This window comes from Benincasa hispida, chromosome 2, assembly GCF_027475165.1.
Source record: "Benincasa hispida cultivar pf3 chromosome 2, pf3_genome.v1.1, whole genome shotgun sequence".
Lineage (NCBI taxonomy): Eukaryota > Viridiplantae > Streptophyta > Magnoliopsida > Cucurbitales > Cucurbitaceae > Benincasa > Benincasa hispida.
In genome coordinates, this window is record NC_143479.1 from 31,962,247 (window position 1) to 32,034,335 (window position 72,089).

Sequence of the window (72,089 nt, forward strand, 5' to 3'; positions counted from 1 at the left end):
AGCATGTATTATTGGCTTCATGAAATATAGTTTACTAATGCATGACTCAACATCACTTTACTAATGCATGTAGTATCTCATCGCATAGCCCACCAGCCAGCGCACGCCTTGGCGCTTCTTGCACCATCATCTTGCCTAATGCCATCGCATGGACTTGCTTGCCCATACCATGCATCTTTTCTCCTTTTCTCTTAATAATCAAATCATCCTCCACCTAATTTATGAATATTTTATCTCCCGACGTTATATCAATTGAACATAAAATTTTTGTACTTATGAGAACTGCATTATTGGAAAGAAAAAAAAATTACAACTCATTTGAAGAATGTTGTTTCCATATTAACTTTAATAGGAAACAGTTCTTGTTTCGTAAATGTAAATGTCAATATACACAGAAGCGAGAAGGATTAAATACAATGAAGAATTTTAGCTCACAATGGAAATACTTGCATATACAAAGACCATGATTTTAGGAGAAAAGAGTATAAATATCTATATAAACAAGGGTGGAAAATGATTAAATACAATGACGAATTTATCACATATTGTAAATACTTGTATACAAACACATGTGTAACGATTTGTCTACATTTGTCTGTGTACACACCTAGGTAATCTATAGCTTCATATCTTAGTAACACTATAGCTTAAATAATATTTTACATTGTATTCTTTTTATATTCTTTGCCTTTTTTTTTGAAGAAACACATTGTAATCTCTTCTATATATATATTTACATTGTATTAAAGACTTGACGTACATCAAATAAATGCTACCACAAAATAGGCCACTAAAGTTTAAATACGTGTAGTTTAATCCCATAATTTGAGTGGATATGTTTGACGTCAAAATATGGAAAAGGTAAATACACACTTAGTCTTCTCGTGGCAACGAGAATTTGTAATTCAAGGAAGAACCTGACTTGCAGGATGGAAAGATTTGCATACGTAGGTGTGGTGCTTGCCACATAGGCTTTGATGTTTAAATCATAAAGTGTATCTACGTAGCAAGTTGAGAATTTGAGTATTAGAATGGACTTATTTCTCCCTCTAACTATCAAGATGTATTAATATGTGTAGTTGACCTGTGACATTTCCATAAGATTTCAGAGTTGCATTTGGATTATCCTTTACTTACTAGGTTGGGGCATGCGAAGGGTGTGCCCCATTTGGTATTTGACTAAGGTCGACCTCAGCTAATCAAGGTTGAATACCATCTTTTTTGGCTATATTTTTAAGCCTAAGATAATCCCTTGGGTTGGGAATGCATGAGACATGCCCTCTTATAAGTGTTTTGTGAGGCTCAACCTCGACCTTGGTTGAGGCCGAGCATGCCGGCTACCTACTCCTTCTCTAGGTCCATTTTGGTCTTAAGCTACCACTTTCGGCCCAATTATGATATCTTCCTGATTTTGTTATCTCTATTTTTTTTTGTTAAATGTTGATTATGCCATTTAATCCAAAATAGCCCATAACATAGTATATTTTAAAAAATGTCTCAAATAAATTTATTTTTTATTCATGGGTTTTCATCATTTTTTCCTAGTTTTGTACTTACTAAAATACCCTTATTACAATTAGTTATTAATTTCTATTATTAAATGGGAAACTTTGATTTTTTTTTTTATGTATTTTATTTTGAATTTGGCAGGTTTGAGAAATGATTTTCCTTTAACAAACTTTCAGTTTGTAAAATTCAAACTCATTATACCTTATCAGATGTTAATTTTATGCGAAGAAATTGTTCTCAACGGCTTTATTCTTTGTTAAAAATAGTTTTTCTCAAACACATTGTAACCGTACATTTTAGGGGTATTCAAAAAATTTGATGCCAAAAAACCGATCAACTCAATCCAACCCGTGCGATTTTGGGTTGGGTTGAGTTCAAATAAATGAAAATTTTATGGATTGGGTTGATTCACCTAATATAACTCAAACCCATGAACCAACTGGAACCAACTGGAACCAACCCGAATTTATTATTAATTTTAAAATATATATTTTTTTTACTTATAACACAATTATTTATACATATATTGATTTTAATTTTATTTAATTTCAATATTTTTTAATAATTTATTTTTCAACAACTCTCGAAAGTAATTTTTTTTATACCTTAGAAAGAAAATTTGCACTATATAAATTGAAGTTGAGTAGTTAATCTGAATTCAATATATGAAAATAATTAAATTAGATTTTTACATATTTACGTTTTGTTTCTTTTTAGAACAAAATTTTAAATAAATAACCCGATTAACCCGAACAAACCCAACCCAAATATTTTATGGTTGAGTTGGGTGGGTTCATTTTTTAATAAGGGTTATTTGAGTTGAAAAAATTTACAACCCGAACAATTGGGTTTGGTCTAAAAAGTCTTTCAACCCAACCCAACCCACTCCTAGTTCATTTGTGTATGTATGTATGTATATATATATATACATTTCATATATATATGGAAAAACATAAAAGAAAATCTGTATATAGGAAAGACCACTCATTTTCTTGTAGCTTTGGTTAATCAAAATTCTCCTTCTCGTGGATGTAGGCATTTTCAAGCCGAACCACATACATCATTGTGTTCAACTTTTTCTTCTCCTTTTTCTTTGTAAACTGCATGCCTAATAATCTCTGATTTCACTTGTAAAATCTTGCAACAAACGAAAGAAGGTTAGAAAGAGTTGAAAGAACTTTCTGAATTCGTTTAGAGAGAGAAAGATCACTTTTGCCAAAATCATTTCTCATTAGAAGATTACGTCTACACAATAGAGAAGAGATAGTGTTTATCACCACGTGTTCTTCATTCAGCTCACTAACGTGGTTTCTCCTCAACCTTTCTTTTCACCAAACTCTCATCTTCACATTGGATCAGTCTTCTTGAATCGATTCTGGGCATGGAATAAAAAATAAAAGTCCAACAAAGTGGTATCAAAGTAGAAGACCATCAAGATTTCAATTCTTAAAGAATCAAGAATCAAGATTCAGGGAAGTCATGGTAGTAGTAAGGTTTGAAGTGGAGAAATTTGATAGAAAAGGTGATTTTAGTTTTTGAAAACCCAAAATCAGGGTCATCCTTGGCCAACAGAAGGCTCACAAAGCCCATCTTAATCCATCTACTCTACCAAGTATAGTTACAGCTCAAAAGAAAGAAGATTGGGAGCTAGCAGCTTATGGTACCCTAGTTCTAAATCTGAGTGACAACGTTTAGATGTCAATTACTCGACAACTAAAATCCCTTGGACGCAATATGCGATGCATGTTGGTCATGCGTCGATGGTCATGCGTTGGAATGAATATGTGTTAACAAATGTATGCGATAATCATGCGTCCTGTCACAAGTTTTCTTGCACTCATACCAAGTATAACGCGAACGCAAGTTTCTCGAGTGATCCGAGGTCGAACATAGAGACTTGTAACTGGGTGAATGCAGTAATGTGCATGCGGCGGTTGAATAAAAGAATGGATGGGAAGGTTTCTAAGCTAACACTACTCCTACTCCTAGCTAACAGACAACACAATGAGAATATGCATGAGAGGTAGAGACACGAAAACTCTTGACATGAAACAAATGAATGGGAAAAATAGATAAAATGCGGAGATGTTTTCATTATAACACTTAAGAGTGACCGCAAGGGCAACCTTAGTCAATGCAAGCCATGCAATCATGCTACACACACTTGAGCCTAACCCTAGGACGTATGCAGTGGGTATGCATAAGTGTCGAGATGACCACATACAACCGCTATATCCTACTTCCTGGACGCATGCAATATCCTCTCGTAGGGTGCATGCGCTGTGTGATAGCAAACAGAGCTTATTCCTAAATTCCCCATTCTTACTTATGCATTCCAATCCGCTCTCCCGAGTCTTAGATTTGGATTTTAGACTACTCTTCCAAGTATGCCTAAGTGATGAATGATGCACTCATAAGACAAGGTAACCGCATAAACTTGGTTGACGCAAGATTATTCCTATCTCTAGTGAACAATGCATACATTGCTTAATGCGACCAACTACTTATCCTCCCGGGCAGTTGGTTGTTGCTGACTTTACTCATAGACAAGCATTGCGTACAACTTCACACAAAGCAAAAAAGGTTTACGCACACACTCACGCAACGCAAACCTCTCAATGGTTTGCTACATGCTTCATATCCTTAATCGACATGACTAAGTATGCGATACTCAAGCAATCTTACTAAGTGATGCAATGAAAGTTAGAAATGCTAAGTAAAGAAGATGGAGATAGAGTCGAAGGAAACACAAAAATGCATTGAATTTTTTTTTATTAATTCCTTAATCACAAAATGTCATACAATACAATGTAAGAAAAGAAGAGAAAATGAAATGACCGGTTGGAGGTGAAAACTTGCTTCCAGCGGATGTGCATCAAGGCTACCGGTGGTGCCATGGATGGGCGGAGGAGTTGACTCTCTCGATATCTAGCTCCGGTTGTCACTCGGAATGGATGAAGGAGGTGGAGAACTCTCAAGCTTCTTCTCATACATTTTTCTGGATCACAAGGATCCACCCTAGGCGAACCTCGGGCGAAAACCTTGGATAGCTTGAAATTCTGCTCATCGGCTTCTTTATATAGAGTCTGGATCGCCGACAACATTAATGGACTGATCTAATTCTGACATTCGTTGCGTGTAGTCCTTTCTGAATCTCTGCTGCCAACGGTGTGGTAAGTGAAATGTCAATATCATCTTTTGATTTTCCCAAGTAGATGCTTTGATGCGTTCATTCCACCAACCTTGCGTTGATCCCTTTATCATGCATTATCGTGTAGCTGCAATCATTCAGTGACCGCATTCGCTTAATACCGCAACTTCTACATGATGACCGCAATCCTTTGATGAGCGCAACTCCCATGCGATGGACGTATTCGACTGATTATCACAACACCCATGCGTTGATCGAACACATTCGCCTTTGCGGTAGAGGGTTTCTTCGCATGCGGTCGTCTATGCGGTAGTTCAATTTTCGCGTTTTCGTCTACTTCTTGCTTTAGCTACAAAAATAGACAATTGAACACATAATAATGCATAATAATGGGTTAGCTGAGATTCTTAATGTTGAACGCCACAAGCTCAATTTCTCGTGAATTCCTAACATAATTGTCGCATATTCTGCTTAACAGCCCTCATAATTCTAGTAAAAGGCCTAAGATGACATGCATTTCTACATGTTATCATACCCCCAAACTTAAAATCATGCTTGTCCTCAAGCATGCGTTATACTCAAGAAATTCTAACTCACTTTCCAGCTTTCCTTTGCAATGACCAGCTTCTCAGAATATAATTTCCTCATACCTTCAACCATCACCGCAATGCTCTCCTCACTTGGCTGCTTCTTCAAAAAGATCTTTTTCAAGTTTAAATTCGGCAAGCCTTTGCTCAAAAAATTTTTACTCATTCACCGCAACTTTGTTTTTAGCTTTTAAGAATGCGTTCGTTCAAAACACTTTAAAAATTTTGCGGTGACTTATTCGAATGCGGCGTTGAACCTGGATACGCTCTTCGTTTTGGCTTACCCCCACGTGTGTCATGCGGGCATCCAACTTCGGTTGCATTCCATATTCAACTCAACTCTTGTCTTGCTTGTTTTGGCTTGCGCTCGACAGAGGAGTTGCGCATATGCATTGATCCTGGCAACTCTCTTTCGTTTTGGCTTGCCCCCACATGTGTCATGCGGACATCCAACTACGGACGAGTGCCTTTCACAACTTAACTCTTATCAACATGGGTTTTCCCATTGTGTTGATAGTTGAGTTATTATTCTCAAAATTCTCTTTGCTTTTTTTTTTTTCAAATGACCGCAATGAAATGAACGCAATTCTTCGAGACTGCTGCCACCCTCAAATTTAGAGATTGGCAGCGTTCTCACCACAAAGCTAAAAGCAAAATCAATAGGAATGTGGTAATAAATGTTTGAACAAGGGTTTGCACAAAATAAAACTTAAGATTTTCAAAATTTGAAGAAGCTGATAAAACTAAAGAATGCCTTGCGATGATTAATTGGAAGATGCAGTGAATTATACATACCATCATAGAAACATCGCAAAACAACGCAATCGGGAAAGAAAGAATTTCAAAAAGATAATGCATAAAGGATAACAAGAAAAGAACCTTAGGCGGAACAACGCATGCGATTATGCGTTGGAATTCACGTGATCGAAGCCATGCGTTGAAGGATGAAAGGAATTCTTCCGTTGAACTGCGCACCGAGGAGACTTATTGTTGCACCTGCAAGGAACAATTGCAGCACAACCAAGGAAGCAGCCATATATCCAAAATAACAATAAAAATAAAAATAACCTAAACTAAAAAGCAAGTTAAAGATAGAGTAGAAGATGTCCCTGGAAAAATAGAAGTGTTGTCACCGCAAGGAGTCTTCCATGCAGGAGATGGCTCTCAACTGCTCAGGTCAAGTTGCCTTGACCATTGGAACTTCCAGCAATTGTTGGGTGTATGCGGCCATCATATGCTTAGAATTACCTTAAGCTCTTTTGCGACTGATTGTCCTTCTACCTTAGGGTCAATACTGGCTTTCAGCGTATCGCCTACACTTCAATATTGTTTGCAGCTTGGTCGCACAAGCTACAATACTCCCAAGATAGAAAGGTTGCCTGCATAGACACAAAACTCAACAAACAATTAGTTGTCAAGTCCCCGGTAATGGTGCCAAAAACTTGATAATGGGAAATTAGATGTCAATTACTCAATAACTAAAATCCCTTGGATGCAATATGCGATGCATGTTCTTAAGGTATGCATTGATAGTCATGCGTCGATGATCATGCATTGGAATGAATATGCGTTAACAAATGTATGCGATGACCATGCGTCCTGTCACAAGTTTTCTTGTGCTCGTGCCAAGTATAATGCGAGGGCAAGTTTCTCGGGTGATCCGAGGTCGAACACAGGGACTTGTAGCTGGGTGAATGCGGTAATGTGCATGGGACAGTTGAATAAAAGAATGGATGGGAAGGTTTCTAAGCTAACACTACTTCTACTCCTAGCTAACAGATAACACAATGAGAATATGCATGAGAGGTAGAGACACGACAACTCTTGACATGAAACAAATGAATGGGAAAAATAGATAAAATGTGGAGATGTTTTCATTGCAACACTTAAGAGTGACCGCAAGGGCAACCTTAGTCAACACAAGCCATGCAATCATGCTACACACGCTTGAGCCTAACTCTAGGACGTATGCGGTGGGTATACAAAAGTGTCGAGATGACCGCATACAACCGCCATATCCTACTACCTAGACATATGCAATATCCTCTCCGTAGGGTGCATATGCTGTGTGATAGCAAACGGAGCTTATTCCTAAGTTCCTCATTCTTACTTATGCGTTCCAATCCGCTCTCCCGAGTCTTAGATTTGGATTTTAGACTACTCTTCCAAGTATGCCTAAGTGATGAATGATGTGCTCATAAGACAAGGTAACCGCATAAATTTAGTTGACGCAAGATTATTCCTATCTCTAGTGAACAATGCATACATTGCTTAATGCGACCAACCACTTACCCTTCTAGGCAGTTGGTTGTTGCTGACTTTACTCATAAACAAGTATTGCGTTAGCCTATAAATAGGCATTGCTACAGCTTCACACTAAGCAAATAAGGTTACTCACACACTCACGCAACGCACACCTCTCGGTGGTTTGCTACATGCTTCATATTCCTAATCCACATGACTAAATATGCGATACTCAAGCAATCTCACTAAGTGATACAATGAAAGTTAGAGATGCTAAGTAAAGAAGATGGAGATGGAGTTGAAGGAAACACAGAAATGCATTGAAAACAAATTGTATTAATTCCTTAATCACAAAATGTCATACAATATAATATAAGAAAAAAAGGGAAACTGAAATGACCGGCTAGAAGCAAAGACTTGTTTCCAGCGGATGTGCATCAAGGCTGTCGGTGGTGCCATGGATGGGCGGAGGAGCTGACTCTCTCAAGATCTAGCTCCGGTCAAAGGCTTCGATCGTCACTCGGAATGGATGAAGGAGGTGGAGAATTCTCAAGCTTCTTCTCATTTGTCTAGATCACAAGAATCCGGCCTAGGCGAACCTCAGGCGAAAACTTTGGATAGCTTGAAATTCTGCTCATCGGCTTCTTTATATAGAGCCTGGATTGCTGACAACATTAATGGACTGCTCTGATTTTGACATTCGGCGCGTTTAGTCCTTTCTGAACCTTTGCTGCCAACGCGTGGTAGGTGAAATGTCAACATCATCTTTTGATTTTACCAAGGTAGATGCGTTAATGCGTTCATTCCACCAACTTTGTGTTGATCCCTTTATTATGTGTTATCGTGTAGTCGCAATCATTCAGTGACCGCATTCGCTTAATACTGTAACTTCTACACGATGACCACAATCGCTTGACGAGCGCAACTCCCATGCGATAGACGCATGCGGCTGATTACCACAACACCCATGCGTTGATCAAACACGTTCGCCTTTGCGGTGGAGTGTTTCTCCACATGTGATCGTCTATGCGGTAGTTCGGTTTTCGCGTTTTCGTTCACTTCTTACTTTAGCTAAAAAAATAGACAATTGAACGCATAATAACGCATAATATTGGGTTAGCTGAGATTCTTAATGCTGAAAATCGCAAGCTCAATTTCTCGTGATTTCCTAACATAATTTCCACATATTCTGCTTAACAGCCCTCATAATTCTAAGTAAAAGGCCTAAGATGACATGCATTTCTACATGTCATCAGTAGCCTACAGGATTTGGACTAAACTAGAAGATTTATATGCAATTAAGGAACTTCTAAATAAGATGTACCTAAGGCAGAGGTCCTTTACATTTAAAATGAACTCATCAAGATCTCTTTCAGATAATCTTGATGAATATAAGAAAATTGTTGTTGAATTTAAGAACCTTGAGGAAAAAATAGGTGATGAAAATGAGGCCTATGTACTTCTAAACCCCTTACCAGACTCCTATAAAGAAATTAAGAATGCTTTGAAATATGGAAGGGATACTATAACCACTGATGAAATCATCACATCCTTAAGAACAAGAGAACTTAAACTACAATCAGTGAAAAAGGAACAACCTAGTGGTGAATGGCTGTTTATGAAAGGAAATTTCAAGCCAAATCATTCTAAGGGAGGAAAAAAGCAGCATACAAATGAGAATAAGCCTAAACAGAAGATTAAGTGTAAGTATTATAAAAAGAAAGGTCATCTAATCAAGGATTGTTTTATACTTAAAAGGAAAAATCAAGAAAAATAGAAAGAAGCTAAAGGCAAACAGCCTGAAGCTTTAGTTGTAGAAGGGTCCTATATCTACTTTGATGCATTAGCTTCAACACAAGACAAAACCAATCATGTAAACCCATTTAGGAAACATGATTGGGTCCTAGACTCTGGATGCACCTATCATATGACCTCTATGAGACCTTGATTTAACACCTACAAGGAAATTGATGGAGAAATGGTCTACATGGGCAACAAACAAGCTTGTAAAATTGAAAGGATTGGATTAGTGTCATTAAAATTCAAAGATGGGACTGTGAAGCTCTTTAGTAATGTAAGACATTTGCCACTTCTCAAGAGAAATTTAATCTCCTTGGGAATGCTAGATGTGTGGTGGGGTGTGAAAAGGAACTCTCAAAGTTCTTAAAAATTCTAAGGTAGTTCTAGTTCAAGAGAAAGACAATGACCTATTTGTGGTAAGAGGAGCTGAAATGATGACAGGAGCTTATACAGTGACATCTAATGAATTGACAGAGGCTGACATTTGGCATAAAAGGTTGTCTCACATCAGTGCTAAGGGGCTAGAAATTTTGTCCAAGAAGGCCATTCTACCTAAGGGAATTTTAGACTAGCTCACTTTTTGTGAATATTATGTATTGGGAAAAGAAACCAGACATAGCTTTACTAAGGCACAACATTCAATTAAAGCCATCCTTGACTACATTCACTCAAACCTTTGGGGACCAGCCCTAACACCAAGCTTAAGTGGCTCAAGGTATTTACTTTCTTTTATAGATGACTTCTCAAGGAAAAATTGGGTTTTCTTTTCTTAAATCTAAAGATCAAGTTTTTGATAAATTTAAAGAATAGAAACTTCTTATTGAAAAACAAATCTAAAAAAATTTAAATATCTAAGGACAGACAATGGGCTGGAATTTTGTAGTGGGGAATTTAATAAGTTTGTAGAGAGACAGAAAGCACAAGACATAGGACAGTTAGGGTTAAACCTTAACAAAATGGGGTGGCAAACAGGCTAAATAAAACCATCATGGAAAAGGTCAGATGCCTACTTTCTGATGCTATTCTCAGTGAGAAATATTGGGCTGAAACTATTGCCTATACTGTTTACACCCTAAACAGATGCCCACACACATCTCTAAACTTCCTAACACCTGAAGAAAAATGGTCTAAGCATTCACTTAACCTAGAAAACCTAAGAGTATTTGGATGTGTTGGATACATATATTAAAACCAGGGGAAACTTAAGTCTAGAGCTGCAAAATGTATGTTTGTGGGGTTCACAGATGGTGAGAAGGGTTTAAGATGTGAAACCCAATTGAGAAGGGATTATTGTCAGTAGTGATGTCACCTTTAGAGAAAAATAAATGTTTATGCAAAGGGAGAATGTTACTATTGAAATCCATAAGAGTCCTACTACTAGAATTGAGGTGGAGAATACCAAAGATACATCCACCACTATTAATCCTTTAAGTGATTAAGAAGAAGAAGAGGGAACTAAGATGAGCAAGTTGAAAGTGTTGAAGCTCAGCCTGATTTGAGTCAATACTCACTAGCTAGGGATAGACAGAGAAGGGTGATTGTTCCTCTAGTTAGGTATACAGAAACAAATTATATGAAACTTGTTTTGAATGCTTAGTAGTCCCAAATGACCAAAAGCCAACTACTATTGAAGAAACAGTGAGTTGTTCTAATGCAAGGAGCTAGATTGAAGCTATGTCTGAGGAAATGCAATCTCTAAATGTGAATAACACATGGACCCTAGATCTCTTCCTATAGGATGCAAGCCAATAGCATTCAAATGGATCTCTAAACTGAAGGGGGAAACTACTACTGATCAAAATCCTAGGTATAAGGCAAGGCTAGTGACTAAGGGGTTTACACAAGGAGAAGGCATTGATTACTTTGAGATCTTCTCAATAGTTGTGAAACAGACATGTATTAGACTTTTATTGTCCTTGGTTTCCCAATATAACCTAGAATTGGATCAGTTAGATGTGAAGACTACCTTTTTACACAGACATTTGAATGAGATAATTTACTTGGTGCAGCCTAAGGGTTTCGAGGAAAAGGGGAAAGAAGACCTATATTGTCTTCTAAAAAAGTCTATCTATAGATTTAAACAGGCCCCTAGATGCTAGTATAGAATGTTTAATGACTACATAGAAAGCATTGGGTTTTAGAGGAGTACCTATGCTATTTGTACCTAAACTCAACTTCCTACAAGGAAAAGGTATATCTACTTTTCTATGTTGATAACATGTTGCTAGCAAGTAGCTCTAAAAATGATTTAATTCATGTCAAGGATCCCTTAAAGAGAGAATTTTACGTGAAGTATATGGGTCAGTTTAGAAAGATTCTAGGGATTGAAATCACAAGAGATAGGGACTCTTCTACTCTCAGTATCAGTCAAGCTAGCTATTGTGAAGAATAATCAAAAGATTTAATTTATCTAATGCCAAACTAGTTCCTATCCTTATTGTCAATCATTTTAAACTATCTTCAACTAATCCTCCTACTGAGACAGACAATGAACACTTAACTCAAATGCAATTAGTTCCTTACATTCAAGCAATGAGTAGATGTATATAAGGATCTCTACAAAACCTTATCTATCCTATTATGCTAGCCTTGTAAGAAGATATATAACTAACCCTGACAAAAGGCATTAGGAGACCACTAAATGGATACTTAGTTATCTAATTTGGCCCAAAAGTGCTAAGCTAACCTATCAGAACATAAAACAAACAGATCTAGAGTTGTATGGTTATGTTGACTCTAACTTTGAAAGGGATATGGACAGGAGGAGATCTCTATCAGACTACCTATTCCTATATGGTCCTAATTTTCTAAGTTGGAAGGCAAATTTATAGTCAATCATAGCTCTATCAACTACAAAGGCAGAATATATGACATTAGTGGAAGCTATTAAGGAGGCATTATGGTTAAAGGGCTTGATGGTAGACTTTGGTATATCATAACCAGTAGTTAAAATTTACTTTGAAACCAAAGTGCTATCCATCTTTCCAAAAACCCACAATATCACACAAGGACAAAACACATAGATATTAAATACCATTTTGTAAGAGACAAAATAGAATAAGATGAAATAGAAGTGTTGAAAGTCCATACCTCTGAAAATGCAGCTAACATGCTCACAAAGCCAGTTTCCAAACTCAAACTTCTGAAGTGCTTAGAACTGATTAGCTTCGATTTACTTGAAAAGGGCTAGACAAACATCAGATTATGTAGGAAGAAAGCTACATGCATTGAGATCAAGGTGGAGATTTGTGAAGAAATTGATCTCAAAAGCTTTAATCTTTCTTAAAAACAGTTTTTCTCAACCACACTGTAACAATCCATTTGTATATATATACATACACAGTTGCATACTTTTCATATATACATAGGAAAACATAAAAGAAAATCTATAAATTGGAAAGGCCACTCATCTTCTTGTAGCTTTGGTTAATTGAAATTTTTCTTCCCATGGATGTAGGCATTTTCAAGCCGAACCACGTACATCACTGTGCTCAGCTTCTTCTTCTCATTTTTCTTTGTGACCTGCATGCCTAATAATCTCTGATTTTACCAACAAAATCTCTCCATAAACGAAAGATGGTTAGAGAGAGTTGAGAGAACTTTCTGAATTCATTTAGAGAGAGACAAAAATCACCTTTTGTCAAAATCATTTCTCATCAAAAGATTACGTCTACACAAGAGAGAAGAGATAGTACTTATCACCACGTGTTCTTCATTCAGCTTACTAACGTGGTTTCTCCTCGGCCTTTCTTTTCACCAAACTCTCATCTTCACATTGGATTAATCTTATTGAACCCATTTTGGGCCTGGAATAAAAAATAAAAGCCCAACGTTTTACATGGATTTTTTCCCCTTTTTTTCTTTTAAATTTCGGCTGCAGAAATTCAAACACATTATCTGCTTTTCAGATTTTAATTTTAGGTGGGACAATTACATAACCATCAATTGTGTTTCAAGATTTCGACAGTACCTGGAATTTGTTTTTTTTTTTTTTTTTCATTTTTCATTCTTTTAAAACTTTATTCATTTTTTAGATTTTCTGCATATTTTTTTTTTGCACATTCTTCACTTGTTTTATGCATTTTCTTCACTTTTTTTTTTTTAAAAAAATCATATATACTTTATTTTTTTTGCATTTTATAGATTTCTCTCTCTCTCTCTCTCTTTGCGTAGTTTTCGTAATTTTCTGCATTTCCTGAGCATGTTTTCTTCATTTTCTTTGCATTTATTAAGTGTTTTTACTTTCTGCATATTTTTTTAGTGACTTTCTGTTTGTTTGTTAATTTTTTTTTTCATTAATGCATATTTTATTCAATATTGAGCAATTTTTGCACATTTCTTTTAATATTTTCTGCAATTTCTTCACTTTATTTTTAAATATTTTTTTCTGCATTTCACTCATTGTTTAGGCATGTTTCTTGTATGTGTATGCAGTTTTTTGCTCACACGCATATCCACAATTGTTATACAATTGATATGCATGAATCGATAAAATTGGTGTGTACATATATAATAGTTATGTCCATATGAATAAAATGCAGTTATTATAAATATTATGATAATAGATGTCTATTAGATACTCATGCTCAGTGTTCATTTACCATATGTCATGATAGTGCTTCCATGACAAATCTCACAAAATTAGACTTTTACACCCTTGATATTAACGACAATAATTATTTGTCATGGGTACTTGATGCCGAAATCCATCTGGATGGTATGAATCTTGGAGAGACTATTAAATAAGAAAATACGATATCCAGTCAAGACAAAGCAAAAACTATGATTTTCCTTCATCATCATCTCCACGAGAGATTGAAAATGGAGTATCTTATAGTAAAAGATCACCGTATCTTATGGAAAAATTTGAAAGAGAGGCATGATCATAAAAGAACAGTTATTCTTCCTAAAACTCGTTATGAGTGGATGCACTTGAGGCTCCAAGATTTCAAATCAGTAAGTGATTACAATTCCGCATTATTTAAAAATTTTGCATACTAGGATAATGACATATATGATCCATCTCATATGAAAATTTTGGATGTGGATGACTTCTTTAAATCTCCTGAAGATAAAATTGGCAGAATTGATCGAACATCAAGTGTTTCCTTTGACTTTGAAAATATCTAGACTTAATGTTGTTTTCTTATCCATCCTTATATTTTTTTTCCTCTTAGTAGATGTTAATCTTTGTATATTCCAAATGTTGTTTTTCTTATTGTAATTATTTTCTTTTAATGCAAAAACCTGGATCATCTTCATATGTTGGGTGACTAAAAAATGAGTAAAGAAGTTCTATGTTTGGCAAATTACAATGCAACTACACATATAATACTTATAAGTTGAAAATATTTTTCTAAACTGACAATCCTGGAAGCAAAAGTCAATACAATATCAGGTTCTACAAACCTAATTGAAGCTTTTGGAAAAAACAAATATTATTTTGCCTAGAGAAACAAAATTTACAATTGACAAGACATTGCTTTCTAGTCAATAAAAAAGAAATCTACTTAGGTTTAAAGATATACGTTGTAATGGTTATCATATTGAGACTGATATAAAGAATAATATGAAGTATCTTTATATCATATCTACTGTCTTATATGAAAAACGTAAACTAGAAGATTTTTTTGCTTTATCTTCTGGATTATATTATACTCATGTACGAGTAATTGGATTATATGCAACAATGAATCTAAAGTTCATGAATCCAGACATATTTACAATTTGGCATGACAAATTAGGTCATCCAGGGTCTATAATGATGAGGAGAATTATTGAGAATTCAAATGGACACCCATTGAACAGCCAGAAGATTCTTCACTCTAATGAATTATCATGTGATGCTCACTCTCAAGGCAAATTAATCATTAGAACATCATCAATCAAAGTGAGGACTGAATCACCTACATTTTTAGAACGAATTCATGGTGATATATGTGGACCTATTAACCCACCAAGTGGACCATTTAGATATTTTATGGTATTAATATATGCATCTAGCAGATGGTCACACGTGACTTCTTATTAAGTCAAAATCTTGCATTTACAAGATTACTTGCTCAAATAATTAAGTTAAAAGCACAATTTTCTGATTATACAATCAAAACCATTCATCTTGATAATGCTAGTGAATTTACATCCTAAGCTTTTGATAATTATTGTATGTCAATTGGGATAAGTGTTGAACATCCTATAGCTCATGTTCATACACAAAATGGTTTAATAGAATTATTCATAAAATATTTGCAATTAATTGCTAAACCATTGCTTATACGAGCTAAGTTTCCTATATTTATATGGGGACATGCTATTTTGCATGCAGCGTCACTTATACGCATTAGGCCAGTATCTTATCATAAGTACTTGCCAAGCCACGAGCCAAATATTTTCCATCTAAGAATTTTTGGATGTGCAATATATGTTCCAATTACTCCACCACAACGTAATAAGATGGGTCCTCAAAGGAGGTTAGGAATATATATTGGATATGATTCCCCATCAATTATCAAATATCTTGAACCCCTAACGGGTGATGTATTTACTGCATGATTTGCTGATTGTCATTTTAATGAGACAAAATTTTCAACATTAGGGGGAGGAATTAAAAAGTTGGAAAAAGAAATTACATGGAATGCATCGTTATTGTCTCATTTAGATCATCGTACAAATCAATGTGAATTTGAAGTTCAGAAGATAATTCATTTGTAAAATATAGCAAATCAGTTACTAGATACATTTATAGATGTAAAGAAAGTAACTAAATCACATATACCAGTTGCAAATGTTCCATCGAAAATTGATATCCCAACACAGCAAGTTGTCACTAATGAGTCTAGAACATGCCAAAAGCGTGGTAGACTAGTGGGTTCCAAAGATAAAAATCTTCAAAGAAAAAATAATTAATAATCAAGAAGACTTGGTTGAGAATGTAAATACCCATGAAGAAATTCAAGGCATGACTAATGAGGAAGGTGGAATACATATAGATAATAATGAGATTTTAATAAACTATATCATAACAGGAAAAAGATATAACCGAATTCATGTAGTTATTGACAACATTTTTGTATATAATGTTGCTCTTGATATTATATCTGAAAATGAGGATTCTCAACCAGAATCTATTGAAGAATGTCGATAGAGAAAAGATTGGCTTCAGTAGAAAGAAGCAATCGAGACCGAATTAAACTCACTTTCAAAACTTCAAGTTTTTAACCCAGTATTCCAAACACCAGAAGGTGTCAAACTTGTAGGATACAAATGGATATTTGTGAGGAAAAGAAATGAAAATAATGAGGTCACAAGATATAAAGAAAGACTAGTTGCATAAGGTTTTTCACAAAGACCTGGTATTGATTATGAGGAAACATATTCTTCGGTGGTGGATGCAATTACACTAAGATATTTAGTTGGTCTGACTGTGTATGAAAATTTGGACATGCATCTTATGGATGTAGTCACAACATATTTATATGGATCTCTTGATAATGATATTTATATTAAAATCCTAAAAGGATTTAAGGTACCTGAAACATATAAATCAAATTCTCGGGAATTATATTCAATAAAGTTACAGAGATCACTATATGGATTGAAACAATTAAGATGAATGTGGTACAATCGTCTGAGTGGATAATTTTTGAAAGAAGGATATCAAAACAATCCAATATGTCCATGTATTTTTATAAAGAAATGACAGTAAGGACTTGCTATTATAACTGTATATGTTGATGACTTAAATATAATTGGGACTCCTGAAGAGCTTTCAAAGACAATAGAATATCTTAAGAAAGAATTTGAGTGAAAAATCTTGGAAAAACAAAGTTTTGCCTCGATTTGTAAATTGAACATTTAGCAGATGGGATATTTGTTCATCAGTCAATTTATACAGGAAAAGTTTATCTTATATGGACAAAGCACATTGTTAATTTTTAAAGGATGTATATTTTCTATGTTAATTCCCCCAAAATTGTGTTGATTATTTCCTTTAATTGCTATTTTTGTAGGACTAAACGATCCCCGAAGCATTTTGGAGTTATTACAAGAAATTGTGCCAAAAGGATAAATATGACAAAGAAAATCAACAAATTGAAGAGAATCGAGTAAACACTTAGAAGAGCATCGAATAAGGCTGTTGTATCATCAACCATCGAGTATTTTGCAGAATACTATAAAAAAGCATCATGTAAAGACTATCGAGTATTCAACCATCTTCCATTGAGTTATCAAGTTCCGTCTGATTCATTTTCCACCGAGTTAAAGAAATTGATTAAAGAGCATCCTGAGCGTTGAGGATTGAGTATTGACCGCCGAGTGTCGAGGAGCGAGTATTAAACAGAAAACTCGACGCGCTCGTTCTTCTTTTTGGATTTTGACGCAATCCATCCGTGCGCTTCATGATGATTTCCTACTAGTATAAATAAGTTCAGATCTTTAGAAGACAAGAGAGAGATATCATTTTTCAGAAAATCCATCATTATCTAAAGAGAAAAACTTAGAAGAAAAACCCATTTTTTAGAGAGAGATTTCAATTTTCAAGAGCGGTTCTTGTAATTTTCTGTGAGATTGAATCGATTTGCACTTAGACATGTATCAATATGCAACTATCAATGGAATGCTTAAAGAACTTCAACCTCCATGAGTAGGTAAATCTTTTTCTTGGGGTATTATGTGATTAGTCATTTTCTTGAGACTTTTTTTGAATTTTCTTTCATGTAATTACTTTCTTTTGAATGTTCTTGTTGACATTTAGAATAAAATTGATTAAGGTTGAATTGAAGAATCAAGATTAATCAATTTTTGTATGCAAAAATTACATGGTTCTATAACAAATTTGTAATTGTAGTTGCAAGAATTAGTAGTCTTGATAGAAAATGTGGACTTCTTTTCCTCTTTTCTTTAAAGAATCTATTAATTCAGAACATTCATGTAATCAATCTTGAATTTTCATTCTTTTGATTTCAAGATTGGAATAGTTAAGAAAACCGATGAGTTCAATGCTATTTAGGGATTAGTTGTGAAATGTCTTTAGGAAGCAATTAAGACCTAGATTAGGGTTACTTGTGAAATTAGCTAATTAGGGCATTAGGAATTTATTCTTAATAAACTATTGAATAATCTAATTGCATGATTTCTTATTAAGTCAATGATAGAATTGCCTAGTTATATAAAATCCCCAAGATTTCATGTCCATTGAATTTTATCTCACATTCTCTTTCTTATTTCTCTCATCAATAAATTTCCTATATCAATTCTTGTCTTTTGCTTAGTTAGTTTCTTTTAGTTCTTAAAACAAACAACCTCCCCCCCCCCCCTCCCCATTTCTTTTGCATTTAAGAATTCAAATAGTCAATTTTTAGGCCAATTATTTGCAGTTCTCTTGGGATTGACCTCTTACTTCCACTATTACTACGTGTTAGTTCTAGTTGTAGTTAGAGTTTAACTAAATTTCATTTATTTTGGGTAGATAGAATTAACAACACCTACTTTATACCGAACAAATTGGTGTCATTGTCGGGGAACCGTACAATTGGCCTTTTAGAATTTTGAATTCCTTCTAAGAAGAAAAATAAAAAATAATAATAATAAAAAAAGATCATTAAAAAAGTAGTTAGTTCATTTTAAGCTTTCCTTTTGTGTATGACCCGCTCCTTTCAGAGTTTTCTTTGTGATTTGATTTTAGTTATTGACCGTGAGGAAAGGAGATTACGAAGGGAAAGAGCTAGAAGAGAACAAGAAGAATTTGAAGAGTTTGATCAAGAAGAAGAACAACCACAACCAAATATCATGGGCGAAGCAAGAGAACAAACTTTGTGTGAGCTAGTGGAATCGAATTATAATCAACAACCTCTTTGCATTATATACCTGGAGACAACTGTCCCATTTGAACTCAAACCGAGACTAGTACATTTACTTCCAACTTTCAAAGGGCACCCTGGTGAATATCCTCACAAGACATGAAGGAGTTTGACCTTGTTTGTGACGAGATGTGTCCTTATGAAGTGACACAAGAGCAACTCAACTTTAGAGTCTTCCCCTTCTCCTTGAAGGATGTGGCCAAGGATTGGCTATCCTACCTACCGGCGGGTTCGATTACTATGTGGAGTGGTTTGAAAAAGAAATTTTTAGAAAAATTCTTTCCGACATCTAAAGCTCATAACCTAAGAAAAGTGATTTATGGAATTAAAAAGTGTAGGAGAATCTTTGTATGAATATTGGGAAAGATACAAACAGTTATGTGCATCTTTTCCACACCATCAAATTTCTGAGCAATATCTAATTCAATACTTCTATTCAGGTTTACTCCCATCCGAGAGAAGCAATATAGATGCGGCCACCGACGGAGCTCTAGCAGATAAAACACCGACCGAGGCGAGCCAACTCATATCAACCATGGCGAAGAACTCTCAGAATTTTGGGACAAGGACTTTTGATAAATCTATTGTAGTGAGGTAAGTGAGCTTAGATCACAAGTATATAATCTAGTGTCTCTTTTTACTCAGGTAGCTCAAGGAGGCCTTCCTTAAGTCAAACCATGCAGGGCGTGTGGATTAGTCGGTCACAATTCTGAGGCTTGGCCACAAGCTCGAGTCAATGCCATTGGTGGATTTCAAAGAAAATACGACTCCCATGGGTAAGCATATAACCAAGGATAGGGAGATCATCCCAATTTTAAGAGGGGATCTCAAGGGCCATATTTAAACCGTAACCCACCATCTTCCTCAAGCTCCTCAGCTATGTCTTTAGAAGACGTAGTAAAAACTCTTGTTGAACATTCATTAAAATTTCAAAAGGAACTTCACAATTTGAAAAAGGATAACCTTCAACTTCATCAAGAAACCAAGCAACTTGAACAAGACACTAAATCCTTTCAACAAGAGACTAGACAAAGCTTAACAAACTTGGGCACTTAAATCATACAACTTGCAACTGTGGTAAGCAAGCTTGAGAGTAAATATTCTGGAAAGCTTCCCACTCAACCAGAGCATGCAAACGTAAGCGCGATCACTCTAAGAAGTGGTAAGGAAATCCCCTCCTCCTCTCAAGATGCAAACTCAGTTCAATCTCCTCTCAAAAGGCAAGAAAAGATAATGAAAGAACAAGCGAGCAAGGTAAGTGAGCCAAAAAAGACTCCTATTTTTCTCGAGGTATGTGATTATTCTCCTCCTAAGGTAGAGCTGTATGTTCCCAAGGCACCATTCCTTAGTAGACTAGCGAGACCTAAGGTAGAAGATGTTGACCATGAGCTAATTGAGAGATTAAAAAAGGTACAAAATAATATCCCTTTGCTTAATGCTATTCAACAAATACCTAGGTATGCTAAATTTCTAAAAGACTTGTTTACTAAGAAAAGAAAAGGGAAGGAAGAGGAAAGAATAACTGTTAGCAAGAATGTCTCTGTTTTGCATAAAAAAGATATGCCTAAGAAATGTAGAGATCCAGGAATGTTTACCTTACCATGCAAAATAAAAGATAGGATAATCACTCATGTCATGCTAGACTTAGGTGCATCAATAAATGTAATGCCCTTTCATGTCTATGAAGATCTAAAATTGAATAGCCTACAAAAAATGAATGTTTGCATACAACTAGCGGATAGGTCATATATTCAACCCTTAGACATTGTTGAAGATGTTTTGTTGAGAGTCGAAGAATTAATCTTTCCTCTAGATTTTGACATTCTAAAAATGGATGAACCTTACTTACTTCCTCTTCTAATATTCTACTTGGAGGATCTTTCATGAAAACTGCAAAAACAAGAATAGACATAATGGAGAGATAAAATCTTTTAATATATATGATGCAATGAAATTTCCAGAGGAATACTTTTCCCTTTGCTCTATAGACACATGTGAAATTTTTGATAAATTTTTATTGAATATAGATTAAAATTTGGATTGTTTGGTTAGCCTATTTATTGATCTTGATGACAATGACTCTTCGATTGATTCTTTGTTTACTTCTAATGAATTGGATTTGAATGATAAATCTTCTAATAATGATGTTGTTGAATCTCAGGTACAAGGAATCGAGCTTAAGGCTCTCTCTTCACACCTCAAATATGTCTTTCTTAGAGATGAAAAAGCCTTTCCAGTCATCATATCTAGATAACTCATATCTTCTCAAGAATGCACATTGGTGGAAACCTTGAAAGATCTACAAAAATGCAATTGGTTGGACTTTGGATGATATCAAAGGGATAAGCCCATCCCTTTGCATGCATAGAATAGTTTTAGAGGACAGAGCCAAGGCAACCATTCAACCTCAAAGAAGGTTAAATCCAACCATGAAGGAAATTGTTCACAAGGAGATCCTCAAACTTCTTGAAGCCGGTATAATCTACCTAGTTCCATATAGCCAATGGGTAAGCCCCATACATGTGGTACCGAAGAAGACTGGCATGACTATTGTCAAGAATGAAAAAGGTGAGATGATTCCCTTGAGAGTGCAAAATGGTTGGAGAATGTGCATAGATTTCAGAAAACTAAATAAGGTAACAGAAAATGATCACTTTCCTATTCCTTTTATTGATTAAATGGTTGAACGATTAGTCGGGAAGCCATATTTTTGTTTTCTTGACGGTTTTTCTGGATTCTATCAAATACCTATAGCATAGAAGGGCCAAGAAAAGACTATCTTTACTTGCACATATAGTACCTATGCATTTAGAAGAATGTCATTTGGGCTATGTAACGCCCCAAGTATGTTTCAAAGGAAAAATAAATAAAGAAAGAAAAGAAATAAAGAAAAATAAAATAAAGAAAAAAATAAAGAAAATAAAGAAAAAAGTAAAATAGAAATACATATAAAATAAGAATACAAAAAAATAAAAATAAAAAATAAAATAAAATAAAAAAGTGATAAAAAAACGCATAGAACAAAAATCAAAAAAATCAAAAATCAAAAAGAAAAATTTAAAATTTAAAAAATTTAAAAAAAGTTAAAAAAGAAAAAAACACAAAAGCAGAAGATTCTCTCTCAAGCAAATAAATTATCAACAACGAAACCAGGGAAATTTCTCTCTACATCCCTTCTTTTTTGCTTTCTTGAATTCATTTGCTTGTTTTAAATATTGAGGACAATGTTCCATCTTTAAGTTGGGGGTGGGTAAACATTACATGTTTCTTTGTTATTCTTGTGACTATTCTTTGATGAACTTAAATTTAGCCCCCTAAAATTTTTGCATAACTTGAACTCTCGGGCATCTGAGCTCGGGATTAATAGATTATTGATTACTTAGATTAATTACATAGATTTTGCTATATATGAATAGATTTGAGGCTCTGATTCATCTTGATGGTGTAATTTTGATTTTTTGATAAATATGTCTATTGATTCTTTAAATCTTCATAAGACTATTTTTGTTTTGAATTCAATAAATTCATAATTGATAAATTCATATTTGCACGTTCATGAATCTCATTCACTTTGATTCTACGTATCAATTGTTTTTACTCAATCTCTTGATTCTTGTCAATGAAATTTTGATGACGCACTCTTTCTAGTAAGGATACAAACAAAACTTTAGATTTTCAAAGTTTTTCAACCAAAAATTTGAAACTCATTTTTCAAAAGAAACTTTCTTTTCCTTTTAACTTCATTAAAAAAAAATTGAATACTTAGTTCTTAGATTTATTTAGAACCTTTAAACTCTTAGAAATGTCATATCTACTTAATTTTCTTTGTTATCCCAATAGGACAAACTTTGGTCTAAGAATAACCATCTTGTTTTAGAGGCAAGTCTAGACGTAGAGGAATAAAAAGGGCTTAGTAAATAAAAATTGCTAGTGTAAAAAAAAAAAAAAAAAAGCAAGCTTGCGAATTGACATAACAAAATAATATAACCTTCACTAACGTGTATGTGTGTGCATGTGTAGAGGTGAAAAGAGCTACCTTCATCGTGTTTCTATTAGGGCCCGCAAGAAAAGAGTGATAGGTTCCCAACGGTGCAAGTGTGAAAGCTATCCCTCTAAGTAAAAAAAAATGCCAAATACGTTTGGTGTATGTGAGTTTATAAAAAGGCACCCTTGTATTAGAATTGTCTCTATCCAATGCAAGTTAGGTACATCATAGACCGATAACCGGGTCAGTGTAGGGCGAAGAGGAATTGAAGGTTGGAATGGACATGGAATTCTAAAACTATTTGATTGGAATCCAGTCGCAACTCACAGCCCCTGGCACACCTCGGCAAAATGGTGTTGCAAAAAGGAGAAACAAAACCTTGTTAGACATGGTTCATTCCATGATGAGTTATGCCCAGTTAACAAATTCTTTTTGGGGACACGTAGTTGAAACTGCAGTGTATATTTTGAACATGATTCCCTCGAAAAGTGTTTCTGAAACACCTTACGAGCTCTGGAGAGGACGTAAAGAAAGTTTACATCACTTAAGGATTTGGGGTTTTCTGGCACACGTGTTGGTGAAAACTCCTAAAAAATTGGAACGTCATTCAAAAGTATGCCTATTTGTAGGCTACCCAAAAGAAAAGAAAGGTGGTTTCTTTTATGATCCTCAGGAAGACAAGGTATTGGTATCGACAAATGCAACATTCTTAGAAGAAGACCACATGAAGAATCATCAACCTCACAGTAAACTAATAATAGAAGAAATATCCAGAGAAATGACAAATGCATCAACAAGAGTTGTTGACAGAGCAAGTCCATCAACAAAAGTTGTTGATACTAGTACTTCACATCCTTCTCAAGAGTTGAGAATGCCCTTTCGTAGTAGGAGGGTTGTGCTACATCCTGACCGGTACATGGGTTTAATTGAAACTCAAGTCATCATACCAGATGATGGCTTAGAGGATCCATTGACTTTCAAACAAGCAATGAATGATGTGGACAAAGACCAAAGAATTAAAGCTATAGACCTTGAAATGGAATCTATGTATTTCAATTTTGTCTGAGATCTTGTAGACCAACATAAAGAGATAAAACCCATCAGTTGCAAATGGATCTACGAGAGAAAACGAGACCAAACTAGTAAGGTATAAACCTACAAAGCTAGACTTGTGGTAAAAGGGTTTACCCAAAGAGGGGGGTATACTATGAAGAAATCTTTTCTTCAGTTGCCATGATCAAGTCAATAAGAATACTTTTGTCTATTACCACATTTTATGATTATGAAATATGGCAAATGGATGTCAAGACAATCTTTCTGAATGGTTATCTTGAAGAGAGTATCTACATGTCTTACCCAGAAGGGTTTATTGAACAGGGTCAGGAGCAAAAGTTTTGCAAACTTAATCAGTCCATTTATGGGTTGAAAAAAGCATCTATATCCTGAAATATTGACACTGTGATCAAATCTTATGGCTTTGAACTAAACGTTGATGAACCTTGTGTTTACAAGAAAATCGTTAACAAAACTGTCGCTTTTCTGGTGTTGTATGTTGATGTTCTACTCATTTGGAATGAAGTAGAATTTTTAGCTGACATTAAAAGATTGCTAGTTTTGCAATTCCAAATGAAAGATTTAGGAGAAGCACATTATGTTCTTGGGATCCAAATAATTTGGAACCGCAAGAACAGAACTTTAGCACTATCTCAAGCATCTTATATAGACGAGATGTTGTCTAGATATAAAATGCAAAATTCCAAGAAAGAAACATTTTCTTTCAGACATGGAATTCATCTGTCTAAGGAACAAAGTCCTAAGACACCTCAAGAGGTTGAGGATATGAAACAAATTCCATATGTATTAGCAATAGGGAGTTTAATGTATGCAATATTGTGTACTCATCCCGATATATGCTATCCAATTGTAATAGTCAGTAGATTTCAGTCCAATCCTGGATATGATCATGGACTGCCATTAAGAACATTCTCGAGTATCTTCGGAGAACAAGAAATTATATGCTCATGTATAGTGTTGAAGATCTGATCCTTACTGGGTACACTGATTCTAACTTCCAAACTGATATCGATTTACGAAAATGAACTTCGGGGTCAGTATTCACTATGAATGGAGGAGCAGTTGTGTAAAGAAGCATCAAGCAAAGTTGTATTGCAGACTCCACAATGGAAGCTGAGTATGTAGCTGCAAGTGAATCAGCAAAAGAAGCAGTATGGCTCAGAAAGTTCCTGATTGACCTGGAAGTAGTTCCAAATATACACCTGCCTATCACCCTCTATTGTGACAATAGCGGAGCAGTTGCAAATTCAAAGGAACCTCAAATCCATAAACGAGGAAAACACATCGAGCGGAAGTACCATCTCATCAGGAAGATTGTACACAGAGGAGACGTGATCGTCATGCAGATAGCCTCACAAGACAACTTAGTTGATTCATTTACGAAGGCCCTTTCGGCTAAAGTGTTCGAGGGCCGCCTAGTAGGACTAGGTCTACGAGATATTAATCACTAGGATAAATGGGAGAATATATATGGGTATTTAATGCCCTAGTTTATTGTATTTATACTTTTTGTTCTCTCAATGTAACTCAACATTGTATATATTTGTATATATTGATCCATTGGAGTTTTAGTCTAAGTGGGAGTATTATTGAGTTTTATGTCCTAAAACTCGCAGTTTGTAAAATTAAACATATTCTATTATCAATAAAAGATATTATTCAACATTTCTTCAAAAAAGGTATTGAATTTATTAATTGCATTCATAAAGTCAAAATCCAATAAACTAAGATCCATGGCTATTATATGAACACTTGAACTTTATGTAGAGATATAAAGATGGATCAAAGTTCAAGTAAATAGCTAAAATAGTCTATAGTATACGATTAAGATAACACTATTGGATGCGACTTACTCTATAGCTGTTACAAGTGTTGTAAATATACTACAAACGAAGTGATCCAGATTCGTTCATGTATTGATATGAGGAGTGGGGGCGTCCTATACAATGAGTTTGCATAAGATCGGACCAAGAAATAAGTCATTCTTACTTTATAACGTTGTTTACTGTTTAAGACTGACTATTTCACTTAGATTACCTAGGTAACTCGATCTTAATCCTGAGCAAACTACGAACTCCTGTTTATTTGGGATTATCCTTAGGTTTGCATAGTTGAAGGTTGGATCAATAGCACCAACTCAACAAGCCTCCAATTTTTGGGGTAAGACTGGGTAGATAGCTGGGAACATAGGGTGCAAGAAGAAATTCACGCCTACCCGATTTAGAGATAGGAGAAAGGTTGTTCTCTTAAGTACTAAATCTAGGTCATGAACAAGAGGCCCTACCCTTTCACTAGCTTAAGAGGGATCCGATTTAGTTATTGAATCATAAACCAATTGTTCATTAGAGAATCAGTTGGAACTTAAGGAACAAGACATAATATCGAGGGTAAAATAGCACATTGACCCAGTCAGTATTACGAATAACCTGTGAAGGGTCGACTTACTGATTATGGTTAAATCTTGTGGACACAAATATATCTACAGTGAGGAGAGTGCAACTATCGAGCTATAGTGGTGTGACTCGATAGTTAACGAACACTGATTAATTTGTTCTAAAGAAATTAGCCAACTAATCGTAATCGTTAGAGCTCATGATCAGTAGGTTCATAAGGTCCCTCTACTAGCTCATAAAACATGAACACCTTGAATTATTAAATTTAGTGAATTTGGAATGATATCAATTTGAATTGTTCAAATTGAATTTCAATTTCAAAATATTTAAATTGAAATTAGGGTTTTAAGTTTGAATTAGTTCAAATTCAAATTAGGGTTTGCATAATTATATTTGATATAACTAAAGTTTAATTTGTTGAAATTAAAAGAAATTGGAGAGTTTATGATATTTAAATATCAATTACATGAATTAGATTCTTAAATTTAAGTGTGTAATTAATTTGATATTTGATATTAAATTAATTAATTAATTAAATATGTTTAATTAATTATAATTTCCAAATTTTTAAATTTCAATTTCAGAAATTAAATTTTGTAATTTTAGATTTTATTAATTTAAGAATTAATTAACTCATCTTTTGATTAATTTCAGAATTGATTAAAAGAAAGAAAAGTGGGTTTATCCCATTTTCTTCTAGCATGATGTGTAATTCATTGAAAAACACACATTTCCACTCCAATTAAGATAGCTGGTGTTGGCATTTGACATCAGCCCAAGTGCTTGCATGGTTGGATTGATTAAAAACACTAAAATTGAAGAAGAAGGAGATGGATCAACTGGGAAAAAGGTTTTCTACTTTATTCATCTTTTTCCTCACTCAAACCCACAATATCCCTTCACAAAATCCACACAAGATCTGAGTTCCACCACTCAAATTCAAGGCTGAGAATAGTAGAGAAGATCTCTTGGTGGTTCACAGACTGATTTAGAGCTGAATTGGAGTGAAGAGCTGCTTGGATTTGAAGATTTCATCACAAAAGGTATGTAACTTGAAACCCACTTGAATATGCATGCTTTAGAACTTAAATTAAATGTAATTAGAGTACTTATTGATTCTATTTGCTTCCGATGCATGCTTGTGTATTCTTTCACCCCGCGGCGTAAACCAAATTACAAAGTCATACATGCACGCAGAGCTACCTCAAGGCTAAGCATAGATACACATCACATACCCATGTTACTCTGGACTTCCCGATATACACTGGCCACATTTGACCCCAGTGGTAGCCCTCTGATAGACTGGGTGACGCTACAGGCGTAGGTTCCTCTGGACATTCTGGTATACTCTTGCCACATCTGACCCCAACAACCCCCTGATCACCTAAGTAATGCTACTGAAACATATTCAAGTAGCACGAGAAAATAACCATCTCTCAGGTACAAGAATCAGTAGTCTGAAACAATTTCCACAGCCATTCAACAACCTTGATTCCACCATGAAGAGGTTTTCATAAAAACCATGCAAATCACAAGTATGTAAACTCTAATTCCAAACTACATTTTGATAAACCAAGATCATATAAAACCATCAAGAGTTTAGAAATCATGATTTAAATATTTTTGAAATATTAGACAAGTAAAATAGATCATGCCATCACATTTCATAAATCATAGCATATTATTATATATAATTAGTTTCTATATCAAAACATTCGAAAGTAAACCACTCATTATCACTGGCACGAGCTCCTCGAGTTTAAGCCTTTCCAACCTCAATTTGACCTGAAATAAAGTCCTAGGGTTGCTAGACACTCACAAGAGATCAAATCAACCCTAAACAGCCCATAGTGATTCAATGTGACCACTTGAACTTATTTTAACACCTAAACATTCACATTTTGCTCCTTGAGTTCATTTTCCTCACATTACCCAAAATGGCCAAAAAATCACTTTTTAATCCAAGAGTATTCTTGTTAGGATCAAAATATCAAGAAAATCTTAATTGGGATTCAAAAATGCTCACCAACACCCAAAATGCTCATAAATAAGCAATTGGGCACTAGAAATAGGCATGGACATGGGCTGTGGGTGTGGGTGGGCGAAGCTGGCCGTGGGTGGGTGAGGCTCATCATGGGTGTGCAGGGTTGGACGGGCTGAGGTGCGCTGGAGGGGCACTGGCATGGCAGGAGGCGCACTGGTGGGGCTGGCAGCCTAAGGGGTGTGGCTGGCCTGCTGGTACCCTGTTCGGAAAAACACTGGTTTCAATTTAACCAACTTTTAACCTAACTTAGAGCAATATTTTGCACACACGTCCTTCATGAAATATGTTAAGAAACCTGTAAAATAACTAACCTCAAAATTTTAGCTCTTAACTTGTCTCTTAGAGTTCAGAATCTCTTTTGGACTATACCTTACACGAATTTTCCAGTTTTCGGGCAACCTTTACTTTTTTCATGATTTCTCCACTTTTCATACTCCAAATCACTTGAGAAGCTCCAGCTTCGACTCTCAACTCAATAAGCTTTAATTTGGTAGAAAATAAAAGCTTTTTCACGAGTGGTTTGGGAGAACCATTTCCTTCTTCGAACCCTAAGGTTTTAGCCAAAGCTGTACACTTTTTCCTCCAGTCAAAGCTCTCCAACGAGCTGCTTGCTGTACTACGTGGCTTTTTATCCATTTTCCTTATCCTTTGCAGCCCTAATGACTTATCAAGTTAAATTAATTTTATATTTTAGGAAATTAATCCAAAAATGATTTCCCAAACCAAACAACTCCAACTCCCCTCTCGGCCAACTTGCATTTCCTACAAAATTTGTTCTTTCTTTCCTTGTAACCCTTAGCCAATCACAAATAATATTCACTACACAAGTGCCCAATCATGACAAATTGCTCCAACAATAACATGTATTAATACATTTCTAAAAGAACTTGCATTTGTTAAATAATTTCCAACTTTAATTCCAATACTTAGCATCAAAAATTTCTTAGGTCATACAATCTAAGTTATTCATTTAGGTACATGCTAATCTCACTTATTTAGGTTGATGCTAAGCATAAACAAGAGGAAAAGGGACAAGGGCTTACAAGTCAGTACCCCCTTTTTGTGAGTTTCGTCCTCGAAATTCAACAGAAAGTCATCAGGAGAAAAACTGAGGATATTTGGCTCCCATTTGTTGTTCGCTTTCCCAGGTTGCTTCTTCCAATACATGGTTTCTCCATAACACTTTGATCAGTGGAATCGTCTTGTTCCTCAATATCTGCTCCTTCATGTTTAAGATTTGTATAGGTTCTTCCTCATAGGAAAAATTTTCCTTAACTTGCAATGGTTATGATTCTAGAACATGAGACGGGTTCGAAATTTATTTACGCGACATCGAAGACATCATGTATCCTGGAAAGCTCCATTGGCTACTGATGGTCCTATGCGTTCCAGAATTTCATATGGTCTATATACCTTGGGCTCAGTTTTTCTTTCCTACCAAAGCATAGCACTCCTTTACAAGCAGAAAGCTTCAGGAAAACTCTATCTCTCACCTCGAATTCCAAATCTCGACGGTGTTTGTCAGCATAACTTTTCTGGCGATCCTGGGCTGTCTTAAGTTTCTCCCTAATGATCTTAACAGTATCAGTAGTGAGTTGCTCCAATTCTAGACCGAGCAACTTCCTCTCACCAACTTCGTCCCAACATACTAAGGTTCTACATTTCCTCCCATACAAAGCTTCATATGGAGCCATTTCAATATTGGAATGATAACTGTTATTATATGCAAACTCCATCAGTTGAAGATGAGAATCCCAGTTGCCCTTAAATTGCAACACACAGGCTCGAAGCATGTCTTCCAAAGTCTGTATAGTTCATTCTGACTGCCCATCTATCTGGGGATGGAAGGTTGTGCTAAATTTAAGTTTAGTACCAATGGCGTGTTGCAAGCTTGGCCAAAACTTCGATGTGAATCTCGAATCTCAGTCAGAGACAATCGATAGTGGTGCTCCATAGCGACTAATAACCTCTGCTACATACATCTTAGCCAACTTATCCAAAGAATAAGTGTCTTTAACTGGTAAAAATCTCACTGTCTTAGTCAATCTGTCAATTATCACCCAGATGCCATCGTGACCATTCTGAGTGTGAGAAAGTCCAAATAAGAAGTCCATGGTAACATCCAAATAAGAAGTCCATGGTAACATGCTCCCACTTCCATTCTGGCACTGGGAGTGGGTTTAGGAGTCCAGCTGCTTTTTGTCTGATAGTTTTAACTTGCTGGCAAATCATGCATTTCGATACATATTCAGCTATACTGCGTTTAATCCCTGGCCACCAGTGGTGTAAAACCTGCACCTTACTTTCCCTTTTTTCATTATGTTTATTGTTTTAGTTAAGTAAAGTGTTGGGTTAAATATTTAAGTTAGGTTGAATTTATGCATTTTGAGGTCAAGGATGAGTTTGAAGAAGGAAAATGTTTAAGTATGGAAACTTAGCTCTTGGTTACTTATTAATTTGGCTTTACAAAGAGAATTTCTGGCTAAGTATTGATCGTGTTGAAGGGTGATTGAGCGTCGAGTAAGCACAAGGTAGGCATCGAGTAAATGCTACAGAGCGTCGAGTACAAGAGCACGAGGAAAGGCCAAGCGTCAAGTATAAGGGGTCGAGGAAGGGGTCGAGAATCGAGGGTAAGCAAGGCAGGGTCACGCGTCGAGTGTGAGCGATCGAGTAAGGAGCGTGCATCGAGCGAGCTCATAGCACCGAGTTTCCCATCGAGTATCAAGTCCTTCCATCAAGTATTAACAGAGAGCCTCAGAATTTTCCATCGAGTTTTCCCAGCAAGGATCGAGTTATTGGGTTTTATGTCCTAAAAACTCGCAGTTTGTAAAATGATAAATATTTTCTATAATCAATATACTTGTTATTGATCTCATAAATTGTATGAAAGTCTAAACCCAATAAACTAAGACCCATGACTATTGTATGAATACTTGAACTTTATGTAGAGACATACGAGTGGATCAGGTTCGAGTAAATAGTCAAAATGATCTATGGTACATGAATGAGGTTGGGTACCTTATTCTGGTAACACCTTTAGATGCATCCTATACTGTAGTTGTTACAAAAAGAGTTGTAAAGTTCTACATACGATGTGATCCTAATTCATACATTTTATGACATGAGGAGTGGGGGCGTCCTATGCAATAAGTTTGCATAAGATCAGGACCAAGAATTCACTCTTACATTATAACGTTGTTTACTGTTTAAGACTGACTATTTCACCTAGATGATCTACGTAACTCGATCTTAATCCTGAGCTAACTATGAACTTCTATTTATTCAGGATTGCCCTTAGATTTGCATAGTTGAGGGTTGGCTCAACAGCGCCGGCTCAATAAGACCCCCATTTCAGGGATAAAACCGGATAAATAGTTGGGGACATAGGTTTCAAGACGGAGTTCACGCCTACCCGATTTAGGGATAGGAGAAAGGTTATTCTCTTAAGTACTGAATCCAGGTCTTGAATAAGAGGTCTCATCCTCTCACTAGGCTGAGAGAGTTTTATTTAGTGATTGGATCATAAATCAGTTGTTCATTAGAGGATCAGTAGAAACTTGAAGAATAAGACGTAATCTCGGGGGTAAAATAGATATTTGACCCAACCGTTATTACGAACAACCTGTGAAGGGTCGACTTATTGATTATGGTTAAATAATGTGGACATAATATATTTACAGTGAGGGGAGTGCAACTATGGGCTTTAGTGGAGTAATCCATTAGTTAACAAATGGAGATTAATTTGATCTAATGAGTTTAGCCAATTAATCTCGGATCATTGGAGCCCATGATCTGTAGGTCCCCCACTAGCTCGTAACGGAGTAGCTTCAGAATAGCATGATAAGTTAATTTGAAACGTTCAAATTGAAATTAAGGGAATTAGTAACTATATGAGATATAATTACATGTTTAATTTGAGAATTAAACGGAATAAGAGAATTTATATATATTTAAATATGATTTAAATATATAAAGATGGATATGTGTTAAAATTAACTTAATATTTGATATTAAATTAATTAAGTTTTATTTAATAATTAATTTATGAAATTAATTAAAATTTTCATTTTTCAAATCAAAATAGATTTAAATCAAAATTTGATTTTTGAGATAAAATTTGAAAATTAGAAAACAAAACACTTAAATGAAAAATGAAGATTTTCCATTATCCATCTTTGAAGTAGCTCACACATAATGCATCTTCTTGGCCTTGTCTTCTCCAAGCATGAGTTGCAACTCATGCAAGTCTCTCCTTTGCATGTTGATCTACAATATAATGAAGAGATTGTTGTGAAAATCGATGATGCAATCTATAAAGAATTTCAGAGAAAATTCGGGTTGAAGAAAGAGTTCTTCAACAAGATTACTGCAGTTAGCATTTCTCCTTCATCCCTTGATTCAAGCTTGTTTTGAGTCCCACAACTCAATCTAGAGTACCAAGAGAATAGTGGAGAAGATCTTGAGGTGGTTTGCAACAAGATTTGGAGAAGATAGCAGTTGGAGAATGAGCTTTAAAGAAGTTCTACAAGAGGTGTGTCTTGAAACTCACTTGTTTTTCTGCAAGAGCATGCTTTATATTTTGCCAAAATTAGTGAATTTGAATGCTTAGATGATCCTTGTGCTTCCGCTGTTACTGATACAATCCTACAATTGGTATCAGAGAATCAAATAAGCATTCAATTCGGTTTAATTTTTTTTTTTTTGTGGGTGTTTTATATGAGAAATATGAAACCGGTGCACTGATATGGTTTTATGAGATTTGGCTATTTAATTCTCTTTAATTTCTCATTTAAATTTATAATTGGCTCTTGTTTGATTAGCTTTTATGTATTAACAAGAGTTTGTAATTTATTTGGAGTCATTAGAGTCGAAATTAAGATGTAATCAAAGAAACAAGCGAAGAGGCCGAGTTGCAATTCCAGAAAATCAGCCTCTATTCTTATCGTTGTTGAGCTTCAGTAGCTAAACGATCGTTTAGCTTCATGCATTAGACGATGTGAAGAAAATCTAAGCGATCGTGTAGCTTTGGGCATTGATCGTTGTGGTATTGTGCGTTAGACGATCGTCTACCTGCTGGAACTAAGCGATGCGTTGTATTGCTATACGATGGCACTACACAATCATGTAGCTTCGAATGGGAGCTAAGCGATTCGATGAAGAGCTATATGATAGCCCTGAGCGATCGCTTACCACGATCATTTACCTTTGATTGGGAGCTAAACGATGCGTTGAGTTGCTAAGAGATAGCACTATACGATCGTTTACCTCTATGCGGCAGCTAAGCGAAGCGTCGAGTTGCTAAGCGATAGCACTACGTGATCGCTTACCTTTGTGCGGCAGTTGGGCGATGCGTTGAATGCTATACGATGGCATTAAGCAATCATTTACCTTTTTCGCATGCTAAACAATTGGCTTCATGCGTTAGATGATGGAGCTAAGCGATCGTGTAGTAAATTGTCCGTGTTAAACGATGGACTTGCGCGATAGTGTAAGACACTAAGCGATCATTCAGCTTTCTTCGGCACTAGACGATGACACTATGCGATAGAAGGAAAATACTACACAATTTTGTAGCTTTGCTAAATGATCAAGCATTTACTAAACGATCAAGAAAAATGCAAGATGATGGTCATCATTGCTAAACGATGAGACTTAGCGAGATGTTCAACATGAGCAAGGGCTGCTGGTTCGATTGGTTCTCTTGTGGTCTGGTCTGGTTTAGCTTCGAATGGTTCTTGGTTGTTTTGGTTCAGACGGTTCGGGTCTGGTTCAAGCTACTTGAGTTCATTTTGGAGCGATTCGAGTGGTCCGGGAGCAGTTCAGAAGCTGTTTTGTAATAATTAGGTTTTGTTTGCTTGTTTTTGCCAAAACTAAAACCATATCAGTACGTGTTTAATTATTTATGCATTTGATGTATATTATAATTAAATAAATCTTGTATGTGCATATAGTATGTCATTTAGATTTAAAATCCCATCATAGGAAACTTGCTACATGCATTAAGAGTATGTTATAATTGTTATAATACATAGTATGCATGTTAGGGTTTCTAGTATTTAATATAAATATTATATTAAAATGTTGAATGCCTCATTTATGTTATGGATTTTTAGCATGTCTAAAGTTTTATAAGTTGTTATAAAATTGGGTTAGACATTTAAAATCCATAAACAACAGCTGCATGCTCATTTAGGTTGAACACCTATTTTAATTGTTAAAACTTATAAAACTTGGTTACAAACTCAACTGGTATATAATCCTGTCTAAAGCTGGGGGTACTTGTCACACCCCACCCCAGACTATCCTCTGAGCCTGAGAAAGGGCGTGACTGTAGCAGTTATCAACCATTTTCTTGACACTTACTACCTAATAACTCTTGCGGAATAACTCTGATATCAAGATATAACTCATCTACAGTGGATTCCTTGAAGACCAAAAATTTATTAATTCAAAAACATAACATATTTAGAGTAATTACAACACTAGATTCACAAGTCCCAAAGCCCAAAATCCTAATTCCTATATGAATAATTATAACATGTTTACAATATTTACAGTAACCACCTAACAGACGGTTACAATATCTTTATCTTTTAGTGGCAGAGCAAATGCAGAGCTATCTTCTAAGGATTTGATCGCTACCTGGGGGAAAGGAAAACATTTGAAAATGGGGTGAGCTTGCTAGCCCAGTGAGTGACTTAAGAAAGATAACTGTTTCTTATGCAAAAGTCTCAATATAGAGATTAAACTGAAATATAAACTTCTACAGTAACCTTGCACTGCAGTATAAACATTTTCCAAGCATAAAACATATAAAGTTGTTTTTATCATAAAACATTAAAACTGTTTCTTAGTTGAGAATAACCCTGCTGTGGTTAAAACCCAACACCAACTGTTAGTCAAGAGAGAACCCTTTTGCTCAATCTTTGACCTCAACTACCTACGTGCACGTGGCCATACTAAGTACCGTCATACCTTAGGTACTTTTGCTCAGATTCCTTCTCAAAACTTGTCCTTTAGTATCGAGCTGCTAAGATACCTTTTCAAATGTCCTTCGGTATCAAGTTGGTTGAGTACCTTCTGAAATGTCCTTCGATACCAAGTTGGTCGGATACCTTCTCAAATGTCCTTCGGTATCAAGTTGGGTGGATACCTTCTCAAATGTCCTTTGGTATCGCATTTTAAGTAAAACTAATCATAAATGACTTTCTCTTTAAAGTATGTAAAGTATAACACATATAAAATATGTCTTTAAAGATACTAACTCATGCTGGGTGTATTCAACACACATAATAGCTTTTCAATAAACTTTTCATACATGCATGCATTTAAAACATAACTCATGGTTTGTTTGGAAATTACTTTGTAAAACTAGCTGCATGAGAATAATCTTTCTTTAAAACATGCTTTCTTTAAAACATAGTAAATATTTTAGTCATTCACTTTGTCGTCTAGGAACCTTTCTCTCTAGAAGTTCCTTGTTTATCTCGGGCTCCCTTTTACACCCCTAAAATCCAGATTCAATTTAAAACTCAGATTATCCATAGTTCTAGGCCTTATTTTGAGATACTTCCTTCTACAAACATGTTCTAAAATATCGCAGGAAGCTTACCCTAAAATCTGAGCTCAAAATTCCTCGTGATTTGACCAGAATCTCAAAATCTTCAAGACTGGCCCAAGCTTATCCGACAGCCTGACCCTTCTGTCTTTTTCTCCGTTTCCAGCCCGATCCCTTGGATTTTATTCTCTGGCAGCCCTACTCTGAAAACTAGACTTTTAGAGCTTTCAGGTGGCTTTGAAATCACTCTAAACTCACGAGTATACTGGGAGAACTTCTCATCCCAAGAAGATGTTGTTTTCCAGACTTCACTGTCCACTGCGTCCCCCTTTAAGCTCTATGATCAACGCATGGATTTTGCTATCAACGCAATGTTTACTCAACTTTCCCACTCTTCTTAATGTCTTTTGAATTGTGATCTGAAAAAGAAGTCCTTGGCCCTATTTATAGACGTCCAAAAACTCTCCAAGGTCGACACCTTCTCATCCAAGTGTTTTCCTTAGCGTCTGCCACTTCCAGCCTTCTCCACCTCCTGCTTGAGGAGTCTTCACCTCACACCATCAATGCAACTTTAGGTGTCCTTATCCTACATAGCCAACACATGGGGCTTAATTTTGCATGCCCTCTTGTGCAACCACCTCATTTGCTTAAGGCTTAAGGTTTCTTCCCAAGAAGCCACATGTTTGATGACGTCCTCCATATGAGCTCATCCTTCATATGCATCCACAAACCCTCAGATGTTCAATGTATAGTATGCCATCAATGCATAGTAGGCCATCAACACATATCCGCCCTTGGTTCCACTTGGTTTTGACTCAGCACCATCACAACCCAACTTACTTAGTTACTGTAAGTCTTAACCATCGCAAGAGCCAGCCACCACCAATGCATAGGATGGTCGCTCTTCCTCAACGCATAGCTCGCTCGGCATGAACGCATGGTTCACTCGGCATCGACGCATGGGTCGCTTGGCATGGGCACTTGGCATCGACTCATGGGCGCTTGGCATGGGACAACGCGTCCATCGATACCAACGCGGCCCTCGCATACCCTTTGCACCACTGACCCTCGTGCCATCCCAACCTTCCAACGCATCACTTTCAACTTTCTTCCTTCAGCCGTATGGACGCATACCACCCTTCCAACGCATCCCTCCCATAAGTTATACTTAGCAAATTTTCCAAGTTTTTCCCCAAAAGTCAAGCTTCCAAATTCCCTCTTTTCTTCTAATTTTCCATCCTTTTCTCTACCATTACACACTAGTTTCCACATCAACCTACTCACCACACTGGTCTCAATAGGGAACATACGCAAGTAGAGAAATTAGGATTCAGGGTTCACAGTACTTAAGTTGAAGGTTTACAGAACACCTCCTACTTGGGGATTATGGCCAAATTATTGAGCATTGACAACCGGTTTTATGAGAATACGTGAGTGATGTAAGCTAATAAAATGGCTTATCACCTAGACATCGTAGGTTAAAATCCAATTATAAGAGTTATACTTGGATAAACCGCATAGACTTAGGGTTTTTTTGTTAGCCGAAAAGAACCTAAGTATAAATCTACCCAATAGAACACTTCAGTGGTAGTTTAATAACTTCTATATGATAGAGTTATTAGAAAACTCCAGTGGGAGATTAGTAACATATACGATATGTTATTTTATCTCTCACGTCTCTAAGAGTTCACAATCTAGATTTAAGTGGTACTTTGTGTCACCCTGGAAGTGGCCTCCATTCGAAAAGTATTTTTTAGCTTAAATCTAGATTTCGGTGAATAAAGAGAAGTTTTCAAACATAAGTCTATTATTCGATATATAGATTTCACCTGCCACGTCTCCATGTAGTTTACACTGTGAGATTCATATGACGCTTCGTGTCACCCTAGAAGTGGTCTCCATTCGGAAAGTGTTTTGTATGAGTCAATATCAAGGTAAACGGAAGAAGTAGTTCATAGTAAGTGGGTGAAGGATATGTGTCAATATATCCTACGGTCTTCTCCATTAGTCTGAACCATAAGATTCCTATGTTGCGCCTGCTGGTTAGCTTTAAGCAACCCTTTGCTAGTCGTTTAGCGACGGTTATCCCTACAGAGGGTTGTAACATAGGATTCAGAACAACACAGGCTTCAGTAAAATGAATAGGGTCTTATAGTTCCATTTTGGATGTTGTCTTCTATCTCAAAGGAAAATTCATATTGTCCTATAGGATTTGAAAATGGCGAGTCACACTTACAAGAATTACTAAGTTGTTAATAAAGATCTTGACCGAAAACAATAACTAAACGACTATAGGAATAAAAGTTATTCCAGGGATAGTATTTGGTCAAAATTGTTTGCTTCAGTGAAGAAGTATCTGACTGCCCCACGATAGCACATATTCTGACTAACTAAAGTATCGTTGCAAATAAGTAATGGTTATGGGTACATTATTACTTTTTTGCTAAAATTTGATCTTGGATTAAGTTACAATTTGCTAATTAGAAATTTTTTGCATTTTATCAACATGTCGAATTCTAGAATACTCACTTCCAACTTATATAACAGTAAAATCAAATCAACAAACAAACTACTAGCAGTTGATGACACCAAAAGAGTTTTAACAGAGGATTGTCCTCTATCTCCCAACTCATCTAAAATTAATTCATTATATAGATGAGTGTGTTGAATTCGAACAATAAGATAAATATGATTTACTTGTTATCGAAGCATGTTTAGTGGAAAATGATAAAATCTAGATAATTGATTCAGTTGTCGCTAATCATGTATGTACTATCTCACAGGAAATAAGTTCCTGAAGATAGTTGACAGAAGGTGAAACAGTCCGTGGTAGGGACCGGGGAGATTGTTTCAGCCAAAGCAATGGGAGATATGAAGTTATTTATAGGAGATAAGTACATTTATTTGAAAAATGTATATTATATTCCTTCTATGAAAAGGAATCTAATTTCTGTCTCTGGTTTGCTAGAACAAAATTATAAAGTTTATTTCGAAAATTGTGAAGTGTTCATCAAAATGGGAAATAAACAGATTTGCTCTGCAAAATTAGAAAATAACTTGTACATGTTAAAACCAACTGAGGTCAAAGCTATTTTGAACATAGAGATATTTAAAACTACTGAGACTCATAAGAAAAGGAAGATTTCTCCAAATGCCTATCTTTGGCACTTGAGACTGGGTAACATAAATCTCAACAGGATTGAGAGATTGGTTAAAATTGGTCTTTTAAACAAGTTGAAAGACAGTTCATTACCACCTTGTGAGTCCTGTCTCGAGGGTAAAATGACAAAAATATCTTTTTCTGGAAAAGGTCTTAGAGCCAAAGAACCCCTAAAGCTGATTGACTCAGACCTTTATGGGCCTCTAAATGTTAGAGTAGGAGGAGGGTATGAATATTTCATCAATTTTATAGATGATTACTCCAGGTATGGGCATATTTACCTAATGCACCAAAAGTCTGAAACTTTTGAAAATTCAAAGAGTATAAGGCAGAGGTTGAGAACCAATTAGGTAAAAAGATTAGAACACTTCGATCGGATCGAGGTGGTAAGTATATGGACACAGAATTTCAGAACTATTTAATAGAAAATGGAATTCAATCTCAACTCACAGCCCCTGGCACACCTCAAAAGAATGGTGTGGCAGAGAGTAGAAAAAAAACCTTGTTGGACATGGTTCGTTCCATGATGAGTTACACTCAGTTACCAAATTCTTTTTGGGGACACGTAGTTGAGACTGCGATGTATATTTTGAACATGGTTCCCTCAAAAATGGTTTCTGAAACACCTTACGAGCTCTAGAGAGGACGTAAAGGAAATTTATATCACTTTAGGATTTGGGGTTGTCCAGCACATGTGTTGGCCCAAAATCCTAAAAGTTGGAACACCGTTCAAAAGTATGCCTATTTGTAGGCTACCCAAAAGAAACTAAAGATGGTTTCTTTTATGATCCTCAAGAAGATAAAGTATTTGTATCAAAAAATGCAACCTTCCAAGAAGAAGTTATATAAAGAACCATCAACCTTGCAGTAAGCTAGTAATAGAAGAAATGTCTAGAGAAACGACAAACGTATCAACAAGAGTTGTTGATCGAGTAGGTATTTCAACAAGAGTTGTTGATAGAGTAGGTCTGTCAATAAGAGTTGTTGATGAAACTGATACTTCACATCCTTCTCAAGAGTTGAGAATGCCTCGTCGTAGTGTGAGGGTTGTGCAACAGCCTGACTAGTACATGGGTTTAACTGAAACTCAAGTCATCATACTAGATGATGGTATAGAGGATTCGTTGTCTTTTAATCAGGTAATGAATGATGTGGACAAAGACCAATGGATTAAAGCCATGGACCTTGAAATGGAATCTATGTATTTCAAGTCTGTCTGGGATCTTGTAGATCAAATTGAAGGGGTAAAACCCATCAGTTGTTAATTGATCTACAAGAGAAAATGAGACCAAGCTGGTAAGGTACAGACCTACAAAGCTAGACTTGTGGCAAAAGGGTTTACCCGAAGAGAGGTGTTAGATTTTGAAGAAACCTTCTCTCCAGTTTCCATGATAAAGTCTATTAGAATACTCTTGTCCATACATTTTATGATTATGAAATATGGAAAATGGATGTCAAGACAGCTTTTTTGATTGGCTATCTTGAAGAGAGTACCTATATGTCTCAACCAGAAGGGTTTATATAGTAGGGTCAAGAGCAAACAGTTTGCAAGCTTAATCGACCCATTTATGGATTAAAACAAGCTTATAGATCCTGGAATATGAGATTTGACGCTACGATCAAATCTTATGGTTTTAAACAAAATGTTGACGAACCATGTGTATACAAGAAAATCGTCAACAAAACTGTCACTTTTCTTGTGTTGTATGTGTTGGGATTGGTGTCCTAATTCTCACAGAGTCTCACTGTTTTGTAAAGATACACATTGTTTAATGAATAAAATAAGTGTTATTTAATTCTAGCATTTACTCATATCCAATAAACAAAGCTCCTTGGTTATCTTATATGAACTTAAGCATATATATGTGATATACAAGTGGATCATGCCTTAAGTGATAACCTAAATAGGTCTGTAGTATAAGGATTAAGGTGGGATACCTGATCCTGGTGACACTACGTATACAACCTGCTTTGTAGAGGTTTACAAGTGTTGTAAACTACTACAGATGGTAGAACTTGACCATTTATGTGGAGACGTGCGAGCAGGGGTGTCCTATACAAAGAGTTTGTATAAGACCTGGACCACGAGATGACTAGACTCTATATATAACGTCGTTGATACTAGAGACTTGCATCTCACCTAAACGACTATAGGTGACACGACCTCAATCCTGAATGTTTTGAGAACTCCTGTTCAAAGGGCAGTCCTTTCATTAGTATGGGTGAGAGTGGCCAGATTGCCAACTCAACATGCCTACCTTTTTGGGGACTTGTCTGATCTGGGAGCTGGGAACTCAATCCATAGTATAGAATTCACTTCTTTCTCCAAGCAGGGATAAGTAGAAAGATTGCTCCCTTAAGGGCTGATTCCAGAGCTTAAACATAATGGCCACAGCTTCTCTTTGGAAGAAAAGACTCAGTCATAGTAGGACTATGACTTATGTTCATTAGAGGGATCAGTGGTACTTAAGGAGACAGAAAAAGAACTATGGTTTATATGTTTCATGAGATGAAATATTAAAATTATAGGTTATAAATATAGTATGATAAGTTGGTTATCATTTATATTTATAATAATATTAATTATTGGATAATTAATTCTTTTTCTTTAAGAACTAATTGAGTGGGAGGTTATTGTTGGTTCATGGTAACCATGAGATAAAAGGAAAATTGTTTTCCTACTTTTAGTAAGTTTTTTGAAAAGTTTTGCAAAAATTGTTTTGAGTTTTTTCTCTCTCACAAAAAAAGAAAACTCACGGAAGTTGTCAAGTAAAAACCGATTTATTAAACAATAGCTTGAGCGAAGTAAATGATCGTGTAGTGTTTTGTAGGCGACAGACACTGAGCAATAATGAGCTAAACGATCGCTTAGCTTTTGCTAGACGATCGCTTAGCTTTAGCTAAACGATTGGACATCGACCTATGCGATAGGTTTCTGTCTTCTCTCACTTGCCCAATCGTGCATTATTGTTCATTCCTTCTTCGCCTGCCTCAAACCAAGTCCAAACAGAGCCCACCCTCTGGATTCTCCACCGAGAATTCTAAGGTAACCTTTTTGGTGGTGTCTTACTTAACTCGACACCGTCGAGGTTCTGTGGAGGTCGTTCGTGTTCTTGCTGAAGCATTCGTGACCAAGGCGATCGCTGAGGACGGGTACGAAGTGTTCGTGCAGTGTTGCGGTCGTGTTATTCGAGCATTCGAGGTTGCTGTGTTCGAGTGTTCGTGAGCAAGGAGCGTGGAGACGAGTCGACAAACGTTCGTAGCATTCTCCTTGTTCATTTGTAGTTATCATGCTGTAATTTCTATATTGATTGTATAACCACATATTTTGTTTACGACTGTAATTTGTAATTTCATTCATGATTGTAATTTGGAATTACCTTTTTCCACTGCTTATGGAAATCTCAGATTCGATTTCCTTCAGTATGTTGATGATATTCTACTTATTGGGAATGAGGTAGAATATCTAGCTGACGTTAAGAGATAGCTGGCTTCACAATTCCAAATGAAAGATTTGGGAGAAGTACAGTATGTTCTTGGAATCCAAATAGTTCGGAATCGCAAGAACAGAACATTGGCATTATCTCAAGCATCTTACATAGACAAGATATTGTCTAGATATAAAATGCAAAATTCCAAGAAAGGATCTTTACCTTTCAGGCATGGAATTCACTTGTCTAAGGAACAAAGTCCTAAAACACCTCAAGAGGTTGAAGAGATGAACTGAATTCCATATGCATCTGCAGTTGGGAGTTTGATGTATGCAATGTTGTGTACTCGTCCCGATATATGCTATGCCATAGGAATTTTCAGCAGATTTCAGTCCAATCCTAGTCATGACCATTGGACTGTTGTTAAAAACATTCTCATGTATCTTCGAAGAACGAGAGATTATATGTTCGTGTATGGTCCTAAGGATCTGATCCTTAGTGGATACACTGATTCTGACTTTCAGACCGATATTGATTCAAGGAAATCAACTTCGGGTTCAGTATTCACTCTGAACAAAGGAGCAGTGGTGTGGAGAAGCATCAAGCAGAGTTGTATTGCGGACTCCATAATGGAAGTTGAGTATGTAGCTACAAGTGAAGCAACAAAAGAAGTAGTATAGCTCAAAAAATTCCTGACAGATCTGGAAATAGTTCCTAATATGCACCTGCCTGTCACTCTCTATTGTGACAACAGTGGAGCAGTTGCAAATTCAAAGGAACCACGAAGCCATAAAAGAGGAAAGCATATCGAACAAAAGTACCATCTCATCAGGGAGATTGTACACAAAGGAGACGTTATTGTCACTCAGATTGCTTCCCAAGACAACTTAGTTGATCCATTTATGAAGGCCTTCTCGGCTAAAGTTCGAGGGTCACCTAGTAGGACTAGGTTTACGAGTTTTGTATCACTAGGGCAAGCGGGAGAATTTATGGGTATTGTAATGCCCTAGTTTATTGTATTTGTACATTTTATTCTCTCCATGTAAACTCAACATTGTATATATTTATATATATTGATCCACTGAAGTTTTAGTCCAAGTGGGAGTATTGTTAGGTTTTATGTCCTAAAAACTCGCAGTTTGTAAAATGATAAACATTTTCTATAATCAATATACTTGTTATTGATCTCATAAATTGTATGAAAGTCTAAATCCAATAAACTAAAACCCATGACTATTGTATGAATACAACCTACTTTGTAGTTGTTACAAAGAGTTGTAAAGTGCTACATACGATGTGATCCTAATTCGTACATGTTATGACATGAGGAGTGGGGGTGTTCTATGCAATGAGTTTGCATAAGATTAGGACCAAGAAATAAGTCAATCTTACTTTATAACACTGTTTACTATTTAAGACTGAATATTTCACCTAGATGATCTAGGTAACTCGTTTTTAATCCTGAGCTAACTATGAACTCCTGTTTATTCAGGATTGCCCTTAGATTTGCATAGTTGAAGGTTGGCTCAACAGCGCCAGATCAATAAGACTTCCATTTTAGGGGTAAGACCGAATAGATAGTTGGGAACATAGGATGCAAGACAGAGTTCACACCTACCCAATTTAGGGATAGGAGAAAGGTTATTCTCTCAAATACTGAATCCAGGTCTTGATAAGGGGCCCTACCCTCTCATTGGGCTAAGAGAGTTTGGTTTAATAATTGGATCACAAATCAGTTGTTCATTAGAGAACCAGTAGGGACTTTAGGAATAAGACGTAATCTCGGGGGTCAAACAGATATTTGACCCAGCCGTTATTACGAACAACCTGTGAAGGGTCGACTTGCTGATTATGGTAAAATCATGTGGACATAATATATCTATAGTGGGGAGAGTGCAACTATGAGCTTTAGTGGAGTGACCCATTAATTAACGAATGGAGATTAATTTGGATCGTTGGAACCCATGATCTATAGGTCCGCGAGGTCCCTCTACTAGCTCGTAACGGACTAGCTCTAAAATAGCGTGATAAGTTAATTTGAAACGTTCAAATTAGAATTAAAGGAATTAGTAATTATATGAGATATAGTTATATGTTTAATTTGAGAATTAAATGGAATAGGAGAATTTATATATATATATATTTAAATATGATTTAAATATGTAAAGATGGATATGTGTTAAAATTAATTTAATTTTTTATATTAAATTAATTAAGTTTTATTTAATAATTAATTTATGAAATTAATTAAAATTTTTATTTTTAAAATCAAAACAGGTTTTATAAGATCAAAATTTGATTTTGAGATAAAATTTGAAAATTAGAAAAAAAACACTTAAATGGAAAATGAAGATTTTCCATTATCCATCTTTGAAGTAACTCACACATAATGCATCTTCTTGGCCTTGTCTTCTCCAAGCATGAGCTGCAACTCATGCAAGCCTCTCCTTTACATGTTGATCTGCAATATAATGAAGAGATTTGAGTGAAAATTGGTGATGTAATCTACAGAGAATTTTAGAGAAAATTCGGGTTGAAAAAAGAGTTCTTCAACAAGATTACTGCAATGAGCATTTCTCCTTCATCCCTTGATTCAAGCTTGTTTTGATTCCCACAACTCAATCTAGAGCACCAAGAGAATAGTGGGGAAGATCTTGAGGTGGTCTGGAATAAGATTTGGAGAAGATAGCAGCTGGAGAAGGAGCTTTGAAGAAGTTCTACAAGAGATGTGTCTTAAAACTCACTTGTTTTTCTGCAAGAGCATGCTTTACATTTTCCAAAATTAGTGAATTTGAATGTTTAGATGATTCTTGTGCTGTTGTTGTTGATACAATCCTACACGAGTTGCTCGAAACGCTTAGTTTTAAACGTCTCTTTTAGTTACCTAGACAGATGGCTTAATCTCGGCCCTTAATCTCCACTAGTGGGTGAGGTGTCTTAAGGAGATTTCATACAAAGGGTTAGACAGTAGTATAAAAAGGAAGAGAACTTCAAAGGCGGACAATTTACTCTAGTAAACAAGACGAACTTGGTACCATTGGAAAGCTATATGAGTCTAGTTTCCGAAATCGAGACTTTGGAAGGGAGTTCTCACCAAAAAGAGGGTCGAAGAAGGAATGAAGAGTCGAAGGATCATTTTCGGGTATTTTCAGGCACTCGATGAAGAAACGTAGACCTAAATCGAACCACTTGTATTTTCAAGCCAAAACTTTAAGGTATTATCGTGAACACCATTTCAAGTAAGTTTGTAGAAGGAACCATGGCAAGAAAAGGTTTAGTTTCGAGTTACATATTTTGGGAAGTTAAACCTAGAACCTTTGCTCAAGCAGGGAGTTGCAATTAGGGCTTTCAGGAAAGATTTGAAGGCCAGGTTAAACCACAAGAAGTTTCACATTGAAACTTTGAGGTAACAATGCTAACGAAATTCTGAACATGTTCTGAGAAGGAACCTTCTTAAAACGAGTTCTAGTTTTCATGTTATTTACGTTAGAAGTTGAATCTGGAAATGTTGGACGAATAGGCAACCCCTTGCTAAGTATGAGCTTGGTTAAAAGAGTAGTCTCAAAAGGGAGGCCAATGTAGCAACTAAACTCTTATTCTTTTATGTGTAGGAGCTACGTCCATTGGGGAGGCCTACAAAGCTTAGAAAGAACCAAGCCCAAAGATCCGTGAGTGACTAAATGTTTTCAAATATGTTCACAAAAGGGACATGCATTCCAAATGAATTTCATGCTAACGTTCATGGGTTTTCCAAGCAACTAAAGTTGATACTTGAGTTAATGGCATTTCATAAGCATGATGTTTTAAGTTATTTAAATGAGTTTTACTAATCCTAGCGTATGTTAAGAATGTATGAAAGAGTATTGCAACTACATGTTTATGATTGTGAAGTATGTATGTTGTATGGTAATAATGCTCTTAGGGCGAAAGCTAAGTAAGTGCTAAGCCTAAAGCTTATGATGCCCGAATTTCCTATGAATGTTAGGTTTCTAATATACTGGGTACTAAAGGTATGGAAGGTATCCAAGGAAGTACCTAAGGTGTTGACGATACTTAGTATACTCCACGTGCACATAGGTAGTCCTTCATGAGAGGCCGACGGATGGGTCTCTTGGAAATAGTCTTTATAATGGAACCGAAGTATGGGTCTCACGGCCATGAATGGAAATTGGGAGCTTGAGCTATGAATGCTCAATCTCAACTAAGGTTTGTTAGTATGATTGATTATAACGCTATGATTAATGTATGATATTATGAAGGTTGCTTGAGATTATTTTCCAACATGTTTGTTTATTTACATTAATGCATATGAAAGGCATGAGAAGCTATGTATTTCTATGAGTCACTCACTAGACAACCGGCTCACAATTTTCAAATGTTTTCCTTTTCCCCAGGTAGCGGTCAATTCCCTCACAGTTGAATCCGCTGCAGCTTGCCACCCAAAGTTTGGTGATCTTAGGAAGAACTTAGGTTAAGCTTATTTTGATGTACACATATTTGGAAAGGAGTCGGGGACTTATGAAACTTATTTTCTTTTGGGTACCCATGTTTATTCTTATCATTTTATTTCATTGGACATATGTTTGTTTTTGGAACTATAATTAAGTATTGCACTGGTAATTTCATGGTTGTGTTTTTGCCAAGTCTTTTTGCATATTGAGGTTTTAAGTAGGTTCACTTAATTTAGGCAGTAGGTTCTGGCAAGTAGGTCGGTAACTGCTATTGTCATATCCTCTTTCGGTTTTATAAGGTAAACCGGGAGGGGGTATGACAAGTAGAACTGTTTCAAAGTCCGATACATATTAGTGCTACCTGGACGCATTGTATAGGCTAAGCTATAGGCTTCCTCTAAAATATCTTACTTTATGTCCACCCTATTAGGAACACATACACGGTTATATCTTATTACAGCTCCGTCATTCCTTATATCATAGTCTGTCTGATGACCTTGCTCCACTATTTTTCATATCTGCTTCAACATTTGATCATTTTTCTATGCCTCAATAATCTTGTCAATTAGCCTTATATGAATTTTTGCAATTAAACCTCCCTGGTAATCTGTTGCTAACACTGCATCACAACCCTTTAGTTGACATAAAAGAGATGAACTGATAGCATTCAATGAAGCTTTTGCGTATAATGCCTTCCTACTCAATGCATCAGCTACCACATTAGCCTTGCCTGGATGATAATCAATGGTACAATCATAATCTTTGATCAGCTCTAGTCACCTTCTTTGCCTTACATTTAACTTTTTCTGATCAAAGACATACTTCAAGCTTTTATGATTTGTAAATATGTGACATTTTTTTCCCATACAAATAATGTTGCCAAATCTTTAGCACTATTGCTGCTAACTTTAGATCATGTGTTGGGTAAATACACTTGTGCTTTTTCAATTTTCTAGAAGCATAAGCTATCACTTTACTCTTCTACATAAGAACAAACCTTAAGCCTTAGCAAGAAGCATCACAGTAAACTTCATACTCAACACCAGCTGTTGGAAGTGTTAGATTAGGTGCTGAAAACAATCTCCTTTTTAATTCCTGAAAACTTCGTTCACAATCCTCCGTCCACAGAAATTTAGCATCCTTCTTAGTCAGAGTTGTTAATGGAAGTGCGAACTTCGAGAATCCCTCAACAAAACGATGGTAATAACCAGCTAAACCTAGAAAGCTACGTACCTCAGTCACTATCTTCGGTTGCTCCCACTTAAGTACTGCTTCTATTTTCTATGGATTCACTGAAACACCTTTGGCTGAAATCACATTTCCAAGGAACATCACTTGCTTGAGCCAAAACTCACATTTGCTGAACTTTGCATACAATTTCCTATCTCGCAATGTTTGCAACACTATTATCAAGTGCTGAGCATGTTCTTCCTTACTCTTAGAATGTATCAGTATATCATCAATAAACAGAATTCCAAACTGATCAAGGTAAGGATGAAATATCATGTTCATCAAATCCATGAATGTTGCAGGTGCATTCGTCAATCCAAACGACATTACTGAAAACTCATAATGCCGATACCTTGTCCTGAACGTTGTCTTTGGAATATCTCATTCCTTAATATTCAATTGATGGTACCCCGACCGTAAGTCAATCTTGGAGAACACCAAGGCATTCTTTAGCTGATTAAATAAAGCATCAATCTGTGGCAAAGGATACTTATTACGTATTGTTACCTTATTTAACTGTTGGTAATCAATACATAATCTTAGTGTACCATCCTTCTTCTTCACAAACAATATTGGTGCACCCCATGGAGAAACACTGGGTCTAATTTAACCTTTATCCATCAGTTCCTGCAGTTGAGTTTTCAACTCTTTCACTTATGTCGGTGCCATTCTATACGGTGCTTGGGAGATCGAAGTTGTTCCAGACACTAAATCAATGGCAAACTCTCTCTCTTTATCAGGTGGTAATCCTGACAGATCGTCTGGAAAAACATCCAAGAATTTTTGCACCACTGGTCTTCTAATTTCAACTTCTTATCAACCTGTTTTTCGATCACATGAGCTAGGTAAGCAACACAACCCTCTCTTAACATTCTACCTGTTTTCAGTACAAATCACACATCCAGGTAGGATTCGTCTGTTGCCTTTAAAATTCACTTTAACTTTTCCTTGTTGTTTAAACACTACCTCCTTTCGATGACAATCTAAAGAGACATGATAAATAGTTGAAGCATACATCATTCTTTCCAAAGAATGGATTCTAGTGACCTCTGCCACATTATGCACAAATAGGTCTCCTCTCAGCACCTGCAGAAGCACCATTGGTTGCTCTCACCTGTGAACCTACTGTGGACTCAAATGGTCGTTTTGAACTACTAACAGACGAAAATCCTCTTCCTCTGCCTGATTTATAACTGAAAGAACCACTGTATCTCGGTTTAAAGCTTCCCTTGTTTGAAAATCCCAGAGTAAACCTCCTACTAAATCTATCACGTTGTTGGCTCGAGGAGGTACCTACACAAGCATTCGTTGCATCTTCTCGCTCTATCCTCTTCTCAGAGATACTTCTCTCATCACTCAATGTTGTTTCAACTAATTGAGCAAAATCATTCCACTCAGCACTTGCAGTAACCGGTGTACGAATATCTTCTCTCAAGGTATCCTTAAATATTCCACATCTGTCCCTCTCATCCTTAATTACTGATATAGTATATTTGAATAGTTCTGTATATTTTTTTTCTTATATTCTGCCACTGACATCGTTTACTGTACTGACTTCAAAAATTCATTTCATTTCACATCGCAGAATGACCTTGGATAGAACTTGTTGTAGAAGAATCTTCTGAATTTCTCCCAGTTGATTTGTCTATCTCTGTGGCGTAACTGAGTCATACGCCACCAGTCATTTGCCGATTCTTGAAGTAAGAAGGTGACAAGTCCCACCTTTCTATCATCTGGTCATCTCATCACATCAAAGCACTTTTCTAACATTTCCATCCATTTCTATCAACATGTATAGTATCAGTTGTCCCTAAAAATGTTGTGGCACCCAAGGCTTTCAAACGTTCTATCCCAAAGTTCTTCTCCGGATTATCTTGCACGGCCCTCACACTAGCTGCAAGTTCCGGAGCAAACCTAGCCATCATCTACTCCCCAAAATTCATCTTTGCCTGGGTTGATTAGTTCCAGATTATGATTCCTCAGTTCCACTTATAGCACTACCAGGAGCTTTACTAGTTCAGTCAACTGGCTATTTCTTCGTCCTGCCACTACGAGTCATAATCCCTAAATTACAATATGTGGCATCATATTCAGTAAAAATCATGAATATCATACTACATGCAAGCCTAAGACATGCTAACTCTTTAACACAACCCTCAGGTTTCCCAAAATCATGCTCTGATACTAAGTTGTCACACTCCCTCCCAGATTATCCACCTGATCCAGAAAGAGATGTGAAGATGCTAAACATCACCTCCCTTGATGACATTTAGCACCCAACTAACCGACTCGACCTGTGCCTAAACCTGAATAGTTACACAATAACCATTTAATACATTTAATTCCACTTGAATTTTTCCATATCATGACATTAACAAACACGTTTCACAAGCTTTCCATCCCCTGTTATATACAAACCATGAACAAAGTTTAAGTACAACAGAAATACTTTCAAGAACTAAACAGCTAAATAACTCTTTTTATCCCACACTCCCAAAACCATGACACATAAGGTCCGTGATATGCAAACTATTTACAATAGTGCAGGGCCTACAATGTAGTAGAAGACTCTTGTCGTGTGGCAGTAAACAACTCAGCTCGTTTCTGGAACTTTAACGCTACCTAGGGGAAAACATAAAGCATTGAAAAACATGAGTTATGCCCAGCAAGTGGTAATTTAATATAAACATAAGTTATTTCTTTCTAAATCATCAGTAAAGTTTATCAAATCATTCAATAAAACATTGGCAAAGTATAAAAGATTCAACAGCATCTCAAACACGTACAATTAAAATAGTGGCATGATCAACTCTCATGAGCACATTAGCATTCAGTCGTTATCAGAAAACCACACCAACTCTGTACCTAAATACTCATTTACAATGGTGGGTTACTCTGGACAAAGAATGCCCCCCGCGGTGTAAACCAAATCACATGTCATACGTGCACGCAGAGTTGCCTCAAGGCTAAGCACCGCAGAGCTGACTCTGGACTCCTCGGTATACTATGGCCACATTTGACCCTGGTGGTAGCCCCCTGATAGCTTGGGTGGCGCTGCAAGTGCAGGTTCCTCTAGACTTTCCAGTATACTCTAGCCACATCTGACCCCAGTAACCCCTTGATCACCTGAGCAGTGCTACTGAAACACATTCAAGTAGCACGGAAAAATAACCATCTCTCGAGTACAAGAATTAGTAGTTTGAAACAATTTCCACAACCATTCAACAACCTTGATTCCACCATCAAGAGGTTTTCATAAAAACCATACAAATCACAATTATGTAAACTCCAATTCCAAACTACATTTTGATAAATCAAGATCATATAAAATCATCAAGAGTTTAGAAATCATGATTTAAACATTTTTGAAATATTAGACAAGTAAAATAGATCATGCCATCACATTTCATAAATCATAGGATACTATTATATATAATTAGTTTCTATATCAAAACATTCAAAAGTAAACCACTCACTATCGCTGACACGAGCTCCTCAGGTTGTAAGCCTTTCCAACCTCAATTTGACCTGAAATAAAGTCCCAGGGTTACTAGACACTCACAAAAGGTCAAATCAACCCTAAACAGCCCGTAGTGATTCAATGTGACCACTTGAACTCATTTTAACACCTAAGCATTCACATTTTGCTCCTTAATCCATTTTCCTCACATTACCAAAAATGGATAAAAAAATCACTTTTTAATCCCAAAGTATTCATTTTAGGGTCAAAATATCAAGAAACTCTTAATTAGGATTAAAAATGCTCACCAACACCCAAAATGCTAAAAAAAACAAGCAATTGAGCACTAGAAATGGGCATGGGCGCGTGCTGTGGCCGTGGGTGGGCGAGACTGGCCGTCGATGTGCAGGACTAGGCGGGATGAGGTGCACTGGAACAGCAGGAGGCGTGCTGGTGGGACTGACAGCCTTGGGGGGGTGGCTGGCCTGCTGCTACCCTGTTTGAGAAAACACTGGTTTCACTTTAACCAACTTTTAACCCCACTTAAAACGAAAATTTGCACATACTTCCTTCGTGAAATATGTTAAGAAACCTTTAAACTAATTAACCTAAAAATTTCAGCTCTTAACTTGGCTCTTCAACTTCAGAATCTCCTTGGACTACACCTTACTTGGATTTTCCAGTTTTCGGGCAACCTTCATTATCTTCACGATTTCTCCACTTTTCCGACTCCAAATCACTTAAGCAGCCCAGTTTCGATTCCCAACTCAATAAGCTTTAATTTGGTTAGAAAAATGAATGCTTTTTCTATTGGATCGACACCATCACGCAGCGAAAAGGCACAGGATCCATAAGCACTCTAATTGATTAATTTTGGCATAAAAAAAACATGCTAAAAATAGAGTATAATGGATTTCAAGAACATATCTTGGCCGAACCTTCGAAATCTCTATTTCTAGTAGCAAAATCTTTGAATCCTAATATAGACCACCACAAGATCTTCCCTACTATCCTCTTGGTGCTCTAGATTAAGTTGTGGGACTCAAAATAAGCTGGAATCAAAAGGAATATGGAGAAAGCTTACTGAACCAACCCATTGAAGAACACCTTCTTCATCCGAATGTTTTAGCACAAATCCAATCGGTTCATCATCACTTTCTTTACTCCAATCTCTTCAATATATTGTAGACAATCATATAAAGAGAAGTATTGCATGGGATGCAGCTCATGCTTGGAGTAAACCAAAGGAGGAGGTGGTGGGTTCCCTGTCAGCTAGTTGAAGATGAACTTTGGAAAGCCCATTCAAGTTTTGTGTAATTTTTCAATTTCCAAAAATCCATTTTCATTTTAAAAACATATTTTATTTCTAAAATCAAAATTTATTAATTTCATAGATTAATTTTCTAATAAAATTAATAAATAATTATTTAAATAATTCTAATTAATTTAATATCTAATATTAAATTAATTTTTACACAAATTCATCTTCATATATTTAAATCATATTTAAATATATTTTCTCCAATTTCGTTTGATTCTAATTTGAACGTTTCAAATTAACTTATCACACTACTCTAGAGCTAATCCATTTTCGAGCTAGTAGAGGGACTTTATGAACCTACAGATCATGGGCTCCAACGATCCGAGATTAATCGGCTAAACTCATTAGACCAATCTAACCCCCATTCGTTAACTAATTGGTTACTCCACTAAAGCCCATAGTTGAACTCCCCTCACTGTAGATATATTATGTCCACTCGATATAACCATGATTAGTAAGTTAACCCTTCATAGGTTGTTCGCAATAAGAAGCTCCAAGGGATCGGGCTAGAAATTGAGAAAAAGATAGAAGGGTCAGGCTATCGGGTAAGCTTGGGCTAGTTTTGAATATTTTGAGATTCCGGCCAAACCACGAGGAGTTCTGAGCTAAGATTTTGTGGTAAGCTTCCTGAGACATTTTAGAACATGTTTTCAGAAGGAAGCGAGAATGTCGGCTTGAGTAACGCAAACATTGGTGAGAATCCAATGCCCCGAAAACCTAAGGGTTCCTCCGCAAGGTTCGTCCACGGAGGGTGAGTCAGGGCCTAAGATCAGGTCGAAAGGTGGAGTCGATGGACAACAGGTGAATATTCATGTACTACCCCTTGTTAGTCCCAAGGGACGGAGGATGCTAGGTTAGCCGAAAGATGGTTATCGGTTCAAGGACACAAGGTGCCCGTGGATCCATAAGGATCGGATACCCATATTCCCGAACCATACAATCCGGTTACATGAAATGCACCAAAACCAAATTATATTCCTTAAGGAGGTTCTACCCCATGGAAATGCTCTTTAATGGAACTTTAGCTTTAGCTGGTCGTGACCAAGAAACCACCGGTTTCGCTTGGTGGGCCGGGAATGCCCGACTTATCAATTTATCCGGTAGTATCTTAAAATAAGTTCTGAAACTATAAGTAATATAAGCTGATAATTGAATCTGGAATTTAGGGTTCAAAAGGGAACCAAGGAAACCTAAGGAACTTCAGAAAGGAAAGTTCCTAACCAACCAAGGTGAGTGGTTATTGTGTGTTGTATTGTTGATCTAATTTCTATATATAGGTGAATATATATAGGGGATAATGTTAAATTGGCATGATCAGGGATATATGTTTATCTGATTACTATGCTTATTAAGATATTGCTTGTATGTTTGTTTTGGAAATTGAAATTGTACCCGAGGTATATAGTTAGCATACTTGAAAAGGTACTTGGCGGGAAAATATAGTCGTCTTCGGTCGGTGGAAAATGATAGTCTGTGACGACCGGCGGGAAATATAATCAATTTACCTAAGCATAGCTAGTGGGAAAATAGTCGATGTGCACATTGGTGGGATAATAGGGTACACGGAAAGTTTCCACAGGAATTGTTGATACATTGCTTTAGTGTACATGTAAAAGAACTGGGGAAAATATAAGATCAAGCCAGGGATAACCAATGTTAAAGTTGGGGATGTTTTTATTATGTGATAACCAATGGTTAAGCTGGGGATTGATTGTTTTAACCAGCGGTCGAGCTGGGGATTGTCCAACAGTTTAGGTGGAAAATAATATTGAACTTGTGGTAATGTTCTTATTGACTATGCATTGCTTTCCTAAAAATATATTTCTATTGACAAAGTTATTTGTTTATCTAAAGGTACCACTCACTAGACTTTATAGCTCATGTTTTTCCATGTTTTATGTTTTACCCCTCCCCCCCCAGTAGCAAAAGGGGAAGAGTTCTAGGGTGCTGCTATGGTCAAGGTTTGCCACAAGCCACAGTTACACTTCCGGAGGGTTTGAATGTGTTGTTGATTGTAAACTGTGTTGTTAAGTCTTGGAGTTGTATAAACATTACATTGTTGTAATATAAAATGGGCCTACTTAATCAGTTGATTGTTGAATTTGTTCATTGGTATCAGAGTTATTTCTGCAAGAGTTATTAGGCAATAAGTGTCAACTAAAGGGTTGATAACTGCTATCAGTCACGCCCTTTCTCAGGCTCGGAGAGTAGGCTGGGGCGGGGTGTGACACCCAAAATTACCTCTTATTTCTTAAGTCCCCACTGATTCCCTAATGAACAATTTATTTGTGATCCAATCACAAATCCAAGTCTCTCTCATATCAAATGAGAGGGTGGGATCCCTTATTCAAGCCCCAAAATCAGCACTTAAGGGAACAACCTCTCTACTATCCCTAAAACAGGTAGGAGTGAATTCCCTCTTGCACCCTATGTCCCCAGCTATCTATCCAGTCTCACCCCCAAAATGGCAGTCATCTTGAGCCGACACTATTGAGCCAACCCTTACCTATGAAAATCTAAGGGAAATCCCAGATAAACAGGAGTTCATAGTTAACTCAAGATTAAGGTCAAATTACCTAGGCCATCGCTTTGAAATAGTCAGTCTTAAATAGTAAACAGCATTATAAAGTAAGAATGAATCATTTTGTGGTCTGATCTTGTACAAACTCTTTTGTACAAGGACACCCCCACTTCTCATGTCCAACATGAACGAATTAGGATCACTTCGTTTGTAGCACTTTACAAATCCTTGTAACAACTACAGAGCAGATCGTATCCAATAGTGTTACCAGAATAAGGTACCCAACCTTATCCATGTACTATAGATCATTTTGACTATTTACTCGAACCTGGTCCACCTTTATGTCTCCACATAAAGTTCAAGTACTCATCCAATAGTCAAGGGACTTTTAGGTTTATTGGATTTCTATTCAAGTAATAGATCTATTCAATAACACCTTTATTGAATTATCAGAATAAGTTCCATTGTTTACATACCACGAGTTTTAGGACATAAAACCCAACATTTTCACGAATGGTTTGGGAGAACCATTGCCTTCTTCTGACCCTAAGTTTCTGGCCGAATCTGCACGCATTTTCTTCCAATCAAAGCCCTCCAACCAGCTGCTTGCTTGACCTACTACGTGGATTTTTATCCATTTTCCTTATCTTTTGCAGCCCTAAATGACTTATCAAGTTAAATTAATTTTATATTTTAGGAAATTGATCCAAAAATGATTTCCCAAACCAAACAACTCCAACACCTCTATCAGCCAACTTGCATTTCCCACAAATTTTGTTCTTTCTTTCCTTGTAACCCTTAGCCAATCACAAATCATGTTCACCACAAAAGTGCCCAATCATGACAAATTGCTCCAATAATAACATGTATTAATACATTTCTAAAAGAATTTGCATTTGTTAAATAATTTCCAACTTTAATTCCAACACTTACCATCAAAACTTTCTTAGGTCATATAATCTAAGCTATTCATTTAGGTACATACTAAACTCACTTATTTAGGTTAATCTAAGGAAAAGGGACGAGGGCTTACATGGACACTCGTGAAGGACTAACTTGCTATTATTGGTCTATATCCATGGACACAGAAATATATTTGTAGTGAGAATAGTACAACTGTCGGTCGCTAGTGGAGTTTAACCACAGTTACCGAATATTGATTAATTTGGTTAATGAGTTTAGCCAATTAATCTCATATCATTGGGGCTTCTAATCTGTAGGTCCACAAGGTCCCCTTATTAGCTCACTAAAGGATATTAAAGAGGAATGGTTTGAAATGTTCAAATCAATTTAAGGAAATTGTATATTAATGTGATTCATATGTAATTGATTATGGATGTGATCTATAATTTAAATTAAGTTGGAGAGAAATATTTTAATGAGATTCTAATATTTAATTAAAATGAATTAGATTCATAGAGAATTAATTAATTAAATTAATAGAGAGCTAATGCACATAAACATACGTTGTTTATATGTTAATTAAATATATATGTTAAATTGGATTTAATGTATAGATGGTTATTTAATTAGTGTGCTAATTAATTAAATAAATGTTATTTAATTAATTGAGCACAAGGGTAAATTGGGAAAGACTTGGAAAAGAGGTTAACCATTCTCCATATAAATTCTTCCTTATGGTTCTTTTAGGGCTATCTCAAATAGAAACTGTTAGTATCCTATCTCTATCTATCTCAGCCAAACAATGATAGTACTCTTCCTCTTCCAATTAGTTGGGTACCACCTATCCTTCTATTGAAATCCTTGAGAATAACAAGGTTATTCTCGTGGTTGTGTTCATGTTCGATTTAGAAGAAGTTTGTGCCAAGATCGAGAGGATTTTTTCATGGAGCTCGAGTATCACAACCACCTCCCATATTTCCCAAATGACCTATAAAGAGGTGCGACTGTAGTAGTTACCAACCCTCTCGTTAGCACTTACTACCTACTAACCTACTTAACCTGACTTAGATTCCTTCTAATGTATATATACTCAACCATAACTTAAGACAATGACAATCATTAACAGAGTTCTACGTTACTCTTCAATAATACAACATATATACTTTACATAAGCAGTAAGCCCAATACACTCAACTAGTCCCTACATGACATAATACATGCGTACTACTTTATACATAACCCACACTTAGACTTTCTAACATTTTGGTCTTGAGTGGCAGAGCAACAACATAGTCGTCTTCTAGGGAATGACTGGTACCTGTGGAGACAACATTTAAACAGGGTGAGCTAGAAGCCCATGGAGTGACTAACCTTTGAAATGTAAAAGACATACATATCAATCATGCTTAACAAATAGATCATGAATAAAAAAGTGTAGCTGAAAATTGAGAAATTAGCCAAGCAAGTATTTACATAAAACTTCTCTACTAGTAACCAAACATAACATAGGCATCATAGACATCAGCTCTGGGAGGCCCTTAGGCCTCAACTTTAACATTAAATATTTTTACACGAAAGAAACTCTCTAGTATGCTCTTAGGCATAACCTTACTGAACTAAAACTTGGTTGGGGGAGGGACCCTCTGACCCAACTTCCACTATAACCTTAGTCGATGTGTGTCACTTCTGACCATTACTTATGTCTTTAACTGTAACTCATCGAACAGCTTCCATAACACTTGAAATATAAAAAATAATAACGTTCTATTAATACTTCTTGAATCTTAGTTGAGAATGAGCATTCATCGCTCAAGCTCCCAACGTCTGTATCAGATCAAGAGACCCATACTTCGACCTATTCTTCAGAACTTTCTATGTGCACGTGGAGTTACTAAGAACCGTCAACACCTTAGTTACTTCTTGGACACCTTCCATGCCTTCAGTATCCGGCTTACTAAAAACATATCATGCTTTAAAATCATATATATTATGAATCTTTCATAATACAGTTTTAAGCTTAGCATTTGTAGAAACTTAGCCACAGTGCATTGGATTCAACCGCGAGGGAACTGACCGCTACCTGGGGAAGAGGAAAACATTTGAAAACTGTGAGCAGATTGCCCAGTGAGTGACACATAGAAATACATTTCTTCTCAAACCTTTCATATGCTTTAATGTAGAATAAATAACATGTTGGAAAATAATCTCAAGCAACTTGCATAATATCATACATTAATCACAGCGTTATAATCAATCATGCTACCAAACCTTAGTTGAGAAGGAGCATTCATAGCTCAAGCTTCCAACGTCCATTCAAGGTCGTGACACCCATACTTCGGTCCCTTAATAAAGATTGTAGCCAAGAGACTCATATTTCGGCCTCTCATAAAGAACTACCTATGTGCACGTGGAGTATACTAAGTATCATCAAAACCTTAGATACTTCCACGGATACTTTCTATACCTTCGATACCCTGTATATTAGAAACATAACATCCATGGAAGATTCAAGCATCATTATTAGTCAACATGCATGCTTCACAATTAATAACATGTAGTTGCATTACTTTTTGTACATTCTTAACATACGCTAGGATTAACATAACTCATTTATAACACAAGTATAAACTTTAGTTGCTTAGAAAACCCACGAACAATAGCATGAAATTCATTTGAAACGCATGTCCTTTTTGTGAACATAATTGAAAACATTTAGTCACTCACAAATCCTTGGGCTTGGTTCTTCCTAAGTTTTGTAGACCTCCCCAATGAATGTAGCTCCAACAAATAAAGAATAAGAGTTTAGTTACTACTTGGCCTCCCTTTTTAGACTACTCTTTTAACTAAGCTCATACTTGGTAAGGGATTGCCTAATCGTCCAACATTTTCCAAATTCAACTTCTAACGTAAATAACTTAAAAATTAGAACCCATTTTAAGAAAGTTCCTTCTCCGAACATGTTCATAATTTCGTTATCAATGTTACCTCAAAGTTTCAGCGTGAAACTCTTTGTGGTTTAACCCTCCTTGAATCTTTCCCGATAGCCCTAACCGCAACTCCCTACTTGAGTAAAGATTCTAAGGTTAAATTCCCAAAATATATAACTCAAACTATAGACCTTTTCCTACCAAGGTTCCTTCTAAAATCTTACTTCAAATAGTGTCTACGAGAATACTTAAAGTCTCGGCTTGAAAATCTAAGTGGTCTGGTCTAGATCTATGTTTCTTCGTCGAGTGCCTGGAAACGCCCGTAAGGAACCTTCAACTCTTCCTCGCTTCTTCAGCCCTCATTCTGGTGAGATCTCCTTTCCAAAGGCTCTATTTCTAAAATTAGACTCGAAAAGCTTTCCAATGGTACCAATTTTGTCTAGTTTTCTCAAGCAAATCATCCAAAATGAGCCCTTGAAGTTCTCTTCCTTTTTATACTATTGTCTAGCCCTTTACATGAAATCTGCTTAAGCTACCTCACCCACTAGTGGAGATCAAGGGCCGAGATTAAGTCATCTTTCCAGGTAACTAAAAAAGAAGTCTAAAATAGAGGGTTTAAATCTGAGCGTTTTGAGGACCTCGATCCTCGTTGGGAAAACTTGATGGAGAGAGGTCCTTACGCGACGAAAAATTTCAAGACTCTCTATTAAAAACTCGATGGGAAGACTCGCTACTCAATGGAGAAACTTAATGCTGGGAGCTCGCTCGACACACGCTCCTCACTCGATGCTCGAACTTAACACGTAAGCCTTCTTCACTTACCCTCAACACTCGTTTCCTTCCTCGCTCACTTATACTCGACACTCAGCAGCCTTTACTCAGTGCTTGACCCATCTCGATTACTTATACTCGACACTCATAGCATTTACTCGATGCTCGCCTGGCGCTTACCCGATGCTCAAGTATCCTTCAGCACGATTAACACTTAGCCAAAATTTCTCTTGTAAAGCCAGATTAATATGTACTGAGAGCTAAGTTTCCTTATTTAACCATTTTTCCTTCTTCAAACTCATCCTTTATCTCGGGAAGCACAAATCCAATCTAACTTAGATAACCCAACATTTTGCTTAACTTAAACAACAAACATAATTAAAAAGGGAAAATTAAGGTGCGGGTCTTACAACCTACCACCTTTAAAAGAAATTTCGTCTTTGAAATGTACCTGTATAAGTTAGTGGAAGAGTTGAGGATACTTCTTCTTTACTTGCTCCTCGGACTCCCACGTCGCCTCTTTAACTCTATGGTTTTCCCACAATACCTTCACTAAAGGTATAGTTTTGTTCCTGAGCATCTATTCTTTCTTGTCTAATATATGAACTGGATCTTTGTCATACGACATATTTTCCTTGAGCTGAATTTGTTGATCCACCAATATATGTGTATGATTAGATATATACTTTCTCAACATCAAAACATGGAACACATTGTGAATATTTGTTAGCTTTGGAGGTAACTGTAACTTATATGTTGCGGGCCAACTCGTTCTATAATCTTGTAAGGTCCGATGTAGTGGGGACTTAGTTTCCCTTTTTCTTCCAAACCTGAGTACTCCTTTCCATGGGGATAACAGAAGGAATACTTGGTCTCAAACCTCAAATTCTAGATCTCTCCTTCGCTTATCAACGTAACGTTTTTGTCAGTCTCACGTTGTCTTCAAGTTTTCCCTGATAAGGTTCATAGTATCTGTCGTTTGTTGCACTAATTCTAGACCCAAAAGTTTCCATTCTTCAGCTTCATTCCAACATACTGGGGTTCGGCATGGTCTGCCATACAATGCTTCGTACGGGGCCATGCCTATGCTCGAGTGATAGCTTTTATTATATGCAAACTCAACCAATGGTAGTTGTGCATCCCAACTTCCTTTAAACTGCAAAACACAGGTTCTCAGCATGTCTTCCAGTGTCTATATTATCCGCTCAAACTGACACCCAAATTCCATCATACCCTGAGGGCGTACTAGGCAATCCAAACAAGAAATTCGTCATGATATGGTCCCATTTCCACTCTGGTACTAGGAGCGGGTTGAGTAATTCTATGGGTCTCTATCTCTCGAGTTTAACCTATTGACAAATTAGGCATCGGTCTACGACTTCAGCTATTTATTTCTTCATTCTAGGCCACCAATATGATCTTCTTAAGGTTCTGTACGTTTTAATACTTTCTAGATGTATGGCATAAGTCGAACTGTGTGCCTCCTCTAGTATGGCCTGCTTAAGCTGCAACACATTCAGCACGCAGAATCTACCTTCCTTCGACAAGGCACCATTTTCCCTTACTTGGAGATCTGTTCTCAGTCCCTTACTTGCCTCATCTGTCATCTTTTGGAGGTTAAGATCCTTCAATTGTTCATGTACAATTTCATCCACTCAGGTGGGTCGTACCTGGAATAAGGCCAACAATCCACCTGTCTGTTCCACTGCTAGAGTCGCTCCGAAATTCCTGAATTCTTAGATCAACATCCTCTTTCTTGAACAAATAGTAGCTTTAGACCCATTCGACTTCCTGCTTAAGGCATCAGCCACTACATTGGCTTTACCATGGTGATACTCAATCGAACAGTCATAGTCCTTGATCAGCTTGATCTATCTCATTTTCCTCAAATTTAGTTCTTTCTGCTCAAATATGTACTTTAAGCTCTTATAATCCGTGAAAATACGATAACACTCCTCGAACAAATAATGTCTCCAAAGCTTTAAGGCTAAAACAATTGCCGCTAACTCCAAGTCATGAGTGGGATAGTTACCCTCATGCTTCCTTAGCTATCTAGAAGCATAGGCTACGACCTTTCCCTTCTGCATCAACACACAACCTAGTCCCTGCTGGGACGCATCACAGTAAATCGCAAACTTCTTGTCGGGAATGGGCAACGTAAGTATAGGTGTTGTAACTAGCCTTTGCTTCAACTTCTGGAAACTTCGTTCACAATCCGAAGTCCAATCAAACTTTACGTCCTTGGTCAGACTTGTTAGAGGGAGGGCTATCTTTGAGAAACCCTCCACAAAGTGCCTATAGTAACCTGCCAAGCCCAAGAATCTATAAACTTCAAACACCACACGAACAACAGCACGATCACAACGAACACCACACGAACAATAGCACGATCACAATGAACACCACACGAACAACACGAACCCAACGAACGACCTCCAAAACCTCGATATCAATCGAGTTGAATGAGAACACCACCACAATGGTTACCTTGGTATTCTCGTTGTGAGAATCCAAGAGTTATGGGCTCTGTATGAACTTGGTTAGAGGAAGAGACTGGAGGAACAAAAATTGTGTAGATGATTGAGCAAGTGGGAGATGACACAGTCTATCGTATAGACGATGTGCTCAATCGTGTAGAAGATGGCAGCCTATCGTATAGACAATGCCACGCGATCGTTTAGCTACGACCACTTGATAAACGATCACATGCAACACCGCTAAATTAAGATCGCGTGCCTTTGTCATCTTCTACGTGTAGAAGATGGTAGTCTATCGTATAGTATAACTACCATCTTCTACGATCGTGGAGTATCAACGGTATTATATAAAGAGACGAATCATCTCGTGGTCCGGTCATACAAACTCTTTGTATAGGATACCCCCACTCGCATGTCTCCACATGAATGGTCAGGATCAACCATCTGTAGTAGTTCACAACACTTGTAAACCTCTACAAAGTGGGTCGTATCTATAGTGTCACTAGGATCATGTATCCTCCTTAATCCTTATACTACAGACCTTTTTAGGTTATCACTTAAGGCATGATCCACTTGTATATCTCATATACATGCTTAAGTTTACATACAATAACCATGGAGCTTTGTTTATTAGATATGAGTAAATGCAAAATAAAATAACTCTTATTTTATTCATAACAATGTGTACATTGTTTACAAACTACGAGACTACGGGAGAATTAGGACACCAATCCCAACAATCACAACTCTTATACTAATCACTTACTACTACTACCTCTCCCATAGGAGTAGAGATAAACAAGTCCTTTGACATACCCTCAAGCAACCTATCTAAATGCGATGCAAACATGCTAGAAACAAAAGAATGTATGGCACCAAGATCAATTAAAACATAAGCAGACTGATTACATAAAGTCACATTACCAGTCACTACATCTGAGGCTTCCGCGGCTTCTTGGTGTTTAACTGCGCACACACGCCCTTACTGTTGGGGTCGTTCTACCACACTCTTCAAATTTCCACCACTTGTTCCCTCTCCCTTGTTTCCAGCACCCTTCGGCTAGTTAACTATCTGGGAAGTCACTTGTTGCACTGACTGGACCCCTCGGGTTAACTAGGGGCACTCTCTCTTGAAATGACCTATTTTCCCACACTAGAAGCAAACTCCACTCCCACTGTAGCATACCCCGAAATGTTTCTTGGTACAGTTCCAGGACAAGGGTTTCCGGTCTGTACTAGCGACTGACTCGCCTGAACATGCTTCACTAAGTCGATTAGCCATGCTAGCCGAGGATTGAGGTCTCTTCTCTTATACTTCTGTCAATCCACGCTCCTAGACCTACTCATACCCAACTGGCCTAAAGCTGGAAGTTGAAAGCCTCTGTCCCTAGGCCCCACAAACAATGTTTGTTCCTTCTACACTTGCTCATCCTCCGCCAAACTCCACTCCACCCGGATGGCGGTCTCCACTAGCTAGTTAAAATCCAGCCAGTTGGCGGTAGAAATCACTGGAGTTCTAATCTCTTTTCTCAAACCATTCTCAAACCACTTGCATCGGTTGTTTCTTTCGCTATAATTGGAAGAGCATACTGAGATAGTTTGGTAAAATTTTGTTCCTACTCAGCCACGGTCAAAGTTCCTTACACCAACCTAAGGAACTCATTTCTTTTCCCCTCTCGAAAAGAGCTAGGGTAATACTTGTCCTCAAAAGCCTTCCTAAATTCAGGCCACAATAAGGCGCTTGAGCTAGTCTGCCTGGAATATACTACCTTCCACCACTTTTCTGCCCCTTTTTGCAACAGAAATACAGCCAACCCGACCTTACGGTCTTTCGGATAGTTCATCACATTGAAACACTTCTCTATTTAGTCCAACCATACCTCCTCTTCTGTTGGGTCAGCAGTTCCCTCGAAGGTTGTAGCCTCAAGGGCTCGGAGTCTCTCAATGTCGTACTTCTTTTCCGGGTCAGTCTGTATCGTACTTACACTGGCCACCAACCTTTGGGCAATTTTGTCAAACATCCTGTCCTCTAGCTGAGGATCTACTCCGATCGGGGGAGTACTCGAATCTCCCTCAAATGTCGCCTCCTGATTTACAGGTTCTCGGGTCCTTCTCTTGTTCACTTTTGAGTTCCTCTCGACCTCAGTTTCACGGTCGGTAAGGTTAGTGTTCCCACGCCACCTGCCACCTCTTCTCAGCATCTTTACCTAATTGACAGTACATATACTAGGGACTCAAACCACTGGGACTTGGACATATGCATGAACTCTCCCTCATTCCTAAAACCTTATGCTCTAATATCAACTTGTGACACCCCCTCCTGGTTTACCCTCTAAAACTGAAAGAGGATATGACGGCAGCAGTTACCGACCTAGGTGCCAGGACTGTAGGATTGTATCAACAGCAGCGAAAGCATAAGAATCATCTAAGCATTCAAATTCACTAATTTTGGCATAATATAAAGCATGCTTCTACAAAAAAAAAAATGGATTTCAAGACATACCTTCTATAGAGCTTCTTCAAAGCTTCTTCTCCAGCTGCAATCTTCTCCATATCTTATTGTAGACCACCTCAAGATCTTCCCCACTATTCTCTTGGTGCTCTAGATTGAGTTGTGGGAATCAAAACAAGCTTGAATCAAGGGATGAAGGAGAAAAGCTCACTGCAGCAACCTTGTTGAAAAACCATTCTTCAAACCGAATTTTCTCTCAAAATTCTGTAGATTGCATGCCCGATTTTCATTCCAATCTCTTCATTATATTGCAGATCAACATGCAAAGAGAAGAGTTGCATGACTTGCAGCTCATGCTTGGTGAAGAAAAAGGCAAGAAGTTGCTTCATGTGTGAGCTACTTCAAAGATGGATAATGGAAAAACTCATTTTTCCATTTTGTGTTTTAGTTTTCCAACTTTTCAATTTTATCTAAAAATAAAATTTTGATTTAAAAAATCTATTTGATTTTAAAAATGAAAAATTAATTAATTTCATAAATTAATTATTAAATAAAACTTAATTAATTTAATATCAAATATTAAATTAATTTTAACACATATCCATCTTTATAAATTTAAATCATAATTAAATATATAAATTCTTCTCTTCCATTTAATTCTAAAATTAAACATAATTATATCTCATAATTATACTAATTTCCTTAATTCTAATTTGAACGTTTCAAATTAACTTATCACGTTATTCTAGAGCTAGTCCATTACGAGCTAGTAGGGGAACCTCGTGAATCTACCAATCATGGGCTCCAACGATCCGAGATTAATTGGCTAAACTCATTAGACCAGATTAATATCCATTCGTTAACTAATGGGTCATTCCACTAAAGCCCATAGTTGCAGTCTCCTTACTGTAGATATATTATGTCCACATCATTTAACCATAATCAGCAAGTTGACCCTTTACAGGTTGTTCGTAATAATGGCTGGGTCAAATATCTGTTTTACCCCCGAGATTACGTCTTATTCCCCAAGTCCCTATTGATCCTCTAATGAACAATTAGATTGTGATCCAATCACCAAACCAAACACTCTCAGCCCAGTGAGAGGGTGGGGCCCCTTGTTCTTGGATTCAATACTTGAGAGAACAACCTTTCTCCTACCTTAAATCGGGTAGGCGTGAACTCTGTCTTGCACCCTATGTCCCCAGCTATCTATCCGGTCTTACCCCTGAAATGCGAGTCTTATTGAGTTGGCGCTGTTCAGCCAACCCTCAACTATGAAAATCTAAGGGCAATCCCGAATAAACAGAAGTTCATAGTTAGCTTAGGATTAAGATCAAGTTACCTAGGTTATCTTGGTGAAATAGTCAGTCCTAAACAGTAAACAACGTTATAAAGTCAGAGTGACTTATTTCTTGATCCTGATCTTATGCAAACTCATTGCATAGGACGCCCCTACTCCTCTGTCATAACATGTACGAATTAGGATCACATCGTATGTAGCACTTTACAACTCTTTGTAACAACTACAGAGCAGGCCGTATCCAAGGGTGTTACCAGAATAAGGTACCTAACCTCATTCATGTACCATAGATTATTTTGACTATTTACTCAAACCCGATCCACTCTTATGTCTCTACATAAAGTTCAAGTAATCATACAATAGTCATGGGTCTTAGTTTATTGGATTTAGACTTCCATACAATTTATGAGATCAATAACAAGTATATTGATAATAGAAAATGTTTACCATTTTACAAACTACGAGTTTTTAGGACATAAAACCAAACAATACTCCCACTTGGACTAAAACTCCAGTGGATCAATTTATACAAATATATACAATGTTGAGTTTACATGGAGAGAATAAATGTACAAATACAATAAACTAGGGCATCACAATATCCATCAATTCTCCCACTTGCCCTAGTGATACAAAACTCGTAGACCTAGTCCTACTAGGTGACCCTCGAACACTTTAGCCAAGAGGGCCTTTGTAAATGGATCAGCTAAGTTGTCTTGGGAAGCAATCTGAGTGACAATGACGTCTCCTCTGTGTACCATCTCCCTGATGAGATGGTACTTCCATTCGATATGTTTTCCCCTTTTATGACTTCTTGGTTTCTTTCAATTTGCAACTGCTCCACTGTTGTCACAATAGAGAGTGACAGGTAGGTGCATGTTAGGAACTACTTCCAGATCTGTCAGGAACTTTCTTAGCCATACTGCTTCTTTTGCTGCTTCGCTTGCAGCTACATACTCAGCTTCCATTGTGGAGTCTGCAATACAACTCTGCTTGATGCTTCTTCACACTCAGCTTCCGTTCAGAGTGAATACTGACCCTGAAGTTGATTTTCTCGAATCAATATCAGTCTGAAAGTCAGAAGTGTATCCAGTAAGGATCAGATCCTTAGGACCATACACAAGCATATAATCTCTCATTCTCTGAAGATACTTGAGAATGTTTTTAACAGCGGATAATGGGCAAAAATGCACGTTATTACAGTGCAAAGATATAAAACAATGCAAGATTGTGACGGTAAAAATATATAGTATTGTGTTCAAAAGCATTAAGTTTACAACATTGCGATCGCATGCGTCCATCGCATTAAAACAACTAACTTATGTATTTTTTGCAGGAAAATCCGTTGACGCAAGGCGAAATTGCGATCCAAAGAAATTAGCGTCCGAGCGCATAAGAGATTACGACTGCAAGGCTATGCGATCGTTTGTGTTCGTGAAAATCTACTCAAGAAGGTGGCCGCATATAGTCGGTGCATCAAGGTGAAAGCTTAATAAATCACGATGGGACAGAAAGCTGATGACGATCGATTCCGAATTAAGTTGACAAGCCGTTAACGACATACTGTAGCAAATACACTCAACTTTTCGGTGACAAATATTCGGCACATCAGACAGAGAATTAATGACATCCTATCAGTGCAATCATTCGAGAGAAAAAGCTTTTCACCCTGAAGCACTATAAATACCGAAGGCCACCTTCATTTAAGGAGTTTGGATAGTTCGGTTCTACTCCTCAGACTTTAGAGTTCTTCTTCACCATATACTTAGATTTTACATACTTAGAAGACGAAAGCGAGTGAAGGGAGATTACGTCGAGAGATCGTCTTGGTGAACTCGAAAGAGTACCGGGAAGCATAGAAAATAGAGAGAGGGCCAACTCTTGCGGAAGCAAAAACATCTTTTGGGCAGAATAGAGATAACTCATTGTAAAAGCCTTGGGAAGTAAGATATTACTATTAGGCTCTCTACCCTTATTTTTCCATTGCCATTTTGTATTATGAACTTATTTATAAAATGAAAATTGCATCTTTATATCTGTCCACTCTCTTTACATTACACATGAGTAGCTAAATCTGTCGAATGGGTTGAGAAACACTTAGCTAGCATAACCTGGGATCTTCACTTTATGCAATCATCTTGTATTATGTATGTGTCATTCGTCCATTAGAGATACTCGAGAGGGTAGTCTAAGGATAGAATCTAGGCTTAGAAAAGTCAAATTAGAATCTAGGCTCGGGAGAGCCAGATTAGAACCCATAATCATGAGATAGAAGCTTAGGAATAAGTTCTGTTTACTATTAACGCATCGCATGCACCCTAGAGATAGGATATGATTGTATGTGGTCACCTTGTACCTGTGTGCATTTTTTATCATCGCATAGGCAAGAAGTAGAGACTTAGGAATAAGATCTACAGACATCATCGCATACATCGCATGCGTACTAAAACTAGGAGCTGTCGCATTTGCATTGGAAAATGAATTGTTGTCGCATGAGTGTAGCATGATTGCATAGCTTGAACGCATTCTCAGGAAACACTAGCTAAAGACCTTCTCAACCCGTTCCTCTGCATACTCATTGTATCTTTTGCATAATTAACTCTTTTCTCAAATCCGCCGCATAAACTTCATACCTTAAACAACAAACTAACCAACACTTTGATTTATTTGTTACCGCAAAGTAATCGAAATCTACCATCGCATACTGTATTCTTAGTCCCTGTGTTCGTCCCTAGGCTTACCAGGCAACTCAGTAGGATTTATACTTGAGTCTTACTGAGAAAACTTGCATGCACAACGCATATTCCACGATCTCATTCTACATCATTATTTCGTCGCATTAAACACACATCAAGTTTTTGGCGCCATTGTCGGGGACTACGGCAATACATTGTGCTAACGGTAATTTTTTTGATTTTCTTTGCAGCTTTCAATCTCTAGCGAATTATGACCCAGAGATTGAAAGAACATTCCGACAAAGATTGAGAAACAACCGCCAATAAAAACAAGACAGAAATCCAAGAATGGCCGAACAACTGGAAGAGAGGGCCGCAAACGCAAATAATATAATGGCCAACCCCATCCTCCTGGCGAATGATTGCAATAGACCCATTCGAGACTATGTGTCCCCAACCTATATGATTTCTCCCCAGGAATCATGAGGCCAGCTCTGGACGGATCGAGGTTTGAAATGAAACCGGTTATGTTGCAGATGATTCAAACGGTCGGACAGTTTAGTGAAAAGCGTGGCGAGGATCCGCATGCCCATCTCTGGAGTTTTATTGAAATCTATAACACTTTTGTGTTCCCAAATATCTCTACTGAGGAGGTTAGTCGGATGAAGGAGAAAAGCTCCATGCAGCAACTTTGTTGAAGAACCATTCTTCAAACTGAATTTTCTCTCAAAATTCTGTAGATTGCATGCCTGATTTTCACTCCAATCTCTTCATTATATTGCAGATCAACATGCAAAGAGAAGAGTTGCATGAGTTGCAGCTCATGCTTGGAGAAGACAAAGGCAAGAAGTTGCTTCATGTGTGAGCTACTTCAAAGATGGATAATGGAAAAACTCATTTTTCCATTTTGTGTTTTAGTTTTCCAATTTTTCAATTTTATCTAAAAATAAAATTTTGATTTAAAAAATCTATTTGATTTTAAAAATGAAAAATTAATTAATTTCATAAATTAATTATTAAATAAAACTTAATTAATTTAATATCAAATATTAAATTAATTTTAACACATATCTATCTTTATATATTTAAATCATATTTAAATATATAAATTCTTCTATTCCGTTTAATTCTAAAATTAAACATAATTATATCTCATATAATTACTAATTCCCTTAATTCTAATTTGAACGTTTCAAATTAACTTATCACGCTATTCTAGAGCTAGTAGGGGGACCTCGCAGACCTACAGATCATGAGCTCCAACGATCCGAGATTAATTGACTAAACTCATTAGACCAGATTAATCTCCATTCGTTAACTAATGGGTCATTCCACTAAAGCCCATAGTTGCATTCCCCTTATTGTAGATATATTATGTACACATAATTTAACCATAATCAGCAAGTCGACCCTTCAAAGGTTGTTCGTAAAAATGGCTAGGTCAAATATCTGTTTTACCCTCGAGATTACGTCTTATTCCTTAAGTCCCTACTGATCCTCTAATGAACAACTGGTTTGTGATCCAATCACCAATCGAAACTCTCTCAGCCCAGTGAGAGGGTCGGGCCCCTTGTTCAAGACCCGGATTCAGTACTTCAAAGAACAACCTTTTTCCTACCCTAAATCGGGTAGGCGTGAACTCCGTCTTGCACCCTATGTCCCCAGCTATCTATCCGGTCTTACCCCTGAAATGCGAGTCTTATTGAGTTGGCACTGTTGAGCCAACCCTCAACTATGAAAATCTAAGGGCAATCCCAAATAAATAGGAGTTCGTAGTTAGTTCAAGATTAAGATCGAGTTACCTAGGACATCTTGGTGAAATAGTCAGGTCATCTTGGTGAAATAGTCAATCTTAAATAGTAAACAGCGTTATACATAAGAGTGAGTTATTTCTTGACCCTAATCTTATGCAAACTCATTGTATAGGACGCCCCCACTCCTCTGCCATAACATATATGAATTAGGATCACATCGTATGTAGCACTTTACAACTCCTTGTAACAACTACAAAGTAGGTTGTATTCAATGGTGTTACCAGAATAAGGTACCCAACCTCATTCATGTACCATAGATTATTTTGACTATTTACTCGAACCTGATCCACTCTTATGTCTCCACATAAAGTTTAAGTACTCATACAATAGTCATGGGTTTTAGTTTATTGGATTTAGACTTTTATACAATTTATGAGATCAATAACAAGTATATTGATAATAGAAAATGTTTATCATTTCACAAACTGCAAGTTTTTAGGACATAAAACCCAACAAGCATTTACTGCCTAATTTAAGTGAACCAACTTAAACATGAATATGCAACAACTTGGCACAAAACACTCCATGAAATTAAATAGTACAAGTCTTAATCACAGTTCCAAAAATAAACATATGTCTACGAAAAAAGATGACCAAAATAACATGTGTCCCAAAAGAAAATAAGTTTCATAAGTCTCTACTCCTTTCCAAATGTGTATACATCAAAACAAGTTTAACCTAAGCTTCTCCCTAAGGTCAGCAAACTTTGGGTGGCAAGCTACACTGGATTTAACCGCAAGGGAACTGACTGCTACCTGAGGAAAAGGAAAACATTTGAAAACTGTGAGCTGGTTGCCCAGTGAGTGACACATAAAAATAAATTTCTTCTCAAACCTTTCATATACTTTAATGTAAAATAAATAACATGTTGGAAAATAACTTCAAGCAACTTGCATAATATCATACATTAATCATAGCATTATAATCAACCATTCTACCAAACCTTAGTTGAGAACGAGCATCCATAGCTCAAGCTCCCAACGTCCATACA